Genomic DNA, 72,089 nt, shown 5'->3' with positions numbered 1-72,089 from the left:
TGGTTGGACCCTGATAATTGCCCTCCATTCTTTGTGGTGAGTGTCTCTCGTGTGTCACTTGACGGTGTCTTAAGTTGTAATCGTGCTGTTGTGTATTTTGATACCTCTGTGTTGGATTCCGTGTTTGTCGACGTGGGGGGGAAGGGGTGCAGGATTTCCTGACCCTGTGGTGTGGGGGATAGTGCCCCCAACATTAATAATGTCTCCTATAATGTCTCCTTATAGTGCCTCCAGTAATAATAATAATGGCCCCTATTGTGCATTCAGTTACAATAATGTCCCCAGTAATTTACCAACCACCCATCCTCCAAGAAAAATAAATAAATAAATAAATAAATAAATTTGAACTGTCTGGAGAAGCCCTGGCACAGATTTTGGATTGGTACCGTATTTCAGGTGTTTTCAGGTGTATCCTCTGTATAGTAAAACATGTGTTGTACAGTTTTGAGTTTATTCCCCCACATATGGTCTTGCAAGTAGCTGCTTTTGAGATTCTACAGCAGCTGCAGCTGTGTTATAAGACAGTAATTGCACCTAGAAGGCACTGCCAGACTGCCTAGCTGAAAGCTTTCCCTGCCTTTCCCTATTCTATGCAATTCTTCTTCTTTCGAGCCTCTCTTCACTGTCCCTGACACTAGAATAGAAGCTTGATGTGACTGTACACTGTCTCTAATATCATTTTCTGTCAGGCATAGACCCATCCATCCTCAATCACAACCCAATACAGAATTATGTTCTGCTTGTTCTGCAAGGGCATTTCCCTGCCAGCTGCGGCACCAATTAGCTCATCTAGGCTGTCTGTTGACCTGGGAGGGTCATTAGTATTTTCTTCTTCCTCCATTATGCTTTTTCCTGCTGTCATTTGCAGTAAAATGGTGTTGCAAGCCGTTTTACTGGATTCCTCTGAAACAAACCTGAAAAGCTTTGGGTTCATCTGCCTCATCTGTAAGACACTCCCAGCCTCCCTTTATTCCTGACTCCCTGCTGAAAGCTTTCCCTGCCTTTCACTATTCTATCCAGGTCTTCCTTCTAGCCTTTCCTAAACTGTCCCTCACCCTAGAATAGAAGCTTGATTGTGACTGCACATTGTACCTAAGATCGTCTTCTGTCAGACACTGTATAGACCTATCCACCATAATTCACAGCCCAACACAGAATGATGTTCTGCTCTTCTGTAAGGGCACCCCTCTGCTTGCTGCAGCATTGATTGGCTCATTCAGGTTGTCAGCCTGTGAGCCAATTAGGACTAGCCCCCCCCCCCTCACTTCCTCTTAGGGTCATGTGAGCATCTTTCTTCTTCCTTTATCTAATTCTTCCTGATCACATGTGCAGTTAAAAGTTTGCTGCGCACAGCTTTACTGGATTCATACAAAGTGACCCTGGAAGGTGTGTTATCTGTTATACTGAGTGCACGTCCGCCGTGACAGTGCCATATTTGATTTTGCGATATTTCGCGAATATTCGATTGAATATTCGTGTTATATTCGTCTAAATCGAAAATTCTTAATTATTCCAATTATCGCGAATAATATGCGATTAAATTAATCGCGTATTGCGATTTTTCTTTTGATAGTATAAGGCAACGTTCCTATGACTAATTGACTATGGCTAGGCTAATATCTGTATTTTACGAAATTTGCCTCTTCTGAACTTAAGTTTTGTAAAATATGTACACTATTAAAAAAAATTACTATAGCAGTATATTAGCTAAATTACAATCTATGTGTATTTTACGAAATTTCGTAATATTGCTCTAACTTCGTCTTTTAGAATATTCGTAATATTCTAAAAGACGAAGTTAGAGCAATATTACGAAATTTCGTAAAATACACATATAGATTGTAATTTAGCTAATATAGTGCTATAATCCTTTTTTTTCTCAAATTTTTTTTGCCTCTTCTGAACTTAAGTTTTGTAAAATATGTACACTATTAAAAAAATATACTATAGCAGTATATTAGCTAAATTACAATCTATATGTGTATTTTAAGAATATTCTTAATATTGCTCTAACTTCGTCTTAGAATATTCGTAATATTGCTCTAACTTCGTCTTTTGGAATATTCGTAATATTGCTCTAACTTCGTCTTTTAGAATATTACGAATATTCTAAAAGACGACGTTAGAGCAATATTAAGAATTAATGTAAAAAGTTGAAATCGCAATTCGATTATTATAACTTGAATTAATCGGATTGCGATTTCAACTTAGCACTGCTATATTCCATTAGGCTAGAATTAACAAATATGGAATATAGCAGTGTTAAGTTGAAATCGCAATTTTTAACCAAAAGGTGTGCTGTGTGTTTGGTGGGTTTGGAACTAATGGTGGTCTGTGGATGGCACTATTACTGGGGATCTGTGGATGACGGACACTGTTATGGGGGGGATCTGTGGATGACGGACACTGTTATGGGGGGATCTGTGGATGACGGACACTTATGGGGCGATCTGTGGATGACGGACACTGTTATGGGGGATCTGTGGATGACGGACACTGTTATGGGGGGATCTGTGGATGACGGTCACTGTTATGGGGGGATCTGTGGATGACGGACACTGTTATGGGGGGATCTGTGGATGACGGACACTGTTATGGAGGGATCTGTGGCTTGCACTGTTACGGGGGGATCTGTGGCTGGCACTGTTACAGGGGGGATCTGTGGATGGCACTGTTATACATGTGTCATCCACAGACCCTCCCAGCCCATAACTGTACCATCCACAGATCCCCCGCCGCTCCAGTATACTAATATAATATGTCTTATTCAATTAATAGTTATTAAATATGCCCCTTTATTCCTAATAGTACCTTAAATCCTAACCGCTTCAGTACAATGCCGGCAGGCAGGTCGGGCGGCCGGCACGTCACTCACTGACGTCACTTGCCTGCGCCGCCTGCTTCATTCATAAAGTAGGCGGCGCAGGCACGTGACATCAGGGAGTTACGCTGCCACCCGTCCGGCCTGCATTGTACTGAAGCGCTTAGGATTTAAGGTACTATTAGGAATAAAGGGGCATATTTAATAACTATTAATTGAATAAGACATATTATATTAGTATACCGGAGCGGCGGGGCTATAGTACAGTGACTGCACCGCCCCGCTGCTATTGCCGGCCCCTAGCTCCTCCTCCTAGTCCCTCCCCGAGTCCCCGCTTGCTCTTGCGATGTAAAACTGACTGCATTCGCCGTATAAGACGCAGGGGCATTTTTCCCCCATTTTGTCTTATACGGCGAAAAATACGTTAATTCTCAAGTACATTCTAGTACATGGAGACGTTCCCATGGTGATGGGGACGCTCCATGAGCACGGAAGTCGGCAGAAGCGGCAACGGGCACTGACTGGAGCAGCCAGGAAGCCAGGAATCCAAAGGACAGGTAAGAACAACTTTAGGGAAGTGGGAAAGAAAAAAATATAACATAAAAAAAAAAAATATTCAATTTCGCGAATATGTAGAACAATATTCTAAATATTCGCGAAATCTCGAAGTTGCAATATTCACTATACACCACATACCTGTCTCCTCTCATGTAGACATTTTCTTTCCTCATCTTCTCCATTCGGACAAAACTGCCTTGATGACTTCTATCAGCCACTTCTCGTCTCTGCAGTGTGGCACACACAGACATCTTATTAATCTTTTCCATTATCCACCCCTCCCCAATGTTTCAACATTGTCATTCTGCTATTACTCTCAATACTGTGCCCTCCGTGCTCCACAATGTACCCAAATACTATACTGAAGTAAAAAAGTCCCTCCAGTAATAACAATGGCCTCATACTGCCCCCAGCAATGACAATTCCCCAGTTGTACTTCCAGTAATAATAATGCCCTTATAGGTCATCCAGTAAAAATAACGGCCCTATAGTGCCCCCAACATTAATAATGTCTCCGATAATGTCTCCTTATAGTGCCTCCAGTAATAATAATAATGGCCCCTATTGTGCATTCAGTTACAATAATGTCCCCAGTAATTTACCAACCACCCATCCTCCAAGAAAAATAAATAAATAAATAAATTTGAACTGTCTGGAGAAGCCCTGGCACAGATTTTGGATTGGTACCGTATTTCAGGTGTTTTCAGGTGTATCCTCTGTATAGTAAAACATGTGTTGTACAGTTTTGAGTTTATTCCCCCACATATGGTCTTGCAAGTAGCTGCTTTTGAGATTCTACAGCAGCTGCAGCTGTGTTATAAGACAGTAATTGCACCTAGAAGGCACTGCCAGACTGCCTAGCTGAAAGCTTTCCCTGCCTTTCCCTATTCTATGCAATTCTTCTTCTTTCGAGCCTCTCTTCACTGTCCCTGACACTAGAATAGAAGCTTGATGTGACTGTACACTGTCTCTAATATCATTTTCTGTCAGGCATAGACCCATCCATCCTCAATCACAACCCAATACAGAATTATGTTCTGCTTGTTCTGCAAGGGCATTTCCCTGCCAGCTGCGGCACCAATTAGCTCATCTAGGCTGTCTGTTGACCTGGGAGGGTCATTAGTATTTTCTTCTTCCTCCATTATGCTTTTTCCTGCTGACATTTGCAGTAAAATGGTGTTGCAAGCCGTTTTACTGGATTCCTCTGAAACAAACCTGAAAAGCTTTGGGTTCATCTGCCTCATCTGTAAGACACTCCCAGCCTCCCTTTATTCCTGACTCCCTGCTGAAAGCTTTCCCTGCCTTTCACTATTCTATCCAGGTCTTCCTTCTAGCCTTTCCTAAACTGTCCCTCACCCTAGAATAGAAGCTTGATTGTGACTGCACATTGTACCTAAGATCGTCTTCTGTCAGACACTGTATAGACCTATCCACCATAATTCACAGCCCAACACAGAATGATGTTCTGCTCTTCTGTAAGGGCACCCCTCTGCTTGCTGCAGCATTGATTGGCTCATTCAGGTTGTCAGCCTGTGAGCCAATTAGGACTAGCCCCCCCCCCCCCCCCCTCACTTCCTCTTAGGGTCATGTGAGCATCTTTCTTCTTCCTTTATCTAATTCTTCCTGATCACATGTGCAGTTAAAAGTTTGCTGCGCACAGCTTTACTGGATTCATACAAAGTGACCCTGGAAGGCTTCGGGTTCCTCCGGTGGACACATTTTTGGAAAGTTCGTAATAAACCCAGTTAGTTACGAACGGATTCACTTATCTCTACTTGAGCCCTGTGATATCTCTTTTACTGTATTTTTTTGCTTGTCACTCCCTCATGTTGTTTCTCATGGTTTATTATGGGACTTTACTATCTTAGTCCCTGAGCCCATGGAGTTATAAATGACTCAGATCTGTCTTTTTTTTGTACACCTTTAATCTATTGCCATATTCTGTTCATCGAAAGAATAAAGCTGGTTGTTATTATTTTACTTTTAAAATACTACCAAGGAATGGCTACAAAAAGTGAGCTTGTGTATGGTCAAAATAGATCTACGTGTAAATCCTATGGAAATATTTAGGGGACTTGAAATGAGCTGTGCATATAAGAAACTCCTCAAACATCGTGGAGCTGAAATCAGGGCCCCATAGTTAAACTTTGTACGGGCCTCACTCCCTGTGAGACTTTTTGTCAAATGTATGCATTTTTATCATTCAGTATAAAAGTTGCTCTTTTCCTCGCTCGCATTATTTCACTTCTATGGAATAGATGCTTTATAAATATAGCACTCTTTTTAAACACCACGGAGGTAATTTAAGACCAAATATATGTCACTTTTGTGGCGTATATCTGGCGCAGATTCAGTCGCAAGCCATGGTGTGCCAGAATCTGCAACTTATTCCCAGCTCACACCAGGTCTAAAAAAAGTTGGCATGGCGTGGGTGGCTTAAGGGGCCCGTCTCATTCAACATTGTGTACGCCTGGTTTAGGCATAGAAAATGCTCTAAATGTAAGACAGAAAGGAAGCTGTCTTACATTTAGAATCGTCGGCGCCTCTACATAACTTCGGCAATCATCCGCCAGCGCAGGGGCTTCTTAAGACCACTAGTGTCTAAAATGTCGGCCTTAATAAATGTGCCCCCATATTTTTCAATGTACATACATCACACAACTGGCATAAATACATTAATGAATCTCTCCCATACAGCTCTATGTCTCCACCTTCTTATAATACAGTATATTGTAAAACTGTTTACAGCTATAATATCTCTTTTACCCAGATCCCCCTAGGGGCAGATGTGAGAAAATGCTTTTAATCTGTGTCGGAAACAGGAGAAGAAATCAAGGGCTGGGCGACTTCTCATAATGGGCCCACAGCAGCCACAGGATCTGCCTCTATGGTAAGTACACTGGCTGAAATCCATGGAGATGTGGAAAATATTTTTGCGGTTGATGTCAGAAACTGGTAACCATTTAAAATGCCTGCTACAGGTTTCTTTCTGCAGAACGGGTCATACCAATTCCACAGAAGTAATTGGCATGTCTGAATTTTTGCCATCTTTTTGTTTGTTCAGTATATATCACTTTTATCTTATATACTGTTTGAATAAAAAAATTACATGGGGTGTTCTTACTGATTCACATGACTGTACCAAAACCCTAATTAAGGGTGCATTCACACGATCATACAAAACGTGGATCAGTAAAAAATATGTGTGATGTCCGTGCTGCATGTGATTTTTCTGCGGACCCATTGTAATAATACCTATTCTTGTCCGCAAAGTGGACAAGAATAGGACATGTTCTATCTGATTTGCGGGACTGCAACGTACATACAGATGCGGACAGCACACGGTGGGCTGTTCAAATTGAAATGAATGGGTCTGCATTAGGGATGAGCGAACTCGAACTGTATAGTTCGGGTTCGTACCGAATTTTGGGGTGTCCGTGACACGGACCCGAACCCGGACATTTTCGTAAAAGTCCGGGTTCGGGTTCGGTGTTCGTCGCTTTCTTCGCGCTTTTGTGACGCTTTCTTGGCGCTTTTTGAAAGGCTGCAAAGCAGCCAATCAACAAGCGTCATACTACTTGCCCCAAGAGGCCATCACAGCCATGCCTACTATTGGCATGGCTGTGATTGGCCAGAGCACCATGTGACCCAGCCTCTATTTAAGCTGGAGTCACATAGCGCCGCCCGTCACTCTGCTCTGATTAGCGTAGGGAGAGGTTGCGGCTGCGACAGTAGGGCGAGATTAGGCAGATTAACTCCTCCAAAGGACTTGATTAACTGATCGATCTGCAGCTGTGGATCATTGAGCTGCTGATCCTCAATTGCTCACTGTTTTTAGGCTGCCCAGACCGTTTGTCAGTCACATTTTTCTGGGGTGATCGGCGGCCATTTTGTGTCTTGTGGTGCGCCAGCACAAGCTGCGACCAAGTGCATTTAACCCTCAATGGTGTGGTTGTTTTTTGGCTAAAGCCTACATCAGGGTGAAGCTGTCACACCAAGTGCATTTAACCAGCAATAGTCTGTTTATTTTTTGGCCATATACTACATCAGGGGCAAGCTGCGCCTGTCACCAAGTGCATTTAACCCTCAATGGTGCGTTTGTTTTTTGGCTAAAGCCTACATCAGGGTGAAGCTGTCACACCAAGTGCATTTAACCAGCAATAGTCTGTTTATTTTTTGGCCATATACTACATCAGGGGCAAGCTGCGCCCGTCACCAAGTGCATTTAACCCTCAGTAGTGTGGTTGGTCAAGCTATCACACCAAGTGCATTTAACCAGCAATAGTCTGTTCATTTTTTGGCCATATACAAAATCAGGGGCAAGCTGCGCCTGTCACCAAGTGCATTTAACCCTCAATGGTGTGGTTGTTTTTTGGCTAAAGCCTACATCAGGGTGAAGCTGTCACACCAAGTGCATTTAACCAGCAATAGTCTGTTCATTTTTTGGCCATATACAAAATCAGGGGCAAGCTGCGCCTGTCACCAAGTGCATTTAACCCTCAATGGTGTGGTTGTTTTCTGGCTAAAGCCTACATCAGGGTGAAGCTGTCACACCAAGTGCATTTAACCAGCAATAGTCTGTTTATTTTTTGGCCATATACTACATCAGGGGCAAGCTGCGCCCGTCACCAAGTGCATTTAACCCTCAGTAGTGTGGTTGGTCAAGCTGTGACACCAAGTGCATTTAACCAGCAATAGTCTGTTCATTTTTTGGCCATATACTACATCAGGGGCAAGCTGCGCCCGTCACCAAGTGCATTTAACCAGCAATAGTGTGGTTATTTTTTGGCCATATCCCAGTCTAATTCTGTCACTAAATCCATACCGGTCACCCAGCGCCTAAATACTAGGCCTCAAATTTATATCCCGCTAAATCTCTCGTTACCGCTGTCCTGTTGTAGCTGGGAAAGTTATTTAGTGTCCGTCAAAGCACATTTTTTGTTCTGGGTTGAAGTACAATTCCCAATTTAGCAATTTCATAATTTAGTGGTTTCTGCTATATCAGAGCTATTTGAAATCTATCCCTAAAAGGGTATATAATATTCAAGGTGCACATTGGGTCATTCAGAATAACTTCACACACACCCGCTACTGTGTATTTCAAGTCTAATTCTGTCACTAAACCCATACCTGTCACCCAGCGCCTAAATACTAGGCCTCAAATTTATATCCTGCTAAATCTCTCGTTACCGCTGTCCTGTTGTAGCTGGGAAAGTTATTTAGTGTCCGTCAAAGCACATTTTTTGTTCTGGGTTGAAGTACAATTCCCAATTTAGCAATTTCATAATTTAGTGGTTTCTGCTATATCAGAGCTATTTGAAATCTATCCCTAAAAGGGTATATAATATTCAAGGTGCACATTGGGTCATTCAGAATAACTTCACACACACCCGCTACTGTGTATTTTCAAGTCTAATTCTGTCACTAAACCCATACCTGTCACCCAGCGCCTAAATACTAGGCCTCAAATTTATATCCTGCTAAATCTCTCGTTACCGCTGTCCTGTTGTAGCTGGGAAAGTTATTTAGTGTCCGTCAAAGCACATTTTTTGTTCTGGGTTGAAGTACAATTCCCAATTTAGCAATTTCATAATTTAGTGGTTTCTGCTATATCAGAGCTATTTGAAATCTATCCCTAAAAGGGTATATAATATTCAAGGTGCACATTGGGTCATTCAGAATAACTTCACACACACCCGCTACTGTGTATTTCAAGTCTAATTCTGTCACTAAACCCATACCTGTCACCCAGCGCCTAAATACTAGGCCTCAAATTTATATCCTGCTAAATCTCTCGTTACCGCTGTCCTGTTGTAGCTGGGAAAGTTATTTAGTGTCCGTCAAAGCACATTTTTTCTTCTGGGTTGAAATACAATTCCCAATTTAGCAATTTCATAATTTAGTGGTTTCTGCTATATCAGAGCTATTTGAAATCTATCCCTAAAAGGGTAGATCATATTGAAGGTGCACATAGGGTCATTCAGAATAACTTCACACACACCCGCTACTGTGTATTTCCAAGTCTAATTCTGTCACTAAACCCATACCTGTCACCCAGCGCCTAAATACTAGGCCTCAAATTTATATCCCGCTAAATCTCTCGTTACCGCTGTCCTGTTGTAGCTGGGAAAGTTATTTAGTGTCCGTCAAAGCACATTTTTTGTTCTGGGTTGAAGTACAATTCCCAATTTAGCAATTTCATAATTTAGTGGTTTCTGCTATATCAGAGCTATTTGAAATCTATCCCTAAAAGGGTATATAATATTCAAGGTGCACATTGGGTCATTCAGAATAACTTCACACACACCCGCTACTGTGTATTTCAAGTCTAATTCTGTCACTAAACCCATACCTGTCACCCAGCGCCTAAATACTAGGCCTCAAATTTATATCCTGCTAAATCTCTCGTTACCGCTGTCCTGTTGTAGCTGGGAAAGTTATTTAGTGTCCGTCAAAGCACATTTTTTCTTCTGGGTTGAAATACAATTCCCAATTTAGCAATTTCATAATTTAGTGGTTTCTGCTATATCAGAGCTATTTGAAATCTATCCCTAAAAGGGTAGATCATATTGAAGGTGCACATAGGGTCATTCAGAATAACTTCACACACACCCGCTACTGTGTATTTCCAAGTCTAATTCTGTCACTAAACCCATACCTGTCACCCAGCGCCTAAATACTAGGCCTCAAATTTATATCCCGCTAAATCTCTCGTTACCGCTGTCCTGTTGTAGCTGGGAAAGTTATTTAGTGTCCGTCAAAGCACATTTTTTGTTCTGGGTTGAAGTACAATTCCCAATTTAGCAATTTCATAATTTAGTGGTTTCTGCTATATCAGAGCTATTTGAAATCTATCCCTAAAAGGGTATATAATATTCAAGGTGCACATTGGGTCATTCAGAATAACTTCACACACACCCGCTACTGTGTATTTCCAAGTCTAATTCTGTCACTAAACCCATACCTGTCACCCAGCGCCTAAATACTAGGCCTCAAATTTATATCCTGCTAAATCTCTCGTTACCGCTGTACTGTTGTTGCTTGGAAAGATATTTAGTGTCCGTCAAAGCACATTTTTTGTTCTGGGTTGAAGTACAATTCCCAATTTAGCAATTTCATAATTTAGTGGTTTCTGCTATATCAGAGCTATTTGAAATCTATCCCTAAAAGGGTATATAATATTCAAGGTGCACATTGGGTCATTCAGAATAACTTCACACACACCCGCTACTGTGTATTTCCAAGTCTAATTCTGGCACTAAACCCATACCTGTCACCCAGCGCCTAAATACTAGGCCTCAAATTTATATCCAGCTAAATCTGTCCCTAGTGCTGTAGCTGGGCGAGTTATTTAGTGTCCGTTCAAGCACATTTCTTGTTCTGGGTTGAAATACAATTCCCAATTTAGCAATTTCATAATTTAGTGGTTTCTGCTATATCAGAGCTATTTGAAATCTATCCCTAAAAGGGTATATAATATTCAAGGTGCACATAGGGTCATTCAGAATAACTTCACACACCCGCTACTGTGCATTTCCAAATCTAATTCTGTCACTAAACCCATACCTGTCACCCAGCGCCTAAATACTAGGCCTCAAATTTATATCCCGCTAAATCTCTCGTTACCGCTGTCCTGTTGTGGCTGGGAAAGTTATTTAGTGTCCGTCAAAGCACATTTTTTGTTCTGGGTTGAAATACAATTCCCAATTTAGCAATTTCATAATTTAGTCGTTTCTGCTATATCAGAGCTATTTGAAATCTATCCCTAAAAGGGTAGATCATATTGAAGGTGCACATAGGGTCATTCAGAATAACTTCACACACACGCTTCTGTGCATTTCCAAGTCTAATTCTGTCACTAAATCCATACCGGTCACCCAGCGCCTAAATACTAGGCCTCAAATTTATATCCCGCTGAATTTGAATACAATACATTGGGCCAAATAATATATTTGTTGTTGTGGTGAACCATAACAATGAGAAAAACATCTAGTAAGGGACGCGGACGTGGACATGGTCGTGGTGGTGTTAGTGGACCCTCTGGTGCTGGGAGAGGACGTGGCCGTTCTGCCACATCCACACGTCCTAGTGTACCAACTACCTCAGGTCCCAGTAGCCGCCAGAATTTACAGCGATATATGGTGGGGCCCAATGCCGTTCTAAGGATGGTAAGGCCTGAGCAGGTACAGGCATTAGTCAATTGGGTGGCCGACAGTGGATCCAGCACGTTCACATTATCTCCCACCCAGTCTTCTGCAGAAAGCGCACAGATGGCGCCTGAAAACCAACCCCATCAGTCTGTCACATCACCCCCATGCATACCAGGGAAACTGTCTCAGCCTCAAGTTATGCAGCAGTCTCTTATGCTGTTTGAAGACTCCGCTGGCAGGGTTTCCCAAGGGCATCCACCTAGCCCTTCCCCAGCGGTGAAAGACATAGAATGCACTGACGCACAACCACTTATGTTTCCTGATGATGAGGACATGGGAATACCACCTCAGCATGTCTCTGATGATGACGAAACACAGGTGCCAACTGCTGCGTCTTTCTGCAGTGTGCAGACTGAACAGGAGGTCAGGGATCAAGACTGGGTGGAAGACGATGCAGGGGACGATGAGGTCCTAGACCCCACATGGAATGAAGGTCGTGCCACTGACTTTCACAGTTCGGAGGAAGAGGCAGTGGTGAGACCGAGCCAACAGCGTAGCAAAAGAGGGAGCAGTGGGCAAAAGCAGAACACCCGCCGCCAAGAGACTCCGCCTGCTACTGACCGCCGCCATCTGGGACCGAGCACCCCAAAGGCAGCTTCAAGGAGTTCCCTGGCATGGCACTTCTTCAAACAATGTGCTGACGACAAGACCCGAGTGGTTTGCACGCTGTGCCATCAGAGCCTGAAGCGAGGCATTAACGTTCTGAACCTGAGCACAACCTGCATGACCAGGCACCTGCATGCAAAGCATGAACTGCAGTGGAGTAAAGCACCTTAAAACCAAGGAAGTCACTCAGGCTCCCCCTGCTACCTCTTCTGCTGCTGCCGCCTCGGCCTATTCTGCTGCTGCCGCCTCGGCCTCTTCCTCCGCCTCTGGAGGAACGTTGGCACCTGCCGCCCAGCAAACAGGGGATGTACCACCAACACCACCACCACCACCTCCGTCACCAAGCGTCTCAACCATGTCACACGCCAGCGTTCAGCTCTCCATCTCACAAACATTTGATAGAAAGCGTAAATTCCCACCTAGCCACCCTCGATCCCTGGCCCTGAATGCCAGCATTTCTAAACTACTGGCCTATGAAATGCTGTCATTTAGGCTGGTGGACACAGACAGCTTCAAACAGCTCATGTCGCTTGCTGTCCCACAGTATGTTGTTCCCAGCCGGCACTACTTCTCCAAGAGAGCCGTGCCTTCCCTGCACAACCAAGTATCCGATAAAATCAAGTGTGCACTGCGCAACGCCATCTGTGGCAAGGTCCACCTAACCACAGATACGTGGACCAGTAAGCACGGCCAGGGACGCTATATCTCCCTAACTGCACACTGGGTAAATGTAGTGGCAGCTGGGCCCCAGGCGGAGAGCTGTTTGGCGCACGTCCTTCCGCCGCCAAGGATCGCAGGGCAACATTCTTTGCCTCCTGTTGCCACCTCCTCCTTCTCGGCTTCCTCCTCCTCTTCTTCCACCTGCTCATCCAGTCAGCCACACACCTTCACCACCAACTTCAGCACAGCCCGGGGTAAACGTCAGCAGGCCATTCTGAAACTCATATGTTTGGGGGACAGGCCCCACACCGCACAGGAGTTGTGGCGGGGTATAGAACAACAGACCGACGAGTGGTTGCTGCCGGTGAGCCTCAAGCCCGGCCTGGTGGTGTGTGATAATGGGCGAAATCTCGTTGCAGCTCTGGGACTAGCCAATTTGACGCACATCCCTTGCTTGGCGCATGTGCTGAATTTGGTGGTGCAGAAGTTCATTCACAACTACCCCGACATGTCAGAGCTGCTGCATAAAGTGCGGGCCGTCTGTTCGCGCTTCCGGCGTTCACATCCTGCTGCTGCTCGCCTGTCTGCGCTACAGCGTAACTTCGGCCTTCCCGCTCACCGCCTCATATGCGACGTGCCCACCAGGTGGAACTCCACCTTGCACATGCTGGACAGACTGTGCGAGCAGCAGCAGGCCATAGTGGAGTTTCAGCTGCAGCACGCACGGGTCAGTCGCACTACAGAACAGCACCACTTCACCACCAATGACTGGGCCTCCATGCGAGACCTGTGTGCCCTGTTGCGCTGTTTCGAGTACTCCACCAACATGGCCAGTGGCGATGACACCGTTATCAGCGTTACAATACCACTTCTATGTCTCCTTGAGAAAACACTTAGGGCGATGATGGAAGAGGAGGTGGCCCAGGAGGAGGAGGAGGAGGAGGAGGAAGAGGGGTCATTTTTAGCACTTTCAGGCCAGTCTCTTCGAAGTGACTCAGAGGGAGGTTTTTGGCAACAGCAGAGGCCAGGTACAAATGTGGCCAGCCAGGGCCCACTACTGGAGGACGAGGAGGACGAGGATGAGGAGGAGGTGGAGGAGGATGAGGATGAAGCATGGTCACAGCGGGGTGGCACCCAACGCAGCTCGGGTCCATCACTGGTGCGTGGCTGGGGGGAAAGGCAGGACGATGACGATACGCCTCCCACAGAGGACAGCTTGTCCTTATCCCTGGGCAGCCTGGCACACATGAGCGACTACATGCTGCAGTGCCTGCGCAACGACAGCAGAGTTGCCCACATTTTAACCTGTGCGGACTACTGGGTTGCCACCCTGCTGGATCCACGCTACAAAGACAATGTGCCCACCTTACTTCCTGCACTGGAGCGTGATAGGAAGATGCGCGAGTACAAGCGCACGTTGGTAGACGCGCTACTGAGAGCATTCCCAAATGTCACAGGGGAACAAGTGGAAGCCCAAGGCCAAGGCAGAGGAGGAGCAAGAGGTCGCCAAGGCAGCTGTGTCACGGCCAGCTCCTCTGAGGGCAGGGTTAGCATGGCAGAGATGTGGAAAACTTTTGTCAACACGCCACAGCTAACTGCACCACCACCTGATACGCAACGTGTTAGCAGGAGGCAACATTTCACTAACATGGTGGAACAGTACGTGTGCACACCCCTCCACGTACTGACTGATGGTTCGGCCCCATTCAACTTCTGGGTCTCTAAATTGTCCACGTGGCCAGAGCTAGCCTTTTATGCCTTGGAGGTGCTGGCCTGCCCGGCAGCCAGCGTTTTGTCTGAACGTGTATTCAGCACGGCAGGGGGCGTCATTACAGACAAACGCAGCCGCCTGTCTACAGCCAATGTGGACAAGCTGACGTTCATAAAAATGAACCAGGCATGGATCCCACAGGACCTGTCCGTCCCTTGTCCAGATTAGACATTAACTACCTCCCCATAACCATATATTATTGGACTCCAGGGCACTTCCTCATTCAATCCTATTTTTATTTTCATTTTACCATTATATTGCGATGCTACCCAAAGTTGAATGAACCTCTCCTCTGCCTGTGTGCTAGGCCTAAATATATGCCAATGGACTGTTGCAGTGGTGGCTGACATGAAGCCTGATTCTCTGCTATGACATGCAGACTAATTCTCTGCTGACATGAAGCCAGATTGTCTGTTACGGGACCTCTCTCCTCTGCCTGGGTGCTGGGCCTAAATTTATGACAATGGACTGTTGCAGTGGTGGCTGACGTGAAGCCTCATTCTCTGCTATGACATGCAGACTGATTCTCTGCTGACATGAAGCCAGATTGTCTGTTACGGGACCTCTCTGCTCTGCCTGTGTGCTAGGCCTAAATATATGCCAATGGACTGTTGCAGTGGTGGCTGACGTGAAGCCTGATTCTCTGCTATGACATGCAGACTGATTCTCTGCTGTCATGAAGCCAGATTGTCTGTTACGGGACCTCTCTGCTCTGCCTGTGTGCTAGGCCTAAATATATGCCAATGGACTGTTGCAGTGGTGGGTGACGTGAAGCCTCATTCTCTGCTATGACATGCAGACTGATTCTCTGCTGACATGAAGCCAGATCCTCTGTTACGGGACCTCTCTCCTCTGCCTGGGTGCTGGGCCTAAATTTATGACAATGGACTGTTGCAGTGGTGGCTGACGTGAAGCCTCATTCTCTGCTATGACATGCAGACTGATTCTCTGCTGACATGAAGCCAGATCCTCTGTTACGGGACCTCTCTCCTCTGCCTGGGTGCTGGGCCTAAATTTATGACAATGGACTGTTGCAGTGGTGGCTGACGTGAAGCCTGATTCTCTGCTATGACATGCAGACTGATTCTCTGCTGTCATGAAGCCAGATTGTCTGTTACGGGACCTCTCTGCTCTGCCTGTGTGCTAGGCCTAAATATATGCCAATGGACTGTTGCAGTGGTGGGTGACGTGAAGCCTGATTCTCTGCTATGATATGAAGACTGATTCTCTGCTGACATGAAGCCAGATTGTCTGTTACGGGACCTTTCTCCTCTGCCTGGGTTCTGGGCCTAAATTTATGAAAATTGACTCTTACAGTGGTGGGTGACGTGAAGCCTGATTCTCTGCTATGATATGAAGACTGATTCTCTGCTGACATGAAGCCAGATTGTCTGTTACGGGACCTTCTCCTCTGCCTGGGTTCTGGGCCTAAATTTATGAAAATTGACTCTTACAGTGGTGGGTGACGTGAAGCCTGATTCTCTGCTATGATATGAAGACTGATTCTCTGCTGACATGAAGCCAGATTGTCTGTTACGGGACCTTTCTCCTCTGCCTGGGTTCTGGGCCTAAATTTATGAAAATTGACTCTTACAGTGGTGGGTGACGTGAAGCCTGATTCTCTGCTATGATATGAAGACTGATTCTCTGCTGACATGAAGCCAGATTGTCTGTTACGGGACCTTTCTCCTCTGCCTGGGTTCTGGGCCTAAATTTATGAAAATGGACTCGTTACAGTGGTGGGTGACGTGAAGCCTGATTCTCTGCTATGATATGAAGACTGATTCTCTGCTGACATGAAGCCAGATTGTCTGTTACGGGACCTTCTCCTCTGCCTGGGTTCTGGGCCTAAAATTATGACAATTGACTCTTACAGTGGTGGGTGACGTGAAGCCTGATTCTCTGCTATGATATGAAGACTGATTCTCTGCTGACATGAAGCCAGATTCTCTGTTACGGGACCTCTCTCCTCTGCCTGGGTGCTGGGCCTAAATTTATGACAATGGACTGTTGCAGTGGTGGCTGACGTGAAGCCTGATTCTCTGCTATGACATGCAGACTGATTCTCTGCTGACATGAAGCCAGATTCCTCTGTTACGGGACCTCTCTCCTCTGCCTGTGTGTGCTGGGCCTAAATATATGCCAATGGACTGTTGCAGTGGTGGCTGACGTGAAGCCTCATTCTCTGCTATGACATGCAGACTGATTCTCTGCTGACATGAAGCCAGATTCTCTGTTACGGGACCTCTCTCCTCTGCCTGTGTGTGCTGGGCCTAAATATATGCCAATGGACTGTTGCAGTGGTGGCTGACGTGAAGCCTCATTCTCTGCTATGACATGCAGACTAATTCTCTGCTGACATGAAGACAGATTCTCTGTTACGGGACCTCCCTCCTCTGCCTGGGTGCTGGGCCTAAATATATGCCAATGGACTGTTGCAGTGGTGGCTGACGTGAAGCCTCATTCTCTGCTATGACATGCAGACTGATTCTCTGCTGACATGAAGCCAGATTCCTCTGTTACGGGACCTCTCTCCTCTGCCTGTGTGTGTGCTGGGCCTAAATATATGCCAATGGACTGTTGCAGTGGTGGCTGACGTGAAGCCTCATTCTCTGCTATGACATGCAGACTGATTCTCTGCTGACATGAAGCCAGATTCTCTGTTACGGGACCTCTCTCCTCTGCCTGTGTGTGTGCTGGGCCTAAATATATGCCAATGGACTGTTGCAGTGGTGGCTGACGTGAAGCCTCATTCTCTGCTATGACATGCAGACTAATTCTCTGCTGACATGAAGACAGATTCTCTGTTACGGGACCTCCCTCCTCTGCCTGGGTGCTGGGCCTAAATATATGCCAATGGACTGTTGCAGTGGTGGCTGACGTGAAGCCTCATTCTCTGCTATGACATGCAGACTGATTCTCTGCTGACATGAAGCCAGATCCTCTGTTACGGGACCTCTCTCCTCTGCCTGTGTGTGTGCTGGGCCTAAATATATGCCAATGGACTGTTGCAGTGGTGGCTGACGTGAAGCCTCATTCTCTGCTATGACATGCAGACTGATTCTCTGCTGACATGAAGCCAGATTCTCTGTTACGGGACCTCTCTCCTCTGCCTGTGTGTGTGCTGGGCCTAAATATATGCCAATGGACTGTTGCAGTGGTGGCTGACGTGAAGCCTCATTCTCTGCTATGACATGCAGACTAATTCTCTGCTGACATGAAGACAGATTCTCTGTTACGGGACCTCCCTCCTCTGCCTGGGTGCTGGGCCTAAATATATGCCAATGGACTGTTGCAGTGGTGGCTGACGTGAAGCCTCATTCTCTGCTATGACATGCAGACTGATTCTCTGCTGACATGAAGCCAGATTCTCTGTTACGGGACCTCTCTCCTCTGCCTGTGTGTGTGCTGGGCCTAAATATATGCCAATGGACTGTTGCAGTGGTGGCTGACGTGAAGCCTCATTCTCTGCTATGACATGCAGACTAATTCTCTGCTGACATGAAGCCAGATTCTCTGTTACGGGACCTCTCTCCTCTGCCTGTGTGTGTGCTGGGCCTAAATATATGCCAATGGACTGTTGCAGTGGTGGCTGACGTGAAGCCTCATTCTCTGCTATGACATGCAGACTAATTCTCTGCTGACATGAAGACAGATTCTCTGTTACGGGACCTCCCTCCTCTGCCTGGGTGCTGGGCCTAAATATATGCCAATGGACTGTTGCAGTGGTGGCTGACGTGAAGCCTCATTCTCTGCTATGACATGCAGACTGATTCTCTGCTGACATGAAGCCAGATTGTCTGTTACGGGACCTCTCTCCTCTGCCTGGGTGCTGGGTAGTGTTGAGCGCGAATATTCGAAAAGCAAATTTTTTTCGCGAATATCGCAACTTCGCGATTTCGCGAATATTTCGAATATAGTGCTATATATTCGTAAAAACGAATATTCGTTTTTTGTTTTTTCCCCCCCCCCCCACAAAATTACAGTACACATATAATTGATTGTTTCCCAAAGGTCCAACAGCTCAGATCTTACTCACATTGCCTAGAAAGTGATTGAGGCGCGAATCTTCGTAAGGCGATTTTATTAGCGCACATGCGAATATCGGCACGTCCCAGAACAGAGGCAAAGGGCTTTGCATTCATACATTAGTGAATTGAGTTGCGAATCTTCGTAAGGCGATTTTATTAGCGCACATGCGAATATCTACACTTGTCCCAGAACAGAGGCAAAGGGCTTTGCATTCATACATTAGTGATTGAATTGAGCTGCGAATCTTCGTAAGGCGATTTTATTAACGCAAATGCAAATATCTACACTTGTCCCCAGAACAGAGAGGCAAAGGCCTGTGCATTCATATAGTATAGCACCATATTCGCGAATACGTAGAACTTCGTAAAATTCGATTAACGAAAATTCGTATTTTTTATTTTACTTTCCACCTTACAGATTACATTGATCTGTACTCTGTCAACTACTGTCATCACCCCCCACTGTATCTCGATTGATTCCCAAAAGTCTCACATTCCCTAGAAAGTGATTGAGGTGCGAATCTTCGTAAGGCGATTTTATTAGCGCACATGCGAATATCTACACTTGTCCCAGAACAGAGGCAAAGGGCATTGCATTCATACATTAGTGATTGAATTGAGTTGCGAATCTTCGTAAGGCGATTTCATTAGCGCACATGTGAATTTTGCATAAATATATGTATTATGCGATGCGAAAATTCGAATTATCGCATATGCGAAATAATAACGAATTTGAATAATCGCGAATATTTTACGAATATTCTTTCGAATATTCACAAAATTTCGCGAATTCGAATATGGGACATGCCGCTCAACACTAGTGCTGGGCCTAAATTTATGACAATGGACTGTTGCAGTGGTGGGTGACGTGAAGCCTGATTCTCTGCTATGACATGCAGACTGATTCTCTGCTGACATGAAGCCAGATTGTCTGTTACGGGACCTCTCTCCTCTGCCTGGGTGCTGGGCCTAAATATATGCCAATGGACTGTTGCAGTGGTGGCTGACGTGAAGCCTCATTCTCTGCTATGGAACCTCTCTCCAATTGATTTTGGTTAATTTTTATTTATTTAATTTTTATTTTAATTCATTTCCCTATCCACATTTGTTTGCAGGGGATTTACCTACATGTTGCTGCCTTTTGCAGCCCTCTAGCTCTTTCCTGGGCTGTTTTACAGCCTTTTTAGTGCCGAAAAGTTCGGGTCCCCATTGACTTCAATGGGGTTCGGGTTCGGGACGAAGTTCGGATCGGGTTCGGATCCCGAACCCGAACATTTCCGGGATGTTCGGCCGAACTTCTCGAACCCGAACATCCAGGTGTTCGCTCAACTCTAGTCTGCATCCAATCCAAAAAAATGTGGACCAAAAATGCGGTTGTTAGAATGGGGTCTAATACTTATTACGTTACTGCATGCTTACATAACATTACAAGCATTAATTTTTTTAGACATTGCTCAAACTGCTGGTTTCTTTCAAAAGATAAAAAAATACAGACCACATACTGAATATAAAATGTATTCATAATATTTAATAATTGGTTTTCATAAAATATACATTTAAGATAATGGTATAACCATTATAAACTTAATAAAACATCTGAGCATGTTCACACTTGGGGATACACTGCAGATTTATATTATTATAATAGCAACAAAGTAAATGAGATTTTAAAAAAAATCTCAGCCACATCCTGCAGAAACAGTCCCCAGCAAAAATTGACCTGTGGTACATATGTAATCATCTCTATTCAGTACTCCAAACACTTTATATTTTTGCCTCAAGTACCTGTTTTTCATGTCTGTGCTTTCCTTGCTTTCAGCATAAGTTCATCTGGACAGAATGTTTACATGCAGAACTTCCTGTTTTCCTCAGCTAACCAAACCCAGCATGCTTTGCTCTCTGATGTTTGTAATTGTTTCACCTAACAGGAAGTTCTGCATGTAAACATCCTGCTCAGATGAAATGATGCAAATAACAAGGGACGGAATGCCAAGGCATGAAAAACAGGCACCTGGTGCAAAAAATATGCAGTTTTTTTTTTTTCGCGTACAGAATGAAGATTAAAAATAATAATTAGGGTCCATTCACACGTCTGTTGTTTCTTTCCTGATCTGTTCCGTTTTTTGCGGAACAGATCTGGACCAGTTCTGTACCCATTCATTTTCAATGGGTCCTGAAAAAAATCGGACAGCTCAATGTCTGATTTTTTTTCAGGACCCATTGAAAATGAATGGGTACAGAACTGGTCCAGATCTGTTCCGCAAAAAAACGGAACAGATCAGGAAAGAAACAACGGACGTGTGAATGGACCCTTAAACTGGAGAATCACCTTAAAATTTGCAGCATGTCAATTAATGCTGCGGTGTTCACCTTGGATTACATTTTTTGCACACTGCAGAGAGTGAAATCCACAGCAATCTGCAACAAATCTTCATGTAAGTGGAGTGTGATGTAGAGTAATCTTGGACTTTTCAGCACAAGTGTGACAAAATCTGCACAGAAATTCCGCTATGGAAAAATCTGCCATATGTGGCCATACTATAAGAGATTTATTCAGTAAATCCGTTTTTTTGTAATATACAGTACAATTAAACGGCCATGTAACCAGATAAAAGTGCAAATCATGACTGCAATAATGTGTACGGATACTGATCTGATAAACAGAAAAAATAAATATTTTGTGTAAGTGGCAAATTCCACCTTGGACAACAGAGAGGACAGGTATGTGTAAGCCAAAACCAGAAATAGAAATTAAAGGGGTTCTCCAGGATATCTGTTTTGATGGCTTATCCTGGACAAATGCTCGAAACAAAGAAAAAGTATCTTAGAAAGATCTGTGTACTGGAACCATAAGTAGTTTTGTCTTATAAACACTAATGCAAAACAATAATGCTGTGTGAAAGAGACCTACAGGGTCAATCACAGAGGGGCGACTTATCAAAACTGGTGTGACGGAAAACTGGCTTAGTTGCCCATAGCAATTTCAGTCAATTCATCAATTGTCACTTTGCACAAGCCACAGTGGGTCGTTTTTTTGTTTTTTAAACAGTCTCTCTGACCGGGCAGTGTAGTCCCTCATCTTGCTTGTAGGATTAGCGGTCTCACTGCCGATCATTGTCTTATGCATTTGGCTAGCTTCAGTATAAGGGCTCATGCACACAAACTTATTTTTTATATGTGGAGCCATTTACTTCAATGGGGCCGCTAAAAAAACGGAAATTACTCCATGTGCATTCTGCGTCTGTATGTCTGCAAAAAATAGAACTATTATTGTCCGCATTACGGACAAGGATAGAACTTTCCTAATTGGGTGACGGACATTCTGTTCCGCAAAATGCAGAATACATGTGGCTGTTATCGGTGTTTTGCGGATCCGCAATTTGTGGACCGCAAAACATCCATTGGTCGTGTGAATGAGCGCTAACACTGGTAGCATTTATCAAAGGTGTACCAAGCTTTGTGTTCTAATAAGTAAGTATACCAGCCCTGATGGACATTTAATCTTACATTTTAAGAATGAAAATGTAAAAATCTAAGTGAAATGTTGTAGAGGGGACATCATTACAGCTGCAGAATAAACAACAGTAAATATATTTGTACAGAAGATCAGCGCAGGAGTTCAAGGGACTTCATTTTTGCATCTTGGAGGTTTCCATGGGATTATTGTATCTGTAATGAAGACGAATACAGATAAATATAAAATACAGTTATAGAAACTGATTGTGATTAAAGATGAGTAAATCAATTCTATAGAATCAAATTTGAATCTAACTTTGAAAAGACATAGCTTTTCATCACAACTGAAGCACTTTCAATTCTGGTTGAATCGATTCGGGTTCAAATTGAATGCCCAATTTGGTCAAATTGGACACAAATTGCCGTAAGTTTGCTAATCACTAATTATGATACATATACAGTGAAATATACCAGCTCTTCAAGAACTGCTAATCATTGCTGATAGGTTTTCCCCTCACCAAACTTCCCCCTCTGTAATCTATCCTGAATGGAGCAACCGAGTTTATCTTTCTGGCCAAACGCTATAAGACTACATCCAACCCTGTGCCAACTACTACATTGGTTGATCACTTTCTTTAGAATTGAATGCAAAGTTCTAACTCACAACCCTAATGTTCTCCACAATGCTGCACCTTCAAACATCTCTTCCCTCCTCTCCATAACCATGCTATATGTTCTTTCCAATGACATAAGACATCATGAAAACCATTGAATCCAGTTTCTAATATTGTGCTGCCCCTATTCTCTTGAATGCACTACCCTGGACACCCAGATGAATGCCAAATATTCACAGTTTTAAGCATGCCATGAGGTATGATCCATAACATTATATCATTCTTAACATGTACTATGTAGTATTCTGACATGATTTGGACCCGCACCTATTGAATCAGCACAGTGTCTGTATCTATAATCTATACGTTGGATCATTATTGAATCCATTAAGAGTCATCCTAAATAAATGGCCGTCTCCTGCTCATATCATTTATTTTATTATATTTTTTTAGTCTTATTGTTGTATTAGCGTGTACTTACCATCAGTGATCTAAGCTTTCCAAGGACTCAGGTCCATTGTTGGGAATTTGCAACAGTCAATGAAATCTGCTGGGAACTCATTGGCCAAAAAGACCTTTTTAGGAACTTGTTTAATATTGGTATTAGCACATATGATATGTGCCAGTGTCACTTCCGATATTGATTTTTTTTGTTTTAGGCTGAATACTGAAGGATTTTCATAAAAAAACCTAGAAAGGTATAGAGAGATTCAGTGGCTGAGATATTTGACCAAGAGCTGATGTCAACATTATTGTTTGCATGGCTTAGTTTACAGGCACACAGTGGATACAGTCATTCATGTCAAGGGGAAGAAGTCGCAATATCCTACCACAGGCAGGGTGGCAGACCCATGTAAACAATTAACAGGTTGTGACACAATCACTGCAGACCCTTTATACAGCTGACCAGTGGGGGTGCAGAGAGTCAGACCCACATAAACCTATATGATCTTAACTACTAAGTAAAATAAAAATATTGGGTAGACTTATACATGGCAGATTTGTTGCAGAGATTTCTGCCAATGAAAATCAGTTCCACTCATCTGAATGGAGTTTTCTTTGTGTCAAGCACATGATGTTCTGCGATTCAGGTGAATGGGGAAGACTGCAACAAATCTGCTGCTTGTGAATGTACCCTAACTGCTTCACAGTTAGACACTTGCCTGCTATATGCACAACAATTACTATATGAATATTTATTTTGGAACCTGATCATTTATTCTTGTGTGGGTTTTTTTTCAAACAGAAACTTATATATTTTCATGTTGTATTAATAATTGGCACATACCTATCTCCATTTCTAGCCCTACGAAACTGGTTTCCAATCAAACAAGATAGCAACGGCCCAGTTCTTCCATTGGGAACTAAGGGCTCAGAGACGCCACCAACCCAGATGTCAATATTGTCCGGAGTTCCATACAAATCAATGAGCTTTTTGGCAACTTCCCGATTATTCAGCACAGCGGCTAATTCATCGACATCACGTGGTGCAGAAAGATTACAGAACCTTCTCCAAGCATTGTATCCTAGGAGGTAAAGAAATGTAGAATTACTTCACTACCATCAGAGGAATATTATGGGATTGTGTGTCCAGTTTATTTACTGACTGTTTTTAAATAGTAATTGAAAAAGATCAATTTAATCAAAAAGACTGCATTTTTTTCTCTATGTGTGGACATAAGGGGTAAGGGGCTAATGTGTTCCCACCTACCTGGTAAGCCATGGTCTCTACCCCGTTGTATGTTAAAAGACGCTAGATCACGGCCAATGAAATTGACCACTGGAAAAAGACGTTCCCTCAAGTCATCAACCATTATCTGATCCTGGCGGTTCAGTTTCGCTTTATTGACCATCGTACCCCTGAGTAAAGGTTCAACTCCACCTGCGGGCGTAATATAGGGTTGTCAGAAAAGCAGAGTAAGCCTAAAAGGATTGCATATACTGTACTATGTTGCACTATACTAATACTATAAATTCTACATAGTATGCAAAATGACAGAAATAGGTCATGATAGGAAAAATAATTAATAGAGAAGTAGAAGTTACCTTGTCTCACTATTCTCCACGGAGCGAAAAATGTTTCATGAAGTGGGACAACTGGCTCGGGGCTGTATGGAGAGAAATCCTTTGCCAATCTGTAAATGAATGGCTGTACCATCGTGTGACCCATTCTGAAGGCAATAGTGAAGACATTTGATAATCTTGGGTCCTCATCTTCGTCATAACATGTATAAGGAGGTAGAACTTTTGACATCTCATCGCCCAATAGTAGAGGCAGCCAATCTTTATATGCTATTTTCTGTTTAAAAAAAATATGCTTTAGTAAAAGGAAAATTCTCTGGCAATGTACTATTATGGTATAATACTCAAAAATCATACTGCACCTGCAGGACTGCTCCTATTATCTTGCGGGTTTCTTGGTATAGTGTCTCTCCTGACCAGCGTGGGTTTAACTTGCGCAACTGTGTGGCAATGCGGTTGTGCTCTCTCAAGAAAAGTGTGTGGAATGTCGTCAGCATGGGTTGCTCGTTAGAACGGCTATCCCCTGAAAAGGGAAGATGAAGAAATGTCACCAGATATATGGGGAGGACATTGATGACCTGTTCTCAGGATAGTGGGAGTCGGACTCTTAGGACTATTGCTTCAGACACAGTGGCACATCTGTACAGATGGTGTGGCTGTGGTACTGCAGCTTATCCTGAGCTCATCTCTATTCACTTTAATGTTCAGGGGCAGAGCCGGGCACAGTCACTAGTTCTAGAACTGCAGCGATGGGACCACAATGTTCCATCAGGACCAAACCCTCAAAACAACAACCTAACACCCATAAACAGAATAACATGGAGACAGGGAGGAATGGAGAGGAGAAAGGTGCTGCAGCATCTCTCTCTCTCTCTTTGTGGTGTGAGACTGCATACTGTGAGGGGAGAGGGGGCACTGAAGAGGGGGGCCTCTGAGTGGCTTATAGTTTGCATATTTAAAAGGTATAAAGGGTAGTTTTACACAACCCGAAAACTCTGGTTAAACACAATACAGTTCTGCCTGCACTACATAAAATATACATTGTGGGGATTTGCTCTGGTAGACAGGCTAGCGGACGCAGTACAGAGGCAACCACAAAGTCTTTAACTTAAACAGTTCAGTGTATTATTCACACATAAGGAAAAACAAAAAGTAACGGTTTGCAGTCCTGGTGTTTGTCCGCACCATAAAAAGTCCACAGAATAAAAGCCTTTACCTGGTCAGCAGTTTTTCCACCCGCAGTCCACAGCAGGCTTTAGGGCCTGTTTCCCAGTAGGCATCTCTCAGGCCTTTAGCACAGCACAAGTTCTATGTTCCCAAACACACAGAGACTGACAGCGCTCCACTGTCAGAGAGGAGTAATCCACACCCAGCTGAGACTGCTGGCCGGGTTTGATATAGGACAGTAAAGACCCGGCCTGGAACGTGGGGAGCAGCCACCCACCCAGCACTTTGGCTACTCCCAGTAAGAGCTGGCCCAGATCGGCTTTACAGCCATACTAACAGCAAACAGTGTCAATAAACACTAGCTTCCGCTGACCCTTGAAATTACCGGCTCTTACCCCACCGAGGCCAGGAACCTCGATGACACATTCCTTCCGTCAATGACAGCCCCTTGCGTCTTCCTACAACATCTACAGCTGCATAAGCAACGACTGCCATTTTTCATATAGGTACACTCCGTGTCAGACTGGGGTGCTTAGGGCCCACTAGTACAATTTATTTTGGGGCCCTCCGTACGGATACATTTAAATATTACCTGCTCACACAGCAGCAAGATGCCACCAGATGATTGAATATGGGGTTCCCTGCAGCAACTTTGAGAAGGTAGGTCCTGGGGAGAAGAAGACACTGGCAACTTTCCTCTGTACCTAGAAGGAATCTCATCTCTGATCATGTCTATAATAATAAACTGGGGAGTTTCTTTAATAATCTATCAAGTTTTTTATATGAACATAGGCTGGTTAAGGTGCTGTATATTAAAAATATGAATGTAGTGCAGTAAGTCTACTGTGTTATGTGCCACTTGTGCAGGGCGTGGGAGACTAGGGGCCCACCTTGCTCAGGGGCCCATCGGGGATTCATCTGTAGCCCTGTGGGCCAGTCCAAGCCTGGGTACACTTAGAAATGCCACAAGCACTACAAAAAAAACTTTTATAAACTCACCTGCCACAAAACACGGTACTCCCAATGTTAGGTTGGTCCTAGAACATTGGTCAGGTCCATTCCCACTAAAAGGCAGGTAGGAAAATCCATTGTCGGTGAAGTTCTGATTAACAGCCAAAAGACCCAGTTGGTTTGTGTTATTTCGAAGCAAGGTGGCGAGATTCTGGACACTTCCATACACCTGGCTTCCATCAATGAATGAAGTCAGGCCATTGATCTGCTCACGCACAGGACTTATCAGACTGCACACTGATGCAGTGCGAATCATAGATATACATTCACTGCCATTGACATATCGAGGGTCGGTTGGTGGAATCTGGAAATATAAGAAACAGATGAAAAATAGTCAATGTAGAAATACTTTTATAACAAATTGATGGAATTTTTTAAATATTGATTTTATTATATTGATTAAACATGCTGACAAATTGCATCTTAGAAGCTAAGGCTTCATGCATAGGATTCCTATTCAAACTGCATGTGGCCTTTACTGTACCCGCAGAAACGTATGGAGGCAAACAGAGAATTCATTCTGTCAGATTCCATACAAATCTGATGACACATTATGGAGCTATTACCTTTAGATGCATTGCTGTCTATATGGCAGTACACAGATGGGGGCCGTAGGAGATGAGCGCTTCCATTGTGGAAGCGCTCATCTCCATATCTAATGCATCTGTATCACTGTCCTTAGGACAGGGATACAGATGCCTGTGCTGCGGCAGGGGAGGGAGAGGTGTGTCCCTCCCCTGTTCTTCTGATAGGCCGCAGGCACTAATGCCTGCAGCCTATCAGAGGCCGGCTCTGGTGGCGCAATGACGTCATCATCGCGCCGCCTAAGCCGGGCAGCACACAGCAGGGACACAGGCCGGAAGAGGCCTGCATCGCATTGCTGCTGATGGAGGTAAGTATCGGTGTATTTTTTATTTTATTTTTTGGAGGGGGGGAGCTGTCACTATGGGGGCACTAAAAGAGAACGGAACTATGGGGCATCTGGTGGTACTTTTTTTTGGGTGGCACTTTTTTTTGGCACATTATGGGGGGCACCATGGGGGAGAGGAGCACTATGGGGGCTCTAAAGGGGCTTTTTTTTTTACACATTATGGGGGGCACTATAGGGGAGAACGGCACTATGGGGCATCTGGTGGCACTATAGGGGCATTATTCGGGGGCACTATGGGGAAGTGGGGGTTCTAAAGGGGCCTTTTTTTCTTATTGGCACATGGGGCATTATGGCATCTGGTGGCACTAAGGGGGCATTTTTTACTGGCACATTATGGGAGGCACTATAGGGGAGGGCGGAACTATGGAGGAGTGAAGAACTATTGGGGCATATGGTGGCACTTTGAAGCAGCATTTTTTACTGGCACAATATGGGGCGGCACCATGGGGGAGAGGAGCACTATGGGGGCATCTGGGGGGTCTAAAGGGGCTTTTTTTTATTGACACATTATGGGGGCACTATAGGGGAGAATGGCACTATGGGGCATCTGGTGGCACTATAGGGGCATTATTTGAGGGCACTAAGGGGAAGTGGGTGCTCTAAAGGGGCCTTTATTCTTATTGGCACATCATGGGGGCATTATGGCTTCTGGTGGCACTAAGGGGGCATTTTTTTACTGGCACATTATGGTAGGCACTATGGGGGAGAGGAGCACTATTTGGGCATATGGTGGCACTTAGAAGGGGCATTTTTTTACTGGCATATTATGGGGGACACTATGGGGAAGGGGGAGAGGAGCACTATGAGGGCATTTACTGGGGCACTATATAGGGGTATTTTATACTGGCATACATTATGGGGACATTAGCTCAACAGCGGGCACTAAGCGGGGGTATTTCATGTACTGTCATATTGTAGGGAGAATTATTAGTACTAGGAGGTATTATGCGGAGCTTTGCTAATACTGGGGGGCTATGAGGAACATGATTACTAGTATGGGCGCTATAGGGGCATTATTACTACTAAGGCTGAGTTCACACCAGCGTTCAGCCTTTCCGTTCTCCTGCTCTGTTATAGGAGCAGGAGAACGGAAAGGACGGATTGGGCACATAACTGAGACGAGCGGAGCCTACGGACCCCATAGACTATAATGGGGTCCGTTAGGTTTATGCTCAGAAAATTATTTTGGAGCGGAGACAAAAGTACTGCATGCAGGACTTTTGTCTCCGCTCCAAAATCATTTTCTGAGCGTAAACCTAACGGACCCCATTATAGTCTATGGGGTCCGTAGGCTCCGCTCGTCTCAGTTATGTGCCCAATCCGTCCTTTCCGTTCTCCTGCTCCTATAACGGAGCAGGAGAACGGAAAGGCTGAACGCTGGTGTGAACTCAGCCTAAGTGTGCTCTGGCAGAGAATTATTTCTATTTTGGGGAGCCCTGTTACTTTGGGGGCACCCTGCCACGCTATCAGCTTAGCACAATACTTTTTGGGGGACATTATCTTTATACTATTAGTGTCTGGGCGCAGTTATTTTTTTAGAGCACTGTGTGCCAATAATTGTTGAAGGGGGCACTATCTGTGTGGTAGTAGTATTTCCAGGGGGACTGTTTCTGCAGTATAGTATTGGGGGCACAGCGGGCATAGTATTGGGGGTGGCAGGAAAGGGTGTTCAGAAGATGTGAAGATGATGGAAATGTGGGAAACTAATGTCTGTTTGTTAATCTCTGCAGAGACGGGAGATGGCTGAAAAATCATCATGGCGGTCTGGTCTGAATGAAGAAGATGAGGAAAGAGAACGTCTACAACAAAGGTGACATCACTGGATGTAAGAGGTATGGGGCGCTATGTAGGAGAGGAGATGCTCCGGCTCCTCCCCCTGCCATTTTCAGAAGGAGGATTCAGAGCTGGGTGAGGACAACCAAAGGGGGCAGCAGGCAGATAGTGGGGGGAACCACAGGCCTTGAGCAGGATCTGGGGAGGGAGGAGAGCGGAGGAGCTTCCTGGCTGTAGCCTGCTGTCTATTGTATGATGTGAAGCAGGCAGTGCAGCCAGGACAGACCTCCCCTCTCCGTATGATGTGTAGAGACAGGCCGCAACTATAGAATGTCAGCTGTACAGTGTTTGTTGGGAGTGGCCTATTATATGTAGGAGGGGCTTTTAATAACGGAGCTTTTAGAATCGGCAAGTAAAAGAATCAGCGCAACACACTACACCCCGTCCCTGCAGTTTTAAATATAAAGGGGGCTTTGAAATATTTAATTAGCACAGCGCACTACACATGCCACATTCTTTTGCCTTTCGGACCCCCCCTAGACAAAATTCCTGGGTGCTCCCCTGCCCCCAACCTCCCACCGCCACCACCGCCGCCGCCGCAAATGCTCGCAATTACATCCATGGCCGCGCCGCCTGTGGTGATCGGCAGGGCGGACCTGAAGGATAAAAAAAATAAAATTTGGGCTGGTTGTTCTAGGGGGGGTCCAGACCCGCTGGCTCTGATGAGAGTGTATGGGGTCCGTGTCAAACATGAAAAACTTGTCACTTTTTGAAAAATGTCCAGCACAAAAAGACAGATATATGTTAAAATCTGAAATATGTTTATATTCTAATCTTACAATTTCCTCAGTAAAATAACCAGAGCATTGATATGTGAATACGTCAATGAAAAAAGTCTTACCATTAAAGGGAAACAAGGGTATGTGTTGACGCAGCTCTTAGCACAATTCACATTTTGCAAAAACGATGAAGTTGTTGGTGTAGCAACAGAGAGGTCAAGGTCATGATCCAAAAACTGACCCCATTGCATGAACATAAGAGATCGACCGTCATCCAGTTTCAATGATTTCGTAGATAATTTAACAATTTCATTTGATACTTTACGTGCCTGTTGCAAAAAAAAAAGGCATTATGTTACAAGCATCCCAAATAGTGATGAAGTGAAGTGAACTTTGATACGAATTTCAGGGAAAATTCAATTTGCTGCAAAGCCGAATTTCCTTGTGCTTCATGGTAACGAATCAATTTTCCCTGAAATGGTGGTAAAAAAATAAATAAAATCATGCTCGCCTCGAAATCTCATGCGCGATGACTTATGACGTCACCATGCCGGCCAGCATTATAATGTAATCATATGCCACGTGAGATTTCGTGCAAGGTCTTCAATCAAGATGGCCACGGCGGCCTCTTCGCATTTAAATGGATGAGGCGAGTATGATTTTTCTTTTCCACTGATTAAGCCCTGAAAGCCCCAATTTTCGTTTTCAGATGCCGCGATCAGTGATGAACCCGGCATCTGCGGTATTCAATGATGGGGGCGTCACAATTGTCGTTCCCCGTCAATGCGCCTGCTATTCACAAGGGAACTAGTTAAGTGACAAAGCAATTCATCATGAAGCGAATTTCTTTGTGAAATTAAGTTTTCTAAACTTCGCTCAATCTCGTATGTTATGGAAAAATTCTTACCTCAATAACATCAACCCATATGTTGCCCAGTGTCATCAGGGTAGGTCATCATTATCGGATTGGTGGGGGACCCACAGCTGTTCAGGAGTAGCTCTGTGACTGGATATTGGCATGAGAACTGCACAGCTCCATCCGTTGTATAGTGTATGGAGCTGGCTACTGCCATTGAAGTGACTTGGAGCAGCGCTGCAGTAACCAGCAATATCTACTAGTCCCAGCGCCGGAGCCACTACAGAACAGCTAATATCTCAGGGATAGGCCATGGGTGTAAAAGGCTAGACAGCCCCTTTAATAGACAAATCTGATGTTTCTGCAAATCATGGGCTGCAGCTGGCGAGCGGAGGGGGGCACAGTACGCCCTCCTACATAATGCCATTACATTCACTTCACTGTGACAAATCTGCTGTTTCCAGCAAACTACATAAGCTTTAAAGGCATATTATGGGTTCAATTAGAAATGATGGACCTCTCAAACTGTTTATATAGCTATATGGCTAGCCAGAAAAAATGTACAAGTAGTAACCCCCAAATTACTATGCAAGTTACTGAACATACCCCAAGCCCTAATTCCATTCTTTCACCTCTGCATGGAAGATTGTTAGAAAAGCATGGATTCATAAGGGATTGGATCTGTCAAGGTAATCTTATCTCCATGTGGAGATACGTTCTGGACTGTACCAGGGTAATGCTGTGGAAGGATGGTACATAAAATAAGAATGCTGGGACTAGGTGAGACTATGTGTACATGGGTTAACTGTCTCAGAGGAATTAATGGTCCATCTTCAGACTGGGTCACAGTCACCAGTGGGGTGCCACAGGGGTCAATATTGAACCCTGTACTTTTTAATATGTTTATTAATGGCCTTGCTGAGGTTTTTTTGCAGCAAATTTTCAGTATTTGCAGATAAAACAAAATTCCTGCAAAGGGATCCACAAAGAGGATGATAATATAGTATTGCAGAATATTTTGGGGAAGCTGGAGGCTTGAGAAGAGGGATGGAAATTTGAAGGGGTATTTCAAGTTCTCCAACAGCCAGCCCATGTACTTACCCCGCTCTCGGCGCCACTCCCGGTCACCGCACCGCCGCTGCTGCTTCTCCCTGTACACGTATGAAAACATCCGTGATGCTATCCCCATCCACACCTGCCATTGGGTGCTTCCCCCTCTGACACCGGCTGTTTTCATCCGTGTACAGGTAAAATCTGCAGCGGCGGTGCGGGGACCAGGAGCGGCGGTGGGAGCGGGGTAAGTATATTACATGTGAGTGACTCGGCACATGGGGGGGCTGTTGGAGAACTTGGAAAACCTCTTTAAGTTCAATATGGTCATGCATGTAGGCCGAGAAACAGAAAGTACATTTATGTAGCAAATAGTAGAGCACTGACTAAAACTCCCACTGAGACTTAGAGATATTGGTAGACATTGCCACTGCCACTTGAGCTACCAATGCTAAGTCATGGGATGCATGAAAAGAGGCATAGATACTCATGAGAAGAACATAGATTCGCCTCTATATAAATCACAGAACACACATGGAATATTGTGTACGATTTAGCACAGCTGTATATAACAAGAACGTGAATGAACTAGAGCGGGTGCAAAGGATGGTGACCAAGGTAATAAAGGAAATAGGTCATCTGTAGTACCGACACAGTTTGCTTAGTCTTAAAAAAAGATGGGGAGATCTAATTACAGTGTAAATATATGACTGGACAGTACAGAGATCTGTATAATGACCTTTTTATATCTAGGCCTGTAACCATGACAAGTGGGCATTCTTTATGTCTAGAAGAAAGAAGGTCTCACCATCATCTTAGATGGGGTTATTTACTAAGATTATTGCTTTGTGGGAGGTGCTGGGCATTGTGGGTAGTGCAAGGCATTGTGGGAAGGAGAAGCCAGTCTCCACTCTACATACAGACTACAGGACATCCGCAGAGCTGTTCCATGCAGTCCTTCTTAAATTCCACCATCTTTGTGCAAGTATATCTGGTTAGGGACATCTAGCTTTGTTTCAGGGACAGTATGTTATGCAGAGCTGTTCAAGTAGTTTTAGTGTTACTCAGGGAGTTATTTATGTTAGCTAGCATATGTCCAAAATGGCTGCCTATGCATAGATTGCATATCTATGCATAGGCAGCCATTTTGGACATATGCTCAGTGTTATGAAAATGTTATAATACATGCTGTTCTATGCTTTCTGCTGATACATGTTATACTTATACAAGCCATTTGTTTTCTTGTAGTTTTACCAATTCACAATCCTGTTGACCAATAAACAAGTTAGACTACAGAAAAGAGTCCACTTATTTGGAAGCCCGGAATGGTTTATGCTGAATGTCAGACTGCACACTGTGTGAACGTGTATGAAGACAGAACATACAGTGTGTAAGATATTCTTACCAATGGTAGAGTAAACCCATTGATGGGACGGCTTTGAGTCCAGCCTCGTGGCAGTGATATACCATCCTCATATTCTGGCCTGAGAAGGCGTTTGTACGCAGTGCTGGATGCACCGAGAATAGCTGTCTTTCTGTAAAAAACAAATATATACATATATTTCTACATATTAGTGAACAGAAAGAAATACATTCTTAAAAAGGTTGTTCACAATTAGAAAAAGCATGGCTATTTTTTCTCTAGAAACACCTGTTAATGGATTGTATCTGGGATTGCAGCATAGGTGCAGTGATGGCCAGTTCGCAGTGTTCGCCAGCGAACACATGCGGGCTGCCATCTTAACTCACACGTCCGGCAATGCACAGGTAAGCCCTTACCTGTGCCTGTGACGCGAGCCGGTCTGAAACAAATGCGGTCACCGGGAGCAGGCAATTCCGAGAAACAGCCTGCTCCCGGTGAACGCATTTGTTTCAGACCGGGTCCCGGCACAGGCACAGGTAAGGGCCTAACTGTGCATCGCCGGACTTGTGAGTTAAGATGGCAGCCCGCATGTGTTCGCAGGTGAACACTGCGAACTGGCCATCACTGCATAGGTGCAATATGTTGAAGTCAATAGGGCTATGGTGCAATACACTACCTGTGGATAGGTGCTGTTTTTGCTTAAAAGCTGTTTTTATTTTCTAACCCTAGGCAGCTTATTTAACCCCTTCAGGACCAGTCTTTAACCATGGCGCCCATTCACACGTGGATAGCAGCCATGGCGCCATAGCAGCCGGGTTTCTGCTATTTTAAATAGCAGAGACTTGTGGCACATGTAAGCGATCAGACACAAATAAGGCTGATCGCATACATTTTCCCTTTCAGATGCTGTGGTCAAATGTGTTCATGGCATCAGAGCAGTCTAGAAGTGGAAGCCACGCGCCTCAAGAAGGCTTCGAAGTCTATTAGAGGAATATACTAAAACAGGCCAGTAGGTGGCAGCACTGTATTGTTATATTGAAAATTAAGTGTTTAATGATGGCTATATAGAAATCAATGAACACAATGGGCAATCTAATGATTGCCAGTTATAGTCACCCAGGATAACTTAAAAAAAGTGAAAAGAAGTTTTTACAAATATAAAAAAATATAAAACTTCAAATCACCCCCCTTTCCTTAAAATAAAAATAGTTAACCAATGAAAAAAAGAAACATCATGGGCATCTCCACGTGCGAAAATGCCCATATAAAATATAACAATATTTATGGCATACAGTAAATGGCATAATGGGAAAAAAAACAGCTAATTTTCTATATTTTTTTTTCACTTGAACTCCCCAATATTTTTTTTAAATAAAAAGTTATCAAAAAGTCACACATACTTCAAATTGATATCACTGAAAAGTACAGATCGTCCCCGCAAAAATGAGCCCTTACACAGCCCCGTACACATAACTACAAAAAAGATCAGAATATGGTGATATTTTTTTCTCAAAGATTTACATTTTTTCAGTATTAAAATGCAAGAAAAATTATAAGTTTAATATATAAGTTTGCTATCGCTGTAACCGTACTGACCTGAATAATGAAGATAACAGGCCAATTTTACCGCATAGTGTACGGAGTAAAAAAAAAACCTTTGGCAGAATTGCGTCTTTTCCCAATTCTACCCTAATTGGAATGTTTTTTTTCCGCCCCCACTATATAATATGCAACCATAAATGGCACCATTAGAAAGTACAACTTGTCCCGCAAAAAACAAGTCCTCATGAGGCTATGTGAACGGAAAAAATAAAAAGTTAGGGCTATGGGAACGCGGGGAGTGAAAACCGAAAACGCATTAATGGAAAATCTCAAGGTCCTCTAAGGGTTAAGTTTACAACGCCTGGCTTTCTGTGTCTAAAAGGGGTACTGATTTTAATGTTTATAAATTATCATGGACATCATTCCTGTATGTTCAATCAAATAATTAATGTTTTTATTATTTGCAAATTTAGAATGTAATAGACAGGGATAGTAAAATGGAACAGCCATAGAACTTGGTCACTGTCACCTTGATCATTGTAAAATGGAAGGATCTCATATTAATTGCAGTAGAATAATTTTACCCTACAGTAGACAGAATGTGACAGCTCTGCATCGCTATCTGGTGGCCACACATTCCATTATTCTTGAAACCTACAGTAGATGTCTAGTTTTTTTTATTCTCCATGTTCTTCATTGCTGGAAACTGGCATCGGAAGAACTGCACAGCTCCATCCGTTGTATAGTGTATGGAGCTGGTTACTGCCATTGAAGTGACTTGGAGCAGCGCTGCAGTAACCAGCAACATCTACTAGTTCCAGCGCCGGAGCCACTACAGAACAGCTAATATCTCAGGGATAGGCCATGGATGTAAAATGCTAGACAGCCCCTTTAATAGACAAATCTCATGTTTCTGCAAATCATGGGCTGCAGCTGGCGCGCGGGGGGGAACAGTACGCCCTCCTACATAATGCCATTACATTCACTTCACTGTGACAAATCTGCTGTTTCCAGCAAACTACATAAGCTTTAAAGGCATATTATGGGTTCAATAGAAATAATGGGCCTCTCAAACTGTGTATATAATGGCTAGCCAGAAAATGATTATTATTCTTCCATTAATCATTTTCAGTAACACTGTCGCTAGCACATGAGCGATTGCATTGGCGGCGACTGTGCGGTAAAGGGCTTTATAGGGCTGTGACATGGCTATCTGCAGATTGGCTGACTGCATTGCCTTATGGGTGATCGTGCATTCTCAGGCTTTTTATTTTCACTTTGTAACACGTGCAGCCGCCATTTTAGGAAAAACGGATTCATTACCACAAAGCACGAGGAAATTCAGATTAGTTTCAAATCGACGTTTTCCTAAACTTCAGACTGAATTCCGCTTTGAATACTTCACTTAACACTTAAATGTGTATATATATATATATATATATATATAATATAGATCCAGAAAAATGAGCGGCACTCCGGTAGATAAAAGCAAGTGAAACCTTTATTCACCCAGGTGGTGCAACGTTCCGGCTCCAAACATGAGCCTTTTTCAAGCGTTTTCAGGGCTTGAAAAAGGCTCATGTTTGGAGCCGAAACGTTGTGCCGCTACCGGAGTGCCGCTCATTTTTCTGGATCCATTTATTGGGGTAAGAAGTCTATTCCCTGGAACGTGCACCCGTTCCGCCATGTGCCGTTCCGCCACGTGCCAGTGCCGCCATTTTTTCTTGCATATATATATATATATATATATATATATATACAGGTCCTTCTCAAAAAATTAGCATATTGTGATAAAGTTCATTATTTTCTGTAATGTACTGATAAACATTAGACTTTCATATATTTTAGATTCATTACACACCAACTGAAGTAGTTCAAGCCTTTTATTGTTTTAATATTGATAATTTTGGCATACAGCTCATGAAAACCCAAATTTCCTATCTAAAAAAATTTGCATATTTAATCCGACCAATAAAAGAAAAGTGTTTTTAATACAAAAAAAGTCAACCTTCAAATAATGATGTTCAGTTATGCACTCAATACTTGGTCGGGAATCCTTTTGCAGAAATGACTGCTTCAATGCGGCATGGCATGGAGGCAATCAGCCTGTGGCACTGCTGAGGTGTTATGGAGGCCCAGGATGCTTCGATAGCGGCCTTAAGCTCATCCAGAGTGTTGGGTCTTGCGTCTCCCAACTTTCTCTTCCCAATATCCCACAGATTCTCTATGGGGTTCAGGTCAGGATAGTTGGCAGGCCAATTGAGCACAGTAATACCATGGTCAGTAAACCATTTACCAGTGGTTTTGGCACTGTGAGCAGGTGCCAGTTCGTGCTGAAAAATGAAATCTTCATCTCCATAAAGCTTTTCAGCAGATGGAAGCATGAAGTGCTCCAAAATCTCCTGATAGCTAGCTGCATTGACCCTGCCCTTGATAAAACACAGTGGACCAACACCAGCAGCTGACATGGCACCCCAGACCATGACTGACTGTGGGTACTTGACACTGGACTTCAGGCATTTTGGCATTTCCCTCTCCCCAGACTTCCTCCAGACTCTGGCACCTTGATTTCCGAATGACATGCAACAGTCCAGTGCTGCTTCTCTGTAGCCCAGGTCAGGCGCTTCTGCCGCTGTTTCTGGTTCAAAAGTGGCTTGACCTGGGGAATGCGGCACCTGTAGCCTATTTCCTGCACACGCCTGTACACGGTGGCTTCCGCAGGTCCCCCAAGGTCTGGAATCGGTCCTTCTCCACAATCTTCCTCAGGGTCCGGTCACCTCTTCTCGTTGTGCAGCGTTTTCTGCCACACTTTTTCCTTCCCACAGACTTCCCACTGAGGTGCCTTGATACAGCACTCTGGGAACAGCCTATTCGTTCAGAAATTTCTTTCTGTGTCTTACCCTCTTGCTTGAGGGTGTCAATGATGGCCTTCTGGACAGCAGTCAGGTCGGCAGTCTTACCCATGATTGCGGTTTTGAGTAATGAACCAGGCTGGGAGTTTTTAAAAGCCTCAGGAATCTTTTGCAGGTGTTTAGAGTTAATTAGTTGATTCAGATGATTAGGTTAATAGCTTGTTTAGAGAACCTTTTCATGATATGCTAATTTTTTGAGATAGGAATTTGGGGTTTTCATGAGCTGTATGCCAAAATCAGCAATATTAAAACAATAAAAGGCTTGAACTACTTCAGTTGGTGTGTAATGAATCTAAAATATATGAAAGTCTAATGTTTATCAGTACATTACAGAAAATAATGAACTTTATCACAATATGCTAATTTTTTGAGAAGGACCTGTACATACACACAAATCATTATTTTACAGGTTGGAGTATTGAATACAATTAATTCTTATATCTCAGTATGATTATTTAATACTATGATATTGACAGCTTCTTCATATAAGGCAGGTCATTACTCCTCTGCTGAGATTTTCCTTACCTATTATTACACTCTCCAGTGATGCTGCGGTACGGTGAAGGGTCACACACTTTTGGTAAGAACTGATAGGCGCATCCAGTTAGCTGAGAAATTATTTGATTTTGTTCCTCTGTTAGAGCAGCTACCAAGAAACACGTGCACATTAATAACAGCATGATAATGTATTGTATTGTATTACTAGCATAGCATCCAAATGTACATTGTAGATGTGTGAAATCAGTGCGGGAACATAGTATTTTCTGTGCTTTCCAGTAAGGGTCACCTATACAGAGGAGGTGAATGAAGAATGCTGCACACGTGTAACGGCGCATACAATTGTCCTTTTCAGATCTGTGTTGTATGGATTTGCAATAGACGCAAAGGGGCCTGTACTATACCTCTGTGCACCTCTGATTTCCTAAGGGGGTATACAGAGATTTAAGGGTATATTAGACTGCCCGATGATTGGTTCCTATGAACACTTGTTTACTGATCATCTAGCAGTCTAAAGCTCAAGTCCGGGCGCAAATCTGTGAGCACGTGGTCAGTGATGCATCCATGAAGCTGTCCATGAAGGATCCGTGTTGGGTCCGTGTGTCCGTTTTTTGCTGTCCGTGTTGCATCCGTGTTTCACTGACATTGAACAGTTGAAAATGTATTTTCAAAGCATCTCTTCCTAAGGATCCGTGAAACACGGACTCAACATGGACGGCATCCGTGTTGCATCCATGGTTTTAACGGACCCATAGACTATAATGGACGTGATGGATCCGTGAACGGACAAAATAGAGCATGCATCAATGCTAAAAACACTGACCCACGGACCGTGCCAAAATACTGATGTCTGAATACACATATTAATATGAATGGGGACGTGTGCTGTCTGTGGAGAACACATACAGCACACTGATGCGTGAATGAGGCTTAATACTGCCCGATGAACTAGAAAACGTTCGCTGTGCAGTCCAGATCTTTCAGCATGCCGGCACTCCGCTGTCCTGCATGGGGATGAGCGATAGCATAGCGATCCCTCCCCCCCATGTGTGGAAGACATTGCTGCATGCAATAGCAGCGGTCTCCTCTGCCAGCTATCTGCTGATTGCCAGGAGGGAACGCTTATCTCCCGACAATCGCTAGTAGCATCTGGTATGGGCACATACATGCAGGTTTCCTGATGCAGTTGTGGAACCCAAAAATCAGGAATTGATCATAAAAAGCAGAGAAAGTGTAAAGGACAGACACAAACTCTCTTTTTTAAATTCACTCCTGATTTTGGCTTCCAAAACTGCATCAGCAAACCCGAGTTTGTGGTCGCACCAAGCCTCACAGATTCATACAGATCCTATCAGAAGAAACAATGATAGCGTGTTCCATCACTTTGCTGTATTACAAACATTTTCACCTCTATAAATTAATATATAGTCTTATATAGTTAATGGTGTTAGCCGAGACAAAAAAATGTCCCCCATATGCCCTGGCCTCTCACGCCGAATTTACTTACCTGGCTCCCCACGCCACTACTGGTCCCCGCACCGCCGCTGCTGCTTCTCCCTGTGCGTGAATGAAAACATCCGGTGTCGGGAGGGGAGGAGGGACAGCCAATATTAGACGGTGACAGGGACGAGCCTCCCTAGCATTGTGGGTGACCTTAGGGAGGTTCGTCACCGCCTGCCATTGGCTGCTCCCCGACGACAACGGATGTTTTCATCCGCGCACGGAGAGATTCAGCAGCGGTGGTGCGGGGACCAGAGTGATCTGAATGGTTACTGAGACAACACAAATTTTGGGCAATATTTTCAAAAATATCCCTTTATTGCCTTCTCAACAGCTCTTCATCACAGCAATACGGTTAATGATATTCTAATGCACATAAGAGCGCTGTTCATTTTTAATACCTGAAACATTTAAGGAATTGGGGTAGAGGATTTTCAGCTTTTCATTTATGAGCCCACGAGTGACATCCAAGTAATCTGCTGATCGGATGATATTTCTAGTTGCTCCTACTGCTTGTTTGAAGAATGCCATAATATCTGAAAGTCTTGGAGCTTCCCTTTTGGATCGTTCCTTTAAACTGAAAACATATCGAAATCGAACCAATATTAAACAAAAATAATCGAATTATCTAAGGCAATTTAGAAAAGAGGGATGAAAGGACAAATTAATATTCCTGGACCTTTACATGGGGGCATCACAAATACTTGCCTATACTCTGGACTAAATAAACCTGTCAAGGATGATCTACTGATCAACATTGTGAGTGATCTCTGTGGGGATATGACATTAGTGATTAGCGAGTCCAGGAGTTGGATGGATGGATTGGGCCTTTGTTTTAGGCCTACTGTAGAAATTTCATTGAAGACTCAACCCCACCCCCCACCTTGTCATGATGTTTTTGTGATTTCACATAATGTCCAGACCATCAATAGGATTATTAATATGAAATAACCCAAAAATGTGAAAATCCTGCAGAAAATTATTCACTTCACTGTTTGCCCTATGTTGAACCTCCTGGGCTCTCCGTGGGATTACTTTTTGCAATCTCAGGTCATCTGGTGGGCCAATTCTAACCTGAGAAAGTTGTGTGAAAAAAATCACCCTACTAAACAGTGGTCCTCAACGACTGTCTGAATCTGACTGGTGATGCCACCTGTCTGAACCCTACAGACCTGCCATCATAAATGCAGTGGAGGAAGGCAATGTCTTCTCCAATGCATTAATGATGGAAATATGCCATAATTAGTGGAGCAATCACCAGCATCCAACACACAAGGTCTTGACTCTGGCTGTTCTAAGATGACCTGTGCAGTGACACCTAAAAGTGAGGAACCCCTCGGAGTGGTATTTACTTTTTTTCAGTGTGGTATAAGGGTCTAAATTAATTTTATGGATGTGGTCATGGGTTTGATTAATTCAAGGAATCTGATCTGGGGTATGATTATTTTTAGGACCTGGCCTGGGTTTTAATTGATGTTAAAGCATCACTACCTTTTCAAAGAACCTTTGATATGAAAATCAGAAATATCAAAAGTTTTAATCAGTGGAGGTTTGAGACCCTCACCAATCTCTAGAATAAAGGGAGAAAAGTGAGCGCATATTGTTATTAAATTACATTTTGGGGTTTCCCATTAACAAATAATAAATTGGGAAGAAATTAGTTCTACATCTTTACAATTAGTTTGCAGCTCGGACCTTCACCTGATCGCAAATGGCCCTTTGCTAAAACTAGTTGAGTTACCTAAGGACCTACATTCTAGGGTAATAACATAGTACCACATATGGGTGCTCTTTAACCCCTTCTACCCTGGGCGAGTTTTCGCTCTACTGCCCAGGCCATTTCTTGCAAATCTGACATGTGTCACTTTATGTGGTAATAACTTTGGAATACTGTTATTTATCTAAGCCATTCTGCGATTTTTTATTTTTTTTTTCTCTCGTGATACATTGTACTTAATGATAGTCATAAATTTGAGTCAATATAATCATCTTTATTTATGAAAAATCCCAAATTTATAAAAAACTTGTTTTTTTATAAAAGTGATACCCCATAAAATATTTTTATAAAAGTGATACCCCATAAAATATTTATTACTTAATATTCCCCATATGCCTACTTTATGTTGGCCTCATTTTGTAAATGTCATTTTTTTTTTTTGAATTTTAGAAGCAATTCTTAATTTTTTTTTACACATTTCCAAAACCCACTTTTTAAGGACCATTTCAGGTCTGAAGTCACTTTGTGGGGCTTACATACTGGAAACCCCCCATAAATGACCCATTGTAGAAACTACACCCCTCAAGTTGCTCAAAACCCATTTTACACACTTTGTTAACCTTTTTAGGTGTTCCACAAAAATGGAGATGAAATTTCTAAATTTTACTTTTTGGGCAGATTTTCTATTTTAATCAATTTTTTTTTCTTTAACACATTGAGGGTTAACAGCTAAAAAAACCTCAATATTTATTACCCTGATTCTGCGGTTTACAAAAACACCCCACATGTGGTCGTAAACTGATGTAAGGGCACATAAGAAAAGGAGCGCCATATGGTTTTTAGAAGGCAGATTTTGCTGGACTGGTTTTTAGATGCCATGTCCCATTTGAAGCCCCCCTGATGCACCCTTACAGTAGAAACTCCCAATAAGTGACCCTATTTTGGAAACTAAGGGATAAGGTGACAGTTTTATTGGTACTATTTTGGGGTACATATGATTTTTAATTGCTCTATATTACGTTTTTGTGAGGCAAGGTAACAAAAAAATTGCACCGTTTTAATTTTTTACAACATTCATCTGACAGAGTAGATCATGTGCTAATTTTATAGAGCAGGTCCATATTTTTTTATTATTCTGCCGATCGTCTTTTGCAGGGGATAGTCTTTTGCAGGAAGAGTTGACGTTTTTATTGGTATCATTTTTGGGTACATATGATTTTTTGATCATTCATTATTACACTTTATGTGGCAAGGTGACCATAAAGTTTTTGGCACAGTTTTTATTTATTTATTTTTACAGAGTTCAACTGAGGGGTTAGGTCATGTGAAAGTTTTATAGAGCAGATCGTTACGGACGTGGCAATACCTAATATGTATACTTTTTCTTGCTTATTTAAGTTTTACACAATAATAGCATTTTTGAAACCAAAAAAATGATGTTTTAGTGTCTCCATAGTCTGAGAGCCATAGCTTTTTTTTTATTTTTTGACTGATTGTCTTAGGTAGGGTCTCATTTTGCAGGATTAGGTCACTGTTTCATTGGTACTATTTTGGGGGGCATACACCTTTATGATCGCTTGGTGTTGCACTTTATGTGATGTTAGGTAACAAAAAATAGCTTTTTGGCACTGTTTTTATTTTTATTTTCTTTGCGGTGTTCACCTGAGGGGTCATGTGATATTATTATAGAGTAGGTTGTTATGGATGCGGCAATACCTAATAAGTCTACTTTTTAAATTTATTTCACTTTAACAAAATAATAGCAGTTTTGAGGCAAAAAAATCATATTTACTGTCTCCATTGTCTAAGAGTCATATTTTTTTTTTTTTGACTGATTGTCTTTGGTATAGTTTCATTTTTTGAGGGATGTAGTGACGGTTTGATTGGTTCTATTTTGGGGGGCATACACCATTTTGATTGCTTGGTGTTGGAATTTTAGTAATGTAAGATGAGAAAAAATTGCTTTTTTGGCATTGTTTTTATTTTTTTCACGGTGTTCAGTTGAAGGGTTAGGTCATGTGATATTATTATAGAGATGCTTGTTTTACAGATGCGGCGATACCTAATATGTATAAATTTTTTATTTATTTCACTTTAACACAATAATAGCATTTTTGAAACAAAAAAATGTTTTAATGTCTCCATGTTCTGAGCTATATTTTTATTCATTTTTTTTGCGATTTTCTTACGTAGGTGCTCATTTTTTGTGGAATTTTGTGGGACATACACCTTTTAGATCACTTGGTGTTGCACTTTTTTTGATGTAAGGTGTGTAGGAAGGCGCAAGGGTCCGTCATTTACGGAAGGTACGTGTCACCGAGGTTCCTGGCCTCAGTGAGATAGAAACAGTAATTTTGTGTGTCAGCGTCAACTAGTGCTCGCTGACACTGTTTTACTTAGTGTGGCTGTAAAGCCAATCCGGGCTGGTTCTTATTAGGAGCAGCCAAAGAGCAAGGCCAGGTTTTGGGCTGGGTTTAAAAACCCAGACAGCAGCTCAGCTGGGTGTGGTATGATCCTCCAAGTGATAGTGATGCTGTGGAAGCTCTGTGTTTCTGGTAGCTGAAGAGTTCCGCCATGCTGCAAGGCTGAGAGATGCATGAGAGCCGCCTGCTGGGAGTCAGGTGCCCTAAAGCCTGCTGTGTTCTGCCAGGTGATTTATGTTGTTCTGGGGACTCTTGCAGTGTTAATTAACACCAGGACCCTGTAAAGCATTGTTTTACATTTTCTGCCTTTTCTGTGTGAATAAACACTGGACTTTTGTTTTTCAACCGTGGTCTTGCCTCTGTATTGCGTCCGCTTACCCTGCCTACCAGAGCAAATCCCTACAGGTGACAAAAATGGCTTTTTTTTTACAGTTTTTATTTTTTTATAGTGTTTATCGGGAGGGGTGGATCATGTGATATATTTATAGAGCTGGTCGTTACAGGTGCAGTGATACCTAATATGTGTGTTTTTTTTATTTTTTGAAAATATCTTATATTATAAAATCAGGGAAAAGGGGCGTTTTTTATTTATTTATTTTTTTACTTGTAACTTTTTTCTTTATTAAAAACACATTTTTTTGCTTTTTTTTAACTTTATTTCTGTCCCACTCTGGGACTTCAACTTTTGAGGATCTGATCCCCTCTGAAATGCATTACAATGCATTGTAATACATTGCCTGTTAGTGTATTACACTAACAGGTTGCCTAGGAGACCCAGCCTGGGGATGGATCTCCTTGGCCCCCGTAGAAGGCAGGTCCTGATGCCATGCAAGATATGGGGCAGCTTGTGCATGGCATCGGGCTGCCTTGTCTCACATCAAGTCCATGCCACAGCAACGCGGGGATCTGATGGGCTCCCTGACCCACCGCATGCACCTTCTATGCCGCTGCCAGCACTGACCGCGGCGTAGAATGGGTTAATCCGCTGGCTTTTACAGCGATGCCGGTGGATACAGCAGGGGCCCGGCTATCAGGGACTGCCGGGCCCCTGCAGTGATCGGGCGCGCACCGCTCCAGTGCCGCCCGATCACCATGACGTAATAGTGCGTCAAAATGCGGCAAGTCACTTGCCGCCATGATGTACTATTATGCCATATGTCAGGAAGGGGTTAAGCGCTCATACATCAATAGTTGTCTTGTGGTACATTTCTCAACCCAGTCTGCAGTTATCTTACTCTTTCCTAGTCTGGGCATATGCCGAATCCACCCTCTTCTTCGCTTCTTCAACAGATGCTCGAATAACACTGTCATCAAGTTGGATCTTTTCCCCATCTTAGAAAATAAAGATCAATTTATTAATATTATACACAATGACAAAACCATATCCTTATGCCTTCTAATACTTGAAAATGCATTAATATAATTTGAACAAATAAGTACAATGTACACGATGTACATATCCAACTATTACTTTTGTCTGGCAAGTTGGCATGACAAGTCCTTGGCAATATACAGCATATTTCTATTGCCACGTGCAATGACTGATCAGCTATTGGAAAGCTATTAAGCATCAATCTGCCATAAGAATGGATTAACACAGGATTTTTTTTACCGTGCTGTAAAATGCGCAGTGACCCATTGGTTCATGGCTAAAATGTCCAAAACTACTGAGATTACTTATGCATGCTAGCTATGCACTTTCAATGGTAGATATTGTTAATGTGGCTTATTATGCACTTACATATTGAAGGTCTACACATGGGAAGGGAATAGTTAACTGGCAGACATTAGAGACCGTTTCCAGGTGGTGGGCTGTCCCCAACTGTCTGGTTAGTAAGTTGCTGCCAAGTAAGCCAGAGAGAAGATGTGTATGGTTCTTGCTGGTGTTTTAAGCCCACATCCTGGGTATGTGTAACTTTATTAGAAGTCAAGGTTGAATCCGTATCCAGGGAAACACCATCCCCGTGAGAAAAAAGCTACCTGAAAAGCCACTGTTTCCGCACTCACCTCCGAGGGAGAGAAGCAATGAACCTCTACAGAAGGTTGAGCACCATTAAAAGGAACAGTGGTGCATGGACACAGAAGCCAGTAAAGGTAACGCACATTTATGGATATAGACTTCACTCTATGTGGTTTGGCTTATTTTGCTTCAGGAGCCTTCCACTTCACTAAGACAGATTGGCCATCTGTTATAGGACTACATCCCACAATTGGGCCTTGTAGTACATGTGACTGATAGAAAATTGCACGTCTTTGGTCATTTGGGAAGATTGTTTGCAGGAGAAAGAGATTCAGAGGGGACTGTTATCATTTCCACCCCCTATACTCAGCCTATGGGGAACACTGTGTGATATATCGGAGGACAGTGCCCATTACTTATACTGTGCCACCCATCATCCACTCAGTAAAAGAGAGACAGTATTTTGCTTTAACCAGGCCAGCCTGGTCATTTCTCTTCCCCTGTTCTCCTGCCTTTCATCCTGCAATCTAACACAAAGGGAACCCCAGCCACCACCAGACAGGAGCTCCCAAATTCAGGGTGTGCCCCGCAGGGAAGAAAGTGTGTGTTTTCTTAACACTGCATTCACAGCCTGGGGCAGTGCTAAAGCAGGGTTAACCACATTGAGGACTACATCCATCCTCATTGTTACCACCACCACTCCCATCCTCTGGAGCCCACACCTCCCCTGTGGGTCGGCGTGCTGCACATCAAAAACTGCTGCCACACAGCATATGGTTTTACTGTGAGCTGCAATTCAGTTTGGGGCCATGTATAGCAAAGCTCGTGATTTCAATGTGCTTCACCTGTACAAAATTGTGACAATTCACTGTAAAATCAAGTGCTATTTTGTCACGGTTTCTATGTGTTTTTTACTGCACAATCCAAAATCGTCATGTGTACATATGCCCTAATGGAGGATTCATTATAGCATTGAGAGGTTGACTGGCACCATACACTAACATCTATCATTATATCTGGTTTATTCTATGTACTATTGATATATAGCTCATCCATAGAAATGTATACATTTCTTTAAATTTATTTCAGGTCCCTTTCTAATGAATTTGTAAGAAGATTGCATTTATTCGTAGCCAAATCAAATCAGTTTGAAAGTGCTCATATTGCCCTGAAAAGTTGTGTATGTCATTCTTTGGTATCGTAGGACTGTATACAACTACTTTCTAGCTCTTTAATACCTAGACACAATTGGTAACCTTAAAGTGACTGCAACAGTATCTAGCTGTAAGTAAACGCATGGTCTAATAACACACTACACTGTCAGATTTCTTATGCTTTTAAAAATTCAAAATTGGTTCAAAAACCATCCCTTATTGGGGGCAAATGCCTGGCGGTGTTTATATACACATGGTAGTATTGGCAAAAGCAATGGAAAATTATACATTTATTAAGGGGGTTGTCTTTCTTCAGCAAATGTATCATATAGCAAAAGTTAATACAAGGCACTTGTGATTGCCCATATTGCCTCCTTTGCTGGCATGATTAATTTTTCCATCACATTATGCCCTGCGCATATCCAGGAGTTATGACCACCCTAAAATCCAGCAGCAGTGGCTGTGCTTGCTTACTATAGGAAAAAGCTAATCAAACTAAACTTAGACCCTTAAAAACTTTCAATCTTTATGCGATTCAATTAAAAGACCTATAGACACAGACCCTTAAAAACTCTCAATCTTTATTCGATTCAATTAAACGACACAGGTCAGGATGTATAAATATGTAAATTATGGTCAGTAAGTCAATTCACAGGTTACCAAATATTAAAAAAAATATAATAAACTCCTTTGTGGTATAAGGGAAATTGGAACTCATTAGGGTTCACTAGGGTGTTTTAGGGTAGGTACGAGGACGGAGAGTCTCCACCTTTAGGAGACATCTCCGGGTTGAGTGGTATATAGGGTCTCTATAGGGAAAGACATCCCTCTCTATCTTTTTTTCCCTCCCCAACCTCGCCATCCGCACTGTTTATTTATTTTTTGGGATATTTGGTAACCTGTGAATTGACTTACTGACCATGATTTACAGATTTATACATCCTGACCTGTGTCGTTTAATTGAATCGAATAAAGATTGAGAGTTTTTAAGGGTCTATGTTTAGTTTGGTTAGTTTTTCAGAATTTGTAGGACTCAGAATTGACATTGATTGTATCATCCTATAAGCCTTATCTATAGGAAAGAGCAACGGCCTCTCTATGGGAGCGGGCATAGGCACACATGAGCAGAAGCTCTCATGCTGGCCACATTGTATCTGCGCTGCAGCAGTGGTCCTGACTATGAGCAGTGTATAATGTGATTCTGAGTCTCCTGCAAGGAGGGCTAAGTGAAGCTTGGCTATTTTCGGCGCTCCCATAGAAACGAATGGAGAGTGGCTGCGCACACGAGGTGCGTCCTCTTATACTTTGCAGGCTCAGTTCTAAAGATATCAGAAATTGGGGGCATATTGCCCTTCAGTCCAGTATTGCACGTTAATAAATTTGGTGCATTCTAAAGTGTGTACAGATTACTCCAGTGTTTATACTCCAGTTTGAAATTGCGTCATTTTGTGTAAAAAGTCGCAGTAAAAAATCTGGAGTGCACCTAATTAGCATAGCTACCCTTGTCCATTTCCCATTCACTTTTCAAAATAGAGCAAAAAAATATATAAAAAAAAAATTATATCACAATTAACTGGAAAAAAAAATGACACATCAAAATTTTTTACCTTTTTTAAAACTCATTTGATAAATTTTCCCCTCAGTGCACAATTTATTAGTATTATTTAGATAGAATACAAATAAGTCACGGAGCAATACGAATGCTTGTAAAAATTACATTGTACAGAAAAGTAATACAATTTCTTACAAAAAAAAAATAAATCTTATTGTTCAATTAGATTGCATTATAATGTAACACAATGACATGAAAAAAATAATTACCTTGAATGGAAGCTGGATTTGACTGTGCCAGGAAACATGCTAGCAGAAATACAGCACAAATATGTTGATTCATTTTAAGACTCCTGGAAAAAAATACTTTATATTAAAACAGTCATTCATTTATGAGTGATATATGTAGAAGATAGTGTGTTTAAAAAAATAAAGAAATTATATACACACAGTGTGTGTATAGATCTATACAGTGTGTGTGTGTGTGTGTGTGTGTGTATATATATATATATATATATATATATATATATAATTATTGTAAGTATGTAGAAGATTCTGAGCATCTCTTACCTCCCTCCTAAAAGGTAAAAGCTGTTACTGGACAGCCACAATTTATAGTAATGGCTGAGTACTTTCCCTGGACACAGATACTCCCCATGGGCAGGCCTAGTAATGTTGCAGCAACTGTTGATGAGATCCTGTCAATCACGAAATACTGTAGGAAATTGTAAAAAAAAAAAGAAGAGGAAGAAATACCTAAGAAACCTTACAATGCTTTTTGTAACCTGTTCACTGTACTGTACTAACAAATTTCAAAAATAGAATGTTTTATGTTGCAATATTTGATTTACAGAAGGAAGTATTTGTATAAATAGAAAAATATACATCTCAGCCCAGACACACACACACACTAGGGCTGGGATAGTTGTTAACCCCTTAGGGACACAGCCTTATTTCACCTTAAGGACCAGGCCATTTTTTGCAAATCTGACCAGTGTCACTTTAAGTGCTGATAACTTTAAAACACTTATCCAGGCCATTCTGAGATTGTTTTTTCATCACATATTGCACTTCATGACACAATGAAGTAAAAAAAAATTATATTTTTTGCACAAAAAATTACCAATTTTACCCAAAATTTGGAAAAATTTGCAAATTTCAAAGTTTCAGTTTCTCTACTTCTGTAATACATAGTAATACCCCCAAAAATTGTGATGACTTTACATTCCCCATATGTCTACTTCATGTTTGAATTATTTTGGGAATGATATTTTATTTTTTGGGGCTCTTACAAGGCTTAGAAGTTTAGAAGCAAATCTTGAAATTTTTCAGAAATTTACAAAAACTCAATTTTTAGGGACCAGTTCAGGTCTGAAGTCACTTTGCGAGGCTTACATAATAGAAACCACCCAAAAATTACCCCATCTAAGAATCTACACCCCTCAAGGTATTCAAAACTGATTTTACATACGTCGTTAACCTTTTAGGTGTTGCACAAGATTTTCCTTTTTAACCCATTATTTCCACTAACAAAGCAAGGGTTAACAGCCAAACAAGACTGTATCTTTATTGCCCTGACTCTGCCGTTTACAGAAACACCCAATATGTGGTTGTAAACAACTGTACAGCCACACAGCGGGGTGTAGAGTGAAAGGTGCGCTGTTTAGTTTTTGGAGGGCTGATTTTTATGGACCAGTTTATTTACACCGTGTCCTGTTTCAACACCCCTGATGCACCCCTGAAGTAAAAACTCCCTAAAAGTGATCCCATTTTGGAAACTACGGGATAAGGTGGCATTTTTTGGGGGACTATTTTTAGAGTAAATATGATTTTTGGTTGCTCCATATTAAATTTTTGTGAGGTAAGGTTACCAAAAATTGAAATTCTGAAATTACATCTCCATTTGCCATAAACTGTTGAGGAACACCTAAAGGGTTATTAAAGTTTGTATAATCAGTTTTGAATACCTTGAGGGGTGTAGCTGAGGTCAGGGGGGCTTCAAAAGGGACATGGTGTCAATAAAAAAGGCCATCGAAATCGGCCTTCCAGAAACCATGTCGGTCCTTTCCTTTTGCAGCCTCCCTTTTACTGATACAGCAGTTTACGACCACAAATGTGGCATTTCTGTAAACTGCAGTATCAGGGTAATAAATTTTAACTTTTGTTTGGTTGTTAACCCTTGTTTTGTTACCGGGAAAAATGGATTGAAATGGAAAAGTGCCCAAAGTAGCGGTTTTTGGCAGTTATTTTTTTTTTTTTTTGACCATGTTAATCTGGGGGGTTGGGTCATGGGGTATTTTTATAGAGGAGATTCTTACGGACGTGGCGATACCTAATAAGTATTCCAATAGTCTGCTGACTATAATTCCTGTTTCTGGTCTTATATTAAAATATAACTTTTATTTTCCTTTTATTAAATACTATATTTAACATACAAAAAACAAAAAAAACACACTCTTTTAAAATGTATATGGAGGGCTTGGACCTGTGGGCTCAGTATTCGTATTGGCTGATTAATCAGAGGGACATTCTCTCATAGATATCATGGACTTCTCTGTATTTAATTGTGTAATGACACTTCAGTGTCAAGACGGAATGAATATAGTAACTGTGTAATCAGCAGTGAGGGACACAATAGATACATAGTTGCGGACGTAACACTATTACCAAGTACGGCGTATGCCTGGTGTCGGGGTGACACCTACTGGCATTGAAGTGTCATTACACAATTAAATACAGAGAAGTCCATGATATCTATGAGAGAATGTCCCTCTGATTAATCAGCCAATACGAATACTGAGCCCACAGGTCCAAGCCCTCCATATACATTTTAAAAGAGTGTGTTATTTTTGTTTTTTGTATGTTAAATATAGTATTTAATAAAAGGAAAATAAAAGTTATATTTTAATATAAGACCAGAAACAGGAATTATAGTCAGCAGACTATTGGAATATTGATTTGACCTCCTGGGTTTAGTGGGTCATCTGAAGTAGTGGATACCTATAAGTCTACTCTAAAGTCTAAGTGTCATTTATTTATTTTTTTATCCGATTATCTTATGTGGGGGCTCATTTTTTGCGGGATGAGATGACGGTTTTTTTGGCACTATTTTGGGGGCTAAATGACTTTTCGATCGCTTGCTATTAAACTTTTTATTATGTAAGGTGACCAAAAAAACTTTATATAACAGTGCTAAATTGGGAAACAAACTCAGGATCGCTGGATGGTGATTGGTGGGGTGAAATCACCCCACCATCACCATCCTGTTCCGGGTTATCGGGTCTTCAGAGGCCCGAATTACCCGGAAACTCAGAAAACCACAGGTCTGAATTGACCTGCGGTTTTCTGCGATCGCATACATGGGGGAAGGGGGTCACCGGACCCCCCGGCGCATTTGCCCCAAGTGCCTGCTCAATGATTTGAGCAGGCACGGGGTTCCGATTGCCGCCGGCCGCGCGGCGGTGATCAAAAATACACAGGGCGTACAGGTATGCCCTGTGTCCTTAAGTCCCAGGACATCAGGGTGTACCTGTACGCCCTGTGTCCCTAAGAGGTTAAAGGGGTTCTGCAGTTTTTTTAAACCGATGATCTATCCTCTGGATAGATCATTAGCATCTGATCCGACACCCGGGACCCCTGCTGATCAGCGGTTTAAGAAGGCAGCGGCACTGGCAGTAGTGCTGCGGCCTTCTCGCTGTTTACCACAGGCCCAGTGACGTCACGACTAGTATCAATGGCTTGGTCTGGGCTAAGCTCTGTTCACTTAAATGGAGCTTAGCCCCGCCCAGGCCATTGATACTAGTCGTGACGTCACTGGGCCTGTGGTTACCAGCAAGAAGGCCACGGCACTACTGCCAGCGCCAATGCCTTCTCAAACAGCTGATCGGCAGGGGTCCGGGTGTCGGATCAGATGCTGATGATCTATCCAGAGGAACTGAAAAACTGCAGAACCCCTTTAAACCTTTAATGAACCCTGGGAAAATTTGTGCCATGCTTTCCAAGACATTGATGGGGCAGTAGATAATGTCCCTAGGACTTCTAAAATTCCTGCCATTAGAAAATTTGACTGTCCATGGAAGGAATAACGCAATTGTCATTGTCATTCCAGTAAAGTTAAAATCCACAATAGTCCTTAGTTTTATGAGATGTTTAACCAGCATCTACTTCACCTACAGCAGAACATTTACATAAGGGCGTAAAAGGAAAAAAGGTTGTGAGGGGCTCGACTGTTTGATGACAGAAAATAAAGACATGCACTGGTTTTCTGCCATGAAAAAGTAAGAAATTCTGGTGCACATTGTTTGTGCCCAAAACTTTGCAACTTCTTGTGATTTTGAAAAATATCATAGAAAACAGATAATAGTGCACTAACAAAATAAATGCAAGCATTATATATCGACTAAGGCCCTCACTCTGATATGATAAAATCTGAGACTCTCAACCAATATACTTTGATCAAAACAAATCTGTGCCCGCCTACCTGTGCTAAAGTGGTCTCAGTACAGGCAGGTATTTATGATCAGGAGAGCAGACCCTGCACATATAGTGTGCTGCTCCTAGTTACCAGTGTGTTTACCAAGCAACCAATGATAGGAGCCCCCCACACAGTTAAATGTACCACCTAATCAAGCTCACCTGTGGGCTTGGTGGGGCGAAAGTGCACAAGAATGCTACTTCCAGGATAAAATAGAAGCGCATTCACACTTAAAAGGTGCCACTCCTCCAACTGTATACTACAAACTAAACTAAATCACAGAAAAAAAAGATAATAATGCACTAACATAATAGACACAAGCATTATATATGGACTAGGCCCTCACTCTGATATGATAAAATCTGAGACTCTCAGCAAATATATTTTGATCAAAACACCTCTGTGCCCGCCTACTCGCGCCAAGGTGGTCTTAGTCAGGCAGGTCCTACTCTTAGGCTGGTTTTAGAAAAGCAAGGGTCATGCTGCGGACTCGTAGCGCTGCACCCGTCCTGAACTTCCAGCACTGCTGCGGTCGGATAGCATTATATTGATTTATGATGCTATGTAACCCTTACAGTTCTGGAATGTATTGGATAACACTGACATTATACAGTACATTCCAGACCTATAAGGGTTACATAGCATCATAAATAAATATTATGCTATGCGACCCTGACAGTGCTAGAAGTTCTGCAAGGGTGCAGTGTTGCGAGTCCGCAGCGTGACACTTGCTCGTCTGAAAGGAGCCTAAACTTACCTATGGCGTTGGGCATTTATGTTCAGGAGAGCAGTATAGTGTGCTGCTCCTAGTTATCTCTGTGTGCATCCAGCAACTAATGAGAGGAAGAGCACGTACACCTATATGTACTACCTAATCAAGGTCGCCAGTTAGATAGGAGGGGTGAAAGTGCACAAGAATGCTGTTCCCAGGATAAAATAGAAGCACATTCAAGTATACTACAAAGTAAACAAAAATCATAAAAAACCGCAAAAATAAAAATATCCTGCACGATGTGAAAAATAAATATGCGGATGTCCATGGATAGATTTTTTATAAAAACATACACATACAATAGGAAAAATTAATTATGAAAAAAGTAGTAACATAGTTTATAGGGTTGAAAAAAGACATATGTCCATCCAGTTATGCCTGTTATCCTGCAAGATGATCCAGAGGAAGACAAAAAAATAAAGTGAGGTAGAAGCCAATTTTCCTCACTTTAGGGGGAAATAAATTTCTTCCCGACTCCAATCAGGAAATCAGAATACACTCCAGAAATACATCCAGGCCCCTCTTGAACTCTTTTAGTGAATTCACCACCACCACCTCCTCAGGATAAGAGTTCCATAGTCTCATTGCTCTTACCGTAAAAAATCCTCTTCTATGGCCTCATGCACATGACCGTTGTGTGTTTTGCGGTCCGCATACTGCGGATCCGCAAAACACGGATGGCGTCCGTGTGCGTTCCGCAATTTTGCGGAACGGCACGGGCAGCCTTTAATATAACTGCCTATTCTTGTCCGCAAAGCACGGACAAGAATAGGACATGTTATAGTTTTTTTGCGGGCCTCAGAACGGAGCAACGGATGCGGACAGCACACAGAGTGCTGTCCGCATCTTTTGGATGCGGACCAAAACAACGGCCGTGTGCATGAGGCCTATGTTTGTGTACAAACCTTCTTTCCTCCAGACGCAGAGGATGTCCCCTCGTCACAGTCCTGGGTATAAATAGATGATGGGAGAGATCTCTGTACTGACCCCTGATATATTTATACATAGTTATTAGATCTCCCCTTAGTCATCTAAAGTGAAATAACACTAATTTTAATCATCTTTCTGGGTACTGTAGTCCACCCATTCCAGTTATTACTTTAGTTGCCCCTCTCTGAACCCTCTCGAACTCTCCTATGTCTGCCTTGTTCAAAGTAGCACAGAACTGTACACAGTACTCCATGTGTGGTCTGACTAGTGATTTGTAAAGTGGTAGGACTATGTTCTCATCACGGGCATCTATGCCTCTTTTGATGCACCCATTATCTTATTGGCCTTGGCAGCAGCTGCCTGACACTAGTCCTACAGCTTAGTTTGCTGTTCACTAAAATTCCTTGGTCCTTTTCCATGTCAATGTTGCCCAGTGTTTTACCATTTAGTATGTACTGGTGACTTGTATTTTCCCTTCCCATGTACATAACCTTACATTTGTCAGTGTTAAACCTCATCTACCACTTTTCTTTCCAAGCCTCCAAATTGATATTTTACTGTTCAAGCCTTCTACAACATCATTAATAAATATATTGAAGAGAATAGGGCCCAATACTGACCCCTGAGGTACTCCACTAGTGATGGTGACCCCTCCAATACTGACCCCTGTGGTACCCCACTAGTGACAGTGACCCAATCTGAGTGTGTACCATTAATAACCACCCTCTGTTTTATCACTGAGCCAGTTACCCCCATACAGACATTTTCCCCCAGTCCATGCATTCTCCTTTTATATACTAACCCTTTATGTGGTACAGTATCAAATGGTTTGGAGAAGTCAAGATATATACAACATCCATTGATTCGCCATGGTCAAGTCTAGAACTTTCCTCATAGAAATGAATAAATTAGTTTGACATGACCGATCCCTCATGAAGCCATGCTGATATGGCGTTATTTGCTTATTTTCATTCATCTCTTAGAAAACTTCCAAGCAGTTTACCCACAACAGATGTTAAACTTACCAGTTTCCGGGCTCTGTTTTTGGACCCTTTTTGAATATTGCCACCACATTTGCTATGTGCCAATCCCGTGGAACACTCCCTGTCAGTATAGAGTCCTCAAATATTAGAAATAAGGGTCTGGCTATGGTATTACTTAATTCTCTTAAGATAGTGGCGTTTATGCCATCTGGTTCCGGCGATTTGTCTATTTTAATCTTTTTAAGATGCCAAATACAATACAAAAGTGTAGTCTGATTTGTACAAAAACAGCAAGGCAATCAATTACATTGTCAGATGAGAAACATAGGACATACTATTAGGGATGAAAATGCCCACAAAGCATGCATTCAAGGTTATGCAGAGATCTGCAAAGTCATATAAAAGGATAAAGATATAATGAAATGAGAATCTGATTTGTTCACCAAAAAGAACAATAAATCAGTAGCCTATTTGAAGGTTTTTCCTAGTTTACAGAGGTAGAGAAACCATTTAAAATCACCATTCTGCAAACAGAAGGCTAATAAATATTCATTGTAGGACATGTGAGAAGAAAAGAGAGAGTGAAGATTAGGCAAGCAAATGAAAAGAAGGTGGACTACAACAGGACATGACATGAGAGGGATGACAAACAGGGATGGGGGTAGTATAACCTCTAAAGGTGTGTACAAGAATAATGATCCCATAATTGCCAAACGCGATCAAACCGGTCAACTTGATTATTCATAATGGCCATGAGATGTTCAAGTCTCCTAATGTCCATAACCTTAGTGATGAGGTCAAGTTGTGTGGGTGCTTTAGTACTCTTCCAAAAGCTGGCAACAAGGCATCTAGCGGCTGTGAAAATACAGTATGTAATATCAATGCCAAAGAGCGTTTTCTATGAGGTATGGAAGGCATGTTCACTAGGTAAAAGAAAGGATCTAAAGGAAACCTAGTGTCCAGGAGTTGGAAGAGGATACCCTGAACCAGTCTCCAAAAAGGACATAACAATGGGCATTCCCAAAAAATATGTATAAAGGATCCTACTCCTGTTCCGCACCTCCAGCACCTATTCGAGACATTTAAGGTTGAGCTGCCTCAACAGTTGTAGGGTGTGGTACCAAAACATCCAAATCTTATACGAGTTCTCCCTGTGGGAGACACAAGTAGAAGTCAAGGCAGCTCTCCTCCAAATCAGTTTCTATTCTTTGGGGAGATTGCACTGTCCAAGATTGTATCCCATTTAGTCATATATGAGTGTCGGACAGGGGCGGAGGAAGGAGGAGAGGAGAGAATAACGTAGATCTCGAAAATGAGTCCCTTGGTCGAATCTGAAAGTTTGCATCATTTCTCGAACGAGGTTGGAATAGATACCTATGGTGATTTAAATAGACTGTTGAGGAAGTGTTGTATTTGTAGATACTGGTATCTAGAGGAGTCTGGGAGCTGGAAGGCAGATCTAAGAGTATCAAGCGGAAAGAGCCACAGGGTTTTGTAGTCTACTAAACGGAATAACTTATTAGAAAATCATGGTATAAAAAAGGAAGGGAGCTTACCCTCGGGAATATAGAGTTGAATAGAAAAGGAGTCATAGGGGACTTATTGAAGACTAAAGCGAATCGTTATCTGCATGTCCGCCAGATGTTATATGTAAAGGACATCGGGCCTAGTAAATGGGACTGTTTTGCGGGCAGTGTGGGTGACCATAGAAGGGAATTCGGATGTATGGGTGCTAACCATAGTTTTTCTATTTCCATCCATCTAGAGTAGGCATAAAGGGAGGACCAGGTTGGGAGTCGTCTTAGATGTGTGGCTCAATAGTACCTAGTAATATCTGGAACTGACAGTCCTTTCTGCATTTTAAGAGCCGTAAGGACCCCACAGGCTATTCTATGTCTTTTTCCGTTCCATAGGAACCGTAGGATAGTGGATTGGATAGCTCGTAATTCGTTAACACGTACAGGAACAGGAAGGGTTGCAAACAAGTATAGCAGTTTGGGAAGAATGGACATTATAACTGTTGCTATATGGCCAAAGAAGGATATCGGTAAGGTCATCCATTAGCCATTAGGGTTTTAAGATCATGGAGGAGAGTTGGGAAATGCTGGGCATACAGGAAGGAGTATGAGGCATTTTGATAGTGACTGTGGGTCGGGCGTAAAGCGCGTGTAATGTGGTTAGAAAAGGAACAGTGATACAAAAAGCCTGCAGGGTGGAGAACATGAAAGGCCAACTTAGATGGTCTAATGCTTTTTCTGCGTCCAAGCTTAATAATAGAGCTTGTTGCTTACGTTTATTAACAACATCAATCAAGCTTATAGTTCTCCTCATGTTGTCTCCACCCTGCCGGCAAGGAACAAAGCCTACTTGGTCCTTATGTATCAATTGGGTGAGCCAATGTGAGAAGCAATTAGCAAGGATTGTAGTAAATATTTTAAAGTCAGAATTAAGGAGATCTATGGGTCGATAATTTGACCAATCTAATGGGTCCTTGTCTGATTTTGGAATGAGGGTTATATAAGAGTGAAGAGTCGACTCAGGTATCGGGGCTCCCTGTAAGAAGGAGTTAAATAAGGTTAACATATGCACAAGGAGGAGAGGAAAAAATTATTTGTAATAGATCCCATTGGATCCAGGGGATTTGTTGTTAGGGAGCTGTTTGATTACCCCCTCAAGCTCTACCACCATAATCTGGGTATTAAGCGATGCTAATGCCGTGTTCGACATCTTTGGCAGATTACATTTATTCAGAAAAGAGGAGAAAAGGTTTTGGCGGTCTGTCTGGTTGGATGGAAGTTGTTGCGGGAGGGAGTATAGAGACGTGTAGTACTCTTGAAAAAGGGTGGAAATAGCATTAGGGTCATATATCATAGTGCCGTTGGGGTTCCTGTTACATTGGATTTAGAAAATTGACATGCTAACATAGTGTGGGGCTTATTACCCCATGCATAGATACATTGCCTCCAATACAGTAGCAACTTTTCTGTTTTCGCAATGGCCAGTTCCTGCAGTCTAGCGTGCAAAAGTACTATACGGCGTAGTAGATGGCATGATCGACATGTTTCTAGCCGAGATTCTAAATCTTTCAGCTGAGCAGTGACTGTGGCCTTTAGCAAAGTAGTTTCCCAGTTTGGAGCCCAGAGCAATAAAGAGACAGGGCATTTTTAATGGGGCATTTCATCTGACGGTTTTCCTCAGTGAATACAGTGGAGAAAAAAATCTTTAGTAGTTTTGCTATCGCCTCGTTGCTGTCAGCAACTCCCCCCTCATCACTCTGTAAAGGGCCAACCCCTTCAGATTTATACTTTTTACCATTTATATAGTTGAAGAATATTTTAGGGTTAGTTTTACTCTTTGGCAATGAATGTCTCTGTCTCTAGTTTGGCTGCTTTTAGTTGTCTTTTACATATTCTATTTTGTTCCTATCCCTATGATAGAGCCTGTAGCTGACAAAGAAGTCGTCCCAATTCTCCAGGAAGTCGACCCAGTTCTCCAGCCCAGTAGTAAATACAAATCATAATCCTGACAAAAAATGCCAAGTTGCCATGTCCACATACTAGATGAAGAAAACATTTAATTTTTTTAATTTTTTATTATATCTAAAAATAGAATGGAAGTACTTGACACTATAATTTTAGATGCATTGCAGCAATAAAACAGTTTTGCAAAGGTTGACTTTTGGCCGACTTTTATTTAAGTTTTTACTTCCTACTTCCTTATGATGTCAATGTTGCTTGTAAGACCTTAGAGCTGACACCTGTCAGCAGACACCTGTCAGCAGATATGTACCAATTAGGGCTGAAGCACACAAACTTTATTTTTTTTCCACATCCGTTTTGAGGCCTGTGTGCAGAACCATTCACTTCAATCGAGCACCGAAAAAAATGGAAGTGAATTCCGTTTCCGTATGTCCGTTCTGCAAAAAAAAAATAGAACATGTCCTATTATTTTCCACATTACGGACAAGTATAGGACTGTTCTATTAGGGGCCAGCTGTTCTATTCCGCAAAATACGTAATGCACACGGCTAGTATCCGTGTTTTGCGGACCGCAAAACATCAAACAATCGTGTACATTGGTATCTGAAGGCATCTGTGTTAGTCCCATGTTCATATGTGCCTGCACTGCTGAGAAAAATGGGGTCATTTCCATTGCTTCTAGAGGCTCTGCTCTCTCTGCAACTGCTGCGTCCTCTGCACTATGATTGACAGGACCAGGTGTGATGACATTTTCACTGCCTTCCCTACATGTACGGTGCACCGATTGGGCGGGCGCAGATCAGTTGCTGACAGCTGGGCCCCTGCTGTATTAGCCAGCATAACTGGAAATGCCAATGCCGGCACATTAACCATTTATATGCCACTGTCAATGCTGACTGTGGCATGTAATGGGTTTGCAGAGAAAGGAGGCGCTTTTTGACTCTTCATGGTCCCCCCAGTGCTGCGATGACAGGGGGCCAATGGTTGCAATGGCAGCCCAAGGCTTCACACAAGCCTCTGGGCCAGCCAGCTATAGAAGCCTATGAGGTCCAACCCTCAGGCTGGGTCTCAGTAGTACACTGACTGACAATCAATGCAGTACAATACAGCATGTATTGTACTGCACTGAAACAGGGATCAGACCCTGGAAAGTTAAAGTCCCATACTGGGAAAAACCAGTCAGTATCTGGTGTGGCCACCATTTCCCTCACGCAGTGCAACACCTCTCCATCGCATAGAGTTGATCAGGTTGTTGATTGTGGCCTGTGGCATGTTGGTCCACTCCTCTTCAATAGCTGTGCAAAGTTTCAGAATATTGGCAGGAACGAACACGCTGTCATATACGCCGATCCAGAGCATCCCAAACATGCTCAATGGGTGACATGTCCGGTGAATATGCTGGCCATGCAAGATCTGGGATGTTTTCAGCTTCCAGGAATTGTGTACAGATCCTTGCAATATGGGGCCGTGCATTATCATGCTGCAACATGAGGTGATGGTCGTGGATGAATGTGAGGTGATGGTCGTGGATGAATGGCACAACAATAGACCTCAGGATCTCGTCACGGTATCTCTGTGCATTCAAAATGCCATTAATAAAATGCACCTGTGTTCGTTGTCCATAACATACACCTGCCCATATCATGACCGCACGACACCACACATGCTGTCTGCCATTTGCCCTGAACAGTGAAAACCGAGACTCATCTGTGAACAGAACGCCTCTCCAACGTGCCAGACACCATTGAATGTGAGCATTTGCCCACTCAAGTCAGTTACGACGACGAACTGCAGTCAGGTCCAGACCCTGATGAGGAAGACGAGCATGCAGATGAGCTTCTCTGAGACGGCTTCTAACAGTTTGTGCAGAAATTATTTGGTTATGCAAACCTATTGTTGCTGCAGCTGTCCGGGTGGCTGGTCTCAGACTATGATGGAGGTGAACATGCTGGATGTGGAGGTCCTGGGCTGGTATGGTTACACGTGGTCTGCGGTTGTGAGGCCAGTTGAATGTACTGCCAAATTCTCTGAAACGCCTTTGGAGACGGCTTATGGTGGAGAAATTAACATTCATTGCATGGGCAACAGCTCTGGTAGACATTCCTGCAGTCAGCATGCCAATTGCACACTCCTTCACTGCGACATCTGTGGCATTGTGCTGTGTGATCAAACTGCACATTTCAGAGTGGCCTTTTATTGTGGGCAGTCTAAGGCACGCCTGTGCAATATTCATGCTGTCTAATCAGCACCTTGATATGCCACACCTGTGAGGTGGAATGGATTATCTTGGCAAAGGAGAGAAGTGCTCACTAACACAGATTTAGACAGATTTGTGAACAATATTTGAGAGTAATGGGTCTTTTGTGTATGTAGAAAATGTTTCAGATCTTTGAGTTCAGCTCATGCCAAATGGGAGAAAAACTGAAAGTGTTGCGTTTATATTTTTGTTCGGTGTATACACTCACCTTAAAAATTATTAGGAACACCTGTTCTATTTCTCATTAATGCGATTATCTAGTCAACCAATCACATGGCAGTTGCTTCAATGCATGTAGGGTTGTGGTCCTGGTCAAGACAATCTCCTGAACTCCAAACTGAATGTCAGAATGGGAAAGAAAGGTGGGCTAAAAACAGCAGAAGACCCTACCGGGTACCACTCATCTCCACTACAAATAGGAAAAAGAGGCTATAATTTGCATGAGCTCACCAAAATTGGACTGTTGAAGACTGGAAAAATGTTGCCTGGTCTGATGAGTCTCGATTTCTGTTGAGACATTCAAATGGTAGAGTCCGAATTTGGCGTAAACAGAATGAGAACATGTATCCATCATGCCTTATTACCACTGTGCAGGCTGGTGGTGGTGGTGTAATGGTGTGGGGGATGTTTTCTGGGCACACTTTAGGCCCCTTAGTGCCAATTGGCCATCGTTTAAATGCCACGGGCTACCTGAGCATTGTTTCTGACCATGTCCATCCCTTCATGACCACCATGTACCCATCCTCTGATGGCTACTTCCACAGGATAATGCACCATGTCACAAAGCTCGAATCATTTCAAATTGGTTTCTTGAACATGACAGTGAGTTCACTGTACTAAAATGGCCCCCACAGTCACCAGATCTCAATCCAATAGAGCATCTTTGGGATGTGGTGGAACGGGACCTTCGTGCCCTGGATGTGCATCCCTCAAATCTCCATCAACTGCAAGATGCTATCCTATCAATATGGGCCAACATTTCTAAAGAATGCTATCAGCACCTTGTTGAATCAATGCCACGTAGAATTAAGGCAGTTCTGAAGGCAAAAGGGGGTCCAACACCGTATTAGTATGGTGTTCCTAATAATTCTTTAGGTGAGTGTATATAACTGGTATCACTGTCATCGCGCTGACCAGCAGAATAAAGATAATGTGTCACTTTTCCCACACAGTGGATGCTGCAATTGCAGAGTTGCCGCCTTTCCTTTATCCTGTTTTCCAAAAAAGCAAAATAAAAAGTTATCAAAAAATCGTACGTACCGCAAAATAGTACCAATGATAATGGCAATTCATCCTGCAAAAAATAAGCCTTCATACAGCTCCATTGAGAGAAAAATAAAAGTATGTTTGTCAAAAAGTAGCTGTACTGGTCCCCAGAGGCTGTTCAATAGCAGCAAGGTGCCCGTAAGCCAATCCATCAAAATCTGCACTGCAAAAGCCAAGTGGCGGTCTTTCCCTTCTGAACCCTGGGGTGTACCCAAACAGCAGTTTACATCAACATTTAAGGCATATCAGTAGCCAGCAGAACCCACCTAACAATTTAAAGGGCTTAATGTGTTTCAGATGGCACGCGCTGGGCCCAACAAATTGGGCACTCAAATGCCATATCTGTGAAAAATTTACAATTTTCACTTTGCACAGTCCACTTTATTATTTATTCATTTCTGCAAAATACCTGCGGCATCAAATTTCTCACTCGACCGCTCAATGCTTTGATAGGTGGAGTTTCCAAAATGTGACTTCTCAAGGGTTCTATTTATTATTTCCCTCCCAGAGCCTCTTCAGTTGTCAGCACAAGATGCGTAAATCACCACATCGAGCCTTATATACGCATGGTGCCCTTTTACTCCTGAGCCATGTTGTATATCCAGGCAAAAGATGAGGGCATCACATAGGGTGTTACTAAAACCAGGAAGCACGGCATAATAATAACAGGGCCAAGTTTTACTCCACATGTTCTGCTGTGAATTAAACTTTGCAAAACATCTGTAGGGTTAAATGCTAACTACACATCTTGATAAATTCTGTGAGGAGTTTCTAAAATGGGGTCACTTCTTGGGGGTTTCTTTTTTTTACTTTGCCTGAGAGCAGTCGTCGGCCAGTGCTGTATAAATCCCCAAAGTAGGCCTTAAATGGTGCCCTTTCTCTTCTGAACTCTGTTGTATGCCCAAACAGCAGTTTACCACCACATATGGGGTGTTGCTGTATTCAGGAGAAAATGGATAACAAACTGTGGGGTCATTTTCTCCTATCACCCCTTGTGAAAATGAAAAATGTGTGCCTAAATTGATTTGATATTTATTGTAAAAAAAAAAAATCACTTTCATCACCCAGTGTTTCTAAATTCTACGATGCGCTTGTTGGGTCAAAGTGCTCACTGCACTCCTTAAAAAATTACTTAGGGGGTGTAGTTTCCATAATGGGGTCACTGCAGAATCAGGGTAATAAATATAGAGGTTTGTTTTGTTGTTAACTAGAGATGAGTGAATTTTTCAAAAATTTGATTCGCCGTTTCACCAATTTTTTTGGGGGAATAATTCCGGTCGATACGAATATATTCGTGTCGAATTGCATTAAACAATGGCTATTTCCTGGCTGCAGAGAGCCTTTATAGTGGTGTAGAACACTGTGTCTTGCAGTAACACGCATAGGGAGTCTGCTTTGGTAGTGAAATAATACTGTGAGTCAGTATGACATGCAGATGACAGGCGTCGCTCTTAGAATTACTGCACACTTCACTTATTAGAGGAGTCACAGGGCCAAAACTGACCAAATAACTCAAGTATGAACTCAGCCTTACAGGTCGATGTTAGCGCCAAGAAGAAGCGCACTCCTTTTACACCCTTGTCCGCTGATTCCACATAGATGTCTACAGAACCTGTTCTATTAAATATACAAGTTGAGCCCCCGACAGAGTGGAGAGGGTGTCAGCAGTAAGTTTGTGTTGACGTCACTGATTATTTTGCCCTTCCTCTGATCCATCAGAACAATAACCCACAAACGGATCCTGCCTGTTGAGCATACTCTTCACTCGGTCAGCATTTGGTCAGTAATCCATCAGTATTGCTAATGCCAAAAAAAACAGGAGTGAATCGAAAACAGAGATTACACATGAATAGAATATGTGCATGTCTTCTGTGTTTTGTATCCACTTATTTAAAATAAGCCTTGGTATGTACAGAATGGTAAGAAGCGGTATAATATGTAGTAAGCACTGCAGGGATCATATCTAAGACATGTAAGACGTCCGGGGGTCCCGAACATTGTGGACAAGGTCTGAGAGATGAGAGTCGTCCATGTGTTCAATACTGGATGTTATTGATGGCCAGCTCTGTGATGAATCCCAGCATTTGGATTAGGTAGTCCTCAGGCTCGGACTAGCCCACAGGGATACAGGGTAATCCCCCGGTGGGCCCCTGAGCAAGGTGGGCCCCTAGTCTCCCACCCCCTGCACAAGTGGCACATAACACATTAGACTCACTGCACTACATACATATATTCAATGTACAGAACCTCAACCAGCCTATGTTCATATAAAAAATATTTTTTAGCATTTAAAAAACATATTAGATAATTTATTATATTTGAATGTATCCATATGGTGGGCCCCCATAATAAATTTTACTGGTGGGTCCTAGGTACCCCAGTCCAACACTGGTAGTCCTTACTGAGGAACTTCACTTTTCCTTTACAATGCGCTAATGCCACAGATGCCGTCACCTTGACTAGCTAGGTTGCTGATAAGTGGATTCTAAAGTGTCTAAAGAAATGAGAGTAAAGACATTGGAATAAATTGTCCACTTCCTCTAAAGTGACCTCGTCCTTTCATTTATGAATATCACGCCATAAAATCTTGAAGTCCTTTGTGTGGATGGCATAAGAAATGTCCATGCGAGGTTCGACAGCCACAGAGAAAACACACACTGTGGCTGACACTGATCCAGACACGTCATACCCGGTCCACATCTCTGCTAGCCACGTAAGGTCCTGAGAACTGATCACCAGCTTACCGAAAGAACAGTTAAAGTTTCTCTGGAACCACGTCCCTACGATAGTCGTAAGCAGGGCCGCCATCAGGGGGGTACAGCCAATACCCCAGTAAGGGGCCCAGACCCTGGGGGGGGCCCGGGCAGTTCCAATAAAATAAAAATAAAAATAATTTATTTTTATTTTTTTTATTTTTTTTCTTCCCCTCCCATTTGTTAGTGACTTGAGTTGAACTTTATTGCATCGCTAGAGGGGGGCAATTGATTATTCCTTGCTAGTGATGTCCGATTCATGAACGAATCGTTCATTTGAATCGATTCAGTTCACTGAACCGGAGGAGTCTGACTGAGCTGATCCGAGTGAAACAGCTCAGTCTGACCTAGCACACAATAGCAGAGCCGCTGGCAGCAGGGAGGGGAGGGGCTCGGGAGGAGTGTAATCTGATCCTAGAGTGGAAGCTGCTTCTGCCAGCCCCTCCCCTCCCCGCCCACCAACCAATCACAGCTGAGGAAAGGCAAGCACTAGCAGCTCTGAGTCTGAGTCGCACACTGTACAGGGAGTCTGAGAATCAAATGAGTCACAGGTTAAAATATTTTAAAGATCCGACTGCAAGCAGCGTTTTGGTGTCCGCCTCCAGAGCGGAATGGAGGCGGAACGGAGCCAAACGGATGCATTCTGAACGGATCCTTATCCATTCTGAATGCATTGGGGCAAAACTGATCTGTTTGGGGCCGCTTGTGAGATCCCTGAAACAGATCTCACAGGCGGACCCAGAAACGGCAGTGTGACAGTCGCCTGTGCCGCATACTGCGCTGAGCTATTTCAAAGGCTCCAAATTATTTATTTTCATATTGATCCTTATGTTGTCCATTTGGCTCGGCAGTTCTATGTTGTGTGGTCTTTGCTCAGGGGTAAAATGCAAAGCTGTTTTCTGGATTATCCCACAGGGCCAGGATCCTCCATCACTTATTGTTATTAACCCCTCCCTTGCCAGCCCACCCAGCCCTATTTAGCTTTGTGTCCTGCTTTGAAAAAAATGTTTAGGCCATGAAGGGGTTAATTAAGTGTTGAAGGGGGTGGGGGGTGTTATTGTGCATATTGTGTTTGGGATCCATTTAACAAGTTTGACCAGTTGGGTTTGAGAGTGGTTGAGTGTCATCCACAGATCCCCCATAAAAGTGTAATCCACAGATCCCCCATAACAGTGTGTCATCCACAGATCCCCCATAACAGTGTGTCATCCACAGATCCCCCATAACAGTGTGTCATCCACAGATCCCCCATAACAGTGTGTCACCCACAGATCCCCCCAAAACAGTGTGTCATCTGCAGATCCCCCATAACAATGTGTCATCCACAGATCCCCCATAACAGTGTGTCATCCACAGATCCCCCATAACAGTGCATCATCCACAGAGCCCCCATAACAGTGCGTCATCCACAGATCCCCCATAACAGTGTGTCATCCACAGATCTCCCATAACAGTGTGTCATCCACAGATCCCCCATAACAGTGTGTCATCCACAGATCCCCCATAACAGTGCCACCCAGAGATCCCCCATAACAGTGTTCGTCATCCACAGATCCCCCATAACAGTGTGTCATCCACAGATCCCCCATAACAGTGTCATCCACAGATCCCCCATAACAGTGTCATCCACAGATCCCAATAACAGTGTTCGTCATCCACAGATTCCTCATAACAGTGTGTCATCCACAGATCTCCCATAACAGTGTGTCATCCACAGATCCCCCATAACAGTGTGTCATCCACAGATCCCCCATAACAGTGTGTCATCCACAGATCCCCCATAACAGTGCGTCATCCACAGATCCCCCCCATAACAGTGTGTCATCTGCAGATCCCCCATAACAATGTGTCATCCACAGATCCCCCATAACAGTGTGTCATCCACAGATCCCCCATAACAGTGCGTCATCCACAGAGCCCCCATAACAGTACGTCATCCACAGAGCCCCCATAACAGTGCGTCATCCACAGATCCCCCATAACAGTGTGTCATCCACAGATCCCCCATAACAGTGTGTCATCCACAGATCCCCCATAACAGTGCCACCCAGAGAGCCCCCATAACAGTGTTCGTCATCACAGATCCATCCACAATCCCAACAGTGTGTCATCCACAGATTCCCCCATAACAGTGTCATCCACAGATCCCATAACAGTGTTCGTCATCCACAGATTCCTCATAACAGTGTGTCATCCACAGATCCCCCATAACAGTGTTCATCCACAGATCCCCATAACAGTGTGTCATCCCACAGATCCCCCATAACAGTGTGTCATCCACAGATCCCCCCATAACAGTGTGTCATCCACAGATCCCCCCATAACAGTGTGTCATCCACAGATCCCCATAACAGTGTGTCATCCACAGATCCCCCATAACAGTGTGTCATCCACAGATCCTCCATAACAGTGTGTCATCCGCAGATCCCCCATAACAGTGTGTCCTCCACAGATCCCCCATAACAGTGTGTCATCCGCAGATCCCCCATAACAGTGTGTCATCCGCAGATCCCCCATAACAGTGTGTCCTCCACAGATCCTCCATAACAGTGTGTCATCCGCAGATCCCCCATAACAGTGTGTCCTCCGCAGATCCCCCATAACAGTGTGTCCTCCGCAGATCCCCCATAACAGTGTGTCATCCGCAGATCCCCCATAACAGTGTGTCATCCACAGATCCCCCATAACAGTGTGTCCTCCACAGATCCCCCATAACAGTGTGTCATCCACAGATCCCCCATAACAGTGTCATCCACAGATCCCCCATAACAGTGTCATCCACAGATCCCCATAACAGTGTTCGTCATCCACAGATTCCTCATAACAGTGTGTCATCCACAGATCCCCCCATAACAGTGTGTCATCCACAGATCCCCCATAACAGTGTGTCCTCCGCAGATCCCCCATAACAATGTGTCCTCCGCAGATCCCCCATAACAGTGTGTCATCCACACATCCCCCACAACAGTGTGTCATCCACACATCCCCCATAACAGTGTGTCATCCACACATCCCCCATAACAGTGTGTCATCCACAGATCCCCATAACAGTGTTCGTCATCCACAGATCCCCATAACAGTGTTCGTCATCCACAGATCCCCATAACAGTGTTCGTCATCCACAGATCCCCATAACAGTGTGTCATCCACAGATTCCTCATAACAGTGTGTCATCCACAGATTCCCCCATAACAGTGTGTCATCCACAGATCCCCCCATAACACAGTAACAGTAAACCTTGTGCTTTAAAGGTGTTTTTTCTTAAATGTGCCAGGGGAAGATTGCTAGGGCAGATTAGAACAGTTAGTGTAGTTAGTGTTAGTGTAGGGTCTACCTTGTCATGGTAGCAGGCTTCATATTATTTGGTCAAAAATTAATTCCTTACTGAAATCACTGATTATCACTTTTTACTGTCTTTGTAGTTGTAAAAAATAATGAAATTGGGGGTAGGTCCTTGGGGGTGGAGGGGAGGTGGAGTCAGGACGGATTCTAAAGGGGCGGGGTAGGAGGGGGGCCCAGGCCTTGAGCTGTGTAAGGGGCCCCAAAATTTCTGATGGCAGCCCTGGTCGTAAGCGCCTCGTAGCCGTTATACAGGAAGAGCAGGAGGCAAGTAAATGTCTCTACTAACACCTCTAATAGATTGTCCTCTTTGTTCGTCCTGCAGAACCACCCTGTCCACACAATCCAATCCTCTGTGCTTGCCTTGGTGAGTGGAGGCTTGGATGAAATATGTATGAGCACAGCCAGTAGATCTCTGTCCTTTCCTTTTTTGAGTCCAGGTAAACAGGAAAATTTGGCTTTTAGGTTCAGCTCTGAGCCCACTTCATTGGCAAGACCCTTCTGCTTCTCGGCAGCTATGTGGGCAGGCAGACAAGTGCTCAGAATACTCTGTCAGTTTGGTGTATGAGAAATTATACATAGGTGTCACACTGTACAGAGTCCATTGTTTTCGAAGGAGCAGAGCAGCCTGTGCCGGATCAAGAGTTTCCTCCAAGCGGGTGCACTGCGGGATTTTTCTTTTAGACAAGCTTCGCAATGCAGACCTTCGACGTGCAGAGGTCAAGATTCCGGGAGGATACCTCGAGCTGTGAAAATGACTGCTCCTTTGTGCCGATGACCTACTTCTGGCAGTTAACACCCCATCGGTTGGTGTTTGCATATCCTTGCAATAAATGATGTTCCCGTTCACCGACTGTAAACATAGATCTTGACAGACAAATGTATCAAACTCCGCCGCTATCTTTCTAGGCATCACGTCTCTAGTCCCCAGACCAGACAGATTTACAGATTCCAGGGCATGAAACAGTGGAATGACGCTCATCCTGTAGTCCTGGTGACTGACAAATAACGTGGCCTCCTCCAAGGGCCTGAGTAAACGGCAGGTGTCACGCATGAGCTGCCATTGTCTGACATCGAAGTTACACAGGGAAGTAGTCCTGTCCGCTTGGATCATCAAGAAACCATTGATAGCCTTTCTCTGTTCATATCGTCGGTCCAACATATGGAGGGTGGAATTCCAACAGGTGGAAAAATCGCATATCAGAGTATGTTGGGGGATGCCTTTCTGCTGCTGCAGCTCAAGGAGGGTGTGCTTTGCGGTGTACGAGTGGCTGAAGTGCATGCAAAGTTTCCTGGCCATTTTTAGGATGTTTTGCAGATGGGTGGAAGACTTCAGGAACCGTTTGACAACCAGATTGAACCAGATTGAACACATGTGCCATGCAGGGCACATTGCCCAGCCCTCCTTGACGCAGCGCTGACGCCATGTCCTTCCCGCTGTCGGTCACCATGGTTTTGATTTTGAGTTGTTGCGGAGAAAGCCAGAATTCCATTTCTTGCTGAAGGACACTGAGCAGATCCTCCCCTGTGTGACACTGGTCGCCCAGGCAAACCAGAGGTGTGGAGCAGCACCTGTCCAGGATGTAGCTGCCATTTTAGCCCCTTGGCTATGGCCAGGCTGAGGGACCATGGAAACCAGCCTTACAGCTACCTAGCACAGACCAGAGTTCCTTATGGATATAGAGAGAGTCTAGTGGAGATAGAAGCAGCATTTGCTCATGGGCTCCACAAGCACCAGTGACCGGGAGAAGCCTAAAATTTTGGGGCCCCTTACACAGCTCAAGGCCTGGGCCCCCCCTCCTACCCCGCGCCTTTAGAATCCGTCCTGACTCCGCCTCCCCTCCATCCCCAAGGACCTACCCCCAATTTAATTATTTTTTTACAACTACAAAGACAGTAAAAATTGATAATCAGTGATTTCAGTAAGGAATTATTTTTTGACCAAATAATATGAAGCCTGCTACCACGACAAGGTAGACTCTTTTAAGCAGGACCCTACACTAACACTAACTACACTACCTGTTCTAATCTGCCCTAGCAATCTTTCCCTGGCACATTTAAGAAAAAACACCTTAAAAGCACAAGGTTTACTGTTACAGTGTTATGGGGGGATCTGTGGATGACGTACTGTTATGGGGGGGATCTGTGGAGGACTTACTGTTATGGGGGTAATCTGTGGAGGACTTACTGTTATGGGGGTAATCTGTGGATGACTTACTGTTATAGGGGGAATCTGTGGAGGACTTACTGTTATGGGGGAATCTGTGGAGGACTTACTGTTATGGGGGGAATCTGTGGAGGACTTACTGTTATGGGGGGAATCTGTGGAGGACTTACTGTTATGGGGGGAATCTGTGGATGACTTACTGTTATGGGGGGAATCTGTGGATGACTTACTGTTATGGGGGGAATCTGTGGATGACCTACTGTTATGGGGGGAATCTGTGGATGACACACTGTTATGGGGGATCTGTGGATGAGACACTGTTAGTGGGGATCTGTGGATAACACTTTCATGGGGGACCTGTGGATGACACACTGTTAGTGGGGACCTGGGGATGACACACTGTTAGTGGGGACCTGGGGATGACACACTGTTACTGGGGACCGGTGGATGACACACTGTTACTGGGGACCTGTGGATGACACTTTCATGGGGGATCTGTGGATGACACTCAACCACTCTCAAACCCAACTGGTCAAACTTGTTAAATGGATCCCAAACACAATATGCACAATAACACCCCCCACCCCCTCCAACACTTAATCAACCCCTTCATGGTCTAAACATTTTTTTCAAAGCAGAACACACAGCTAAATAGGGCTGGGTGGGCTGGCAAGGGAAGGGTTAATAACAATAAGTGATGGAGGATCCTGGCCCTGTGGGATAATCCAGAAAA

The 72,089-nt window shown here is 43.3% G+C and overlaps 2 pseudogenes; both read right to left on the bottom strand.

The window, feature by feature from the left end:
* Positions 1 to 23,218: 23,218 nt before the first annotated feature.
* Positions 23,219 to 58,822, bottom strand: LOC122931696 (annotated as a pseudogene).
* A 6,311-nt stretch (positions 58,823 to 65,133) lies between these two features.
* LOC122930559 lies at positions 65,134 to 70,009 on the bottom strand (annotated as a pseudogene).
* Between the last annotated feature and the right edge of the window lie 2,080 nt (positions 70,010 to 72,089).

This window comes from Bufo gargarizans, chromosome 3 (genome assembly GCF_014858855.1).
Source record: "Bufo gargarizans isolate SCDJY-AF-19 chromosome 3, ASM1485885v1, whole genome shotgun sequence".
Taxonomy (NCBI): domain Eukaryota; kingdom Metazoa; phylum Chordata; class Amphibia; order Anura; family Bufonidae; genus Bufo; species Bufo gargarizans.
Note: the sequence above shows the minus strand (reverse complement) of the source record. Positions and strands in the feature narration are given on the sequence as shown.